The sequence below is a fragment of the Echinococcus granulosus genome (assembly GCF_000524195.1).
Source record: "Echinococcus granulosus chromosome Unknown EG_S00008, whole genome shotgun sequence".
Classification (NCBI taxonomy): domain Eukaryota; kingdom Metazoa; phylum Platyhelminthes; class Cestoda; order Cyclophyllidea; family Taeniidae; genus Echinococcus; species Echinococcus granulosus.
Genome location: NW_020170388.1, coordinates 1,617,029 through 1,688,730, shown reverse-complemented (window position 1 = coordinate 1,688,730; position 71,702 = coordinate 1,617,029). Strand labels below are relative to the sequence as shown.

The window sequence follows — 71,702 nt, the reverse complement described above, 5'->3', positions numbered from 1 at the left end:
GAGTATTGGAGTTTTATACACCCATTTTTTAATAACCAAACTCCAAAAATTCAGTTGATTAAGTTGCATACAGTAAAGAAGGAAACTCCACAGTCGATGAGTTTACGTTATGGGCCGTCAGGCTGATCCTATGCTGTACATCTCTGTATTTCTTTCTTCAGTTCCCAAGGCGAGGGAATGGATCACATAGAAGTTCATTCTTTGTGGTTTCTGTCAGTTGAGCGTTTTATCAACCTATCATGGCATAGCTAAAAAATGACTTAGAATGGAAGAAGCAGACATCTTCGGGAGGAAGGAAGACGTGTGGCTCACCACAGATCTATCAAAAGCGTCGCTTGGACACTTATACGTGTTTCCTGGTTAATCCAATTTAAGCAGAGGCGACTGTCCTAAAGACTCCACTCACTACCTTCGATGTAGGTTCCGTTGTCGTCTTCTGTTTAATCGCCGAGATTGTTGGTGAATTTTATTACCCACACGTTTGCATTTTTTTGCATGAGTAGGAATGAGTAATCTCTCCCTTACCCCCCCTCCGCGCCACCTCAATTCAAGTGAGGTTAGCATTTTTGCGTTATCGGGTCTACGTGATAAACAAAATTAAAAAGAAACTTCAAACGAATCTCACCGCGCTCGTTCACACAAACCAACCTGTCCTTTTTTGGAGGCAACAAAAAGATGAGCCATCTTTATAAGCAGAGGTAGTAGAGAGGTAGCGTCAGCTATGTGTATAAGATTTAAAATACGGGCTCTCCGCTTCTGGGTCTCAGGAAACGATTAAGTCTTCCTTCTTTCATGTCCAAAATCTAAAGGAGCTTCTAAGTCTTAATGAATTAGTGGCAGAATCAATGGAATTTCCCTGACTTTTCAGAATATTAGTTGACACAATTTCGGGAAATAAATGGAGGAAACTTTGCAGCTACCTAAGGTTTCTTAAATGTCTTCGATAAGAGCCGTGACCAGAGGCTGTACATTAGAGGTGGTTATCTGATGCCAGGCTCTCTGTATTCTCCAGGTCCACACCGCCCAGAGGTGAACACAGAAACATTGCATTGTCATGTTGGCTAAAGTGCTTGAACCCGAGTGCTCTCTCCTTTGAAGCTTCACTAAATGGGCACCAGTAGATGTCATTGCCGTAATATCTTGCCATTTGGAAAATGCCTGTTGTCGTCTGATCTCAGCTAGTTGCCATTTTAACTGTTTTTCGGAACACATGTGTATCACAGTCATTTTCACAAAAAGTTTGCTTTTCTAGAATTCCAAAAGAATGCGTCTGCAGTTCACAGAACGCAACAACGGGTAAAAGACTGGAAAATGTCCTAACTTAAGATACTGAACACGAAGTCCTACTGCAGTGATAGTGTATGGGTTGTGCTAAAGCAAAGGAATAGCTATCTCATCTTACAATGCTTGACAGGGGGGAGAAAGCCAAAGGTTTCCACAAAGACGCACTGAGCACCACACTAAGGCGACTACGCGGGAGGTATTGGTAAACGTGGTCAGCAGTCGAAGTTTATAAACATGCAGATAACTAATGTTTGGGTTGATAGTGTCTGAGTCCGCCATCCAGACGTGAGTAATCCAGCCACAGCTTAGGACCCTTCAACCATCTGCGAAGGTCTGAGACCGTATCTAATCCACACTAGTACCATTTCCATAACCGATTTGCGTTGATGAGTGAGAAACGCGGCAAACCCCCCCCCCCCTTTAGAGAGCTACACCTCGACAGAACACAAGGTGGACTGAAAACATTTTTGGATATTTCATTAAAGCTATGGATTGTTTTTCCCTTTGGAGGGTAATTAACTATGAAAGTAATCCCGAATACTAAGAAATGCCAAAATAATTACCTTAAAACTTAGACTTCCTTTGTTAGGCTTAAAGGATTTTCTATTATTCTGTAATGTTTATCTAGCATAATTTCAATGTACAACCGTAGCTTTCAACTATTCATTATTTAGTATCCCATCACTGACATGATCAAAGGCATCTGCACCTACGTAAGGAGAGTGTTTAATCAATCGCTTTTGAATTTTTGTTACACACTTTTTTGGAAATACGTATACACTTGCATCAGAGTAGACAGGGATAGCTGTGAATAGATCGAAAAATTTTGTCACAAATGAAATGCAGATGCCAAGAATTAATTTAAATGTGTGTGCTAGTCGCTCCTCTTTGGTGTTTTTTCATTCCCTAAAGCCATGGGGGATAATTCGACTGGAAAATCCCATATCAGTTAAACATGGATAAAATTTATGAAACCATTTTAAAATGCTTACCTTGAGTGACTCGTCAGATAAGTGGTCAGTTTTTTACGCCAATCATAATACCGCGACGCTTTTTAATGCAGACCCATTTTTGAGATTGAGGTAAGGGGGGCGTGCAGTAAGTTGGCAGTCAAAAATAGTTAACCAAAATATAAGTTATGGTAGAATTAACTATAGCCATATAGTAGGGGTGGATAGAAATTTTAATCTTTATATTAAAGTAGAGAAATATTCAGGAGTCTACTTAAATGGCCTGTTAGTAGTATTTGGTTTAATGGGGTTTTATTATCCTTCTGTCTTATCGAAGGATGAGTATTACCTGCTTGTTTTGACGAGGTAATATTGTTGTAAAAAATTTTCCCTAGAATTGCTAATAGATAGTTTGGGACAGGTAAAAATGTGTACGCGAAGTTGTTACTCCTGGTGGAAAATTCGGGTAACGATAATGTTGTTTTGAGCAATGAAGCAAAATTTAAAATAAATTTCGATAACTCTTACCCCTATGACAATGTTGGTATTGTGTGATGATTTGTTACTTAGCTTATCTGGGAGTGTATGGGTGTTAACTAAACGGGCATTTGAGTCCCAACGGACAGTGCTTCTGCTCCCCTCTGCGGCATCACCTTTGGGTGACGCTGGTGATTCCCCAACATTTCTGTACGTTGGTAAGTAGTATATCTTTCCACAGCGATTTTTTTTTGTCATGACTTTAGCGAAGATGCTCACACTGCATTGGTGGGAGCGGTGAGATCATCATAACGTCTGAGTCATCTTCTTAGCCATATTAACCCAAAGTAGTGAGGAAGAACATACTACTAGCTAACGTACGGAAAGGCAGTACAGCGGAGCGGAGCAGAAGAACCACCTCCTCTGCGGTTACCATGCTGCGCGCACAGCTAAAGTATCAAAGAACCACAAATCCCCTTCCCCATTGTCCGCCACAAAGAAGTAGGTGGTTAAAAAAACCACCCAACAACCAGGGCAACTTGTCATTACACCCTCCTGCATGTGAGAAGGCAGTTGTTCCCAGCTTCTCTGATGCGTCTCGCCAAATTCTCTGGCCCTGGAAATTCTTTCCGAAGGTCATGTAGCCTCAGAGTGGAGTGGAGATGCAATCTTCACCGTGAAGATCCAGGTGGCCGCACTTAAACAAAATGTCAAACTGCGAACAAGATTAAAACGTGTCAAATAGCGAGTCCCACAGTTCCATTTGACAATAAGACGGCAAATGATAAAAGCTTTCCCAAATTCTCTCCTAATTTTACCCAATTTGAAGTAAATTTAGCTATAAATTACCTATGTTTAACACTTTTTTGGAGCCAAAATGCATATATCAAGATTAACATTACCGCTGTTACACCAAAATATTTGTTGAGACGATAAACTATGATTGTACACTTTCACCCCTACAAAGTGATTATTGCCAATAGCACAACTTACAAAAGAGAAAAAATAATTTTGTAAAGAAAAGCCTTCGCTGCCAAAAACAAAAAACCCTGACCTATCATTGTTAGCTGATGAATAGTTAGCCGAACACCTTATGACGATTGAAGCAAATATGGCTTTTTAGAGTCCCAGCAGCAACAAACTTCAAGAGCCTTCCTGTAAGAGGTAAATTCTTATGCCATATTCAAAAGGTAGCCTTACAATTGAAAGCGAGGAGAAGAAAAAAGAATAGCAGTGACAAAAACTAAAAATGCAAGGAAGAATGTCATTAAACCATTGATTGGTTGCAGCCTCCTGACATTTCACCAGTTGACTAGATTAGCAGTCTTGACAGACAGCAACGATGGTCTAGGGTAATTCAAATTAGCGCCTACTTTAGGACCTCCCTGTACCAATTTTTTTGCAGTCTGCCCTTTTTTCGACTGCCCTGATTAGGGTAGAGGTACTAGTAAATAATTTATTTTGTGACATTTTTTGTCTAGCTAAAAAAACAACAACAACAGCAGCCCCCAAATTTGTTTTGAAGGTGTCAAAAAAGCCAGAACTCAGAGTAATAACTAATCCAATTTTGTGACAAAATTGCAAAAAACGAATTTTATGTCTTTAGCAGTTATCTAAAAGAAGAGCGTTTTTTATTAGTGATTTAGCGGTGAAATAGTTGAATTGTGCGACCACTTTCTAATCAAGAGAAGGCAACTTCAGCACGTCAAAAGGCTCCGATTTGACAATATATTGCCGCATTTTGAGGGTTTGATGAAGAATGCACAGTCTACTGACTGGCGAGAAAAGCTTAAGAGGCTGCTAGCGTAGCTCTCGAGCAAAGCGGAGGCACAACCTGCTCTACAGCTACCAAAGTGTCCGCATAGTAGGACGCACAAATAAACAACTCGATCAGTCCCATGCATGAAATGCAGTACAAGTCCGTCCCTTCCAAAAATTTGTCCAATTCCTTACAGATGATGAGGTGAACACCCAATAGCATCTGTCTACCAAAGGTTTGAAGCTGTCAAAATACGGTTGTTAATCAAGTCTTGAGAATCCATTTGAGAGTTCGAGCCCTCTTCTATTCTTTTTAATAGATATACTCCTTCTCACTAAAAACACGTGCCTTCCTAAGCGATATTCCATAGAGAATTTTGAGGAAGCACCGGCTTACATCAATCTCGTGGCTGAGTGACATGCGCCACTCGAAGTGGGGAAAGAGCTTTAATTTCTCTCCAATACTACGGAATATAGGACGTCTTGCTCTAACCAATCTTTGCCCAAGGGTCTGAGGCCGGAGACAGGAGAAGGAAACCACCAAAGTATTGCATATGACTCAACCTTCTGGAAGCTTTCAAGTATTTTTAAGCAGTCTAAAAAGAAGTGTTACAGATGACCCGTGAATTAACTAGTGTGCCCTTCCAACTGGAAACACATTGTCGCCTTAACCTCTGGAGCATCATGACTTTTTTCTTCAAAAAATTATTAAAATTTTAAGCCTTAAGACTAAAAATGGGCTCCAAATTTTTTCCAGAAAGTATTATTAATTAGAGGTTTTGTGTGTTGGGTAAGGACTTAAATTAGGGCACTTCTTCGAGTATGGGAAATAATAACTTTTAGGAAAAGTTCTGTGCATGATTTTGTCTAGAAGAACATTTGCCTACATCAATTATAATGACATGCCCAAGTAAAGGACGTCTTCAGTGGGGATTGCGATTAGGTCGCCTAGTTTTGTCATTTGATATTCAAAAGACAAAGTCGATCTTCCCCTCAGAAAGGGTCAGGGCCGTTTAGCCGAGCATGAGATGATGATGAATTGGTAGAATGTTGTGACCTATGTGGTACTGCGATTTTCTTTGAATCTGAAAAGTTGTACTAATTTTGAAAGTCGCATGTGCTTTATTACTCTAACGGAGTTCGTGTAGTGCTCAAAAATAAAAAATTTACTCATCATAAATTTGCTTTACTATTCTGAACTTAAGCAGTGCTGTTTACAAATCGATTTAGTCCGATCAGGTATCATTGACAGAAGACGAATGTCACATATATGTGACGCTGGCATCAGGCGTAATAAATAATCTCTTAGAACAATGATTGGATAGCGGCAGGTTCCCTAGTTTCTAAAGCTCTTTCTCAAATAATTGGAAGCCAACAATAATTGTTCACTTATAAAAACAAGCATGAATAGAGCGATTTGTGCACCCCAAAACGAACCAGTTCTTCGGATTCTGTGCTCTCGGTTTCTGTATTTGTAACATGGCTGTCCTTTGCATTACTAGGCCATCATTTCCCCCACCTAATGTATAAGACTCAATCCTGTCTCATACACCACATCTTAAGAAGGTGATCTAGCGCTATAGGTGGCAGGGCAAATAAATAAGGATTCATTACCGGTTACATTAGATCAGTATCCTATTTAGAATTTGAAATATAAATCTCCAATTCGGAAGTGTCATAATGATAAGTGTCCTGATAGATATAATTCTATTCTCAGCTTCCATTAAGGACATAAAATTTGAACTTTTTAATGGACTTGTTTATTAAAAATCAAGAAATTAAGCATTTGGGCTGTATTTAGACGGTATTTATCCTCTTCCGGGTTTTTTACACATAAGCCTCTAGGACGTATGTACGAAATTCACGCACCACCATTTATTTTAAGTTGCAAACTTAACACTGCTACTCTCACTGCATGGAATGGGTTTGTTAATCTTCTGGTCAATCGGGTCTTATAAAAGATAGCATTTCCACACAGATACTGGGATGCCTTGGTCTTAAAGAGGCTTTACAAATAAAATAGGCAACAGTCAGTTTCGAGAGAATTCCTTTAACAACGTGTCACTGCGTAAGAGCACTCCAGTTTGGATGCATCCCTTGGGAGACAAGAGGTCGGGTCACGTCAGCATTGTGGCTAAGTGGACGTCAGCTACTTTCTAGGTAGGGGCAAATTGCGATCATCCCCTTAAAACGTAGATAATCCGTCAACTATTTGTATTAATTTGGCATAAGATGCCCTCCTCTAGCCCATTTTCGCAATCTACGGGTCTGAAGTCAAAGGAAAATAATCTATTTCAGTAAATTAGATGCCACAATGGTTCCAAATGGTTGGGAGTAACCAAATTTGCTAAATGAAGGAGGCCAAAGAAATTTGTATAGGTCAACACACCTCACCACTCCTAATGTATGTGCACCTTAAAAATTGTAGGGAAATTTCAAATTTACTTAAGATGGAGAGCAGCCTGTCCAAACGAAACATTTGGACCAGAACGTAGGCAAGTGATGTGCAGCCAGATTCAAAAAAGGATATACACATTTTGCTACTCTCCCCCTTTACGGAGCCCTTTTTTAGGTGAAACAACCAGCTGCCATTACCTTAGCCCAGTTGCGGCAGAGAGGAAGGTCCGAATTATTCCTAAAGGACTGCCAAAATTCAGACAAAATAAGTGTTTTTGGGACAAAAGGGTAGTTGATGTTTTTCGAAGCTCTATATAAATAATTTACTCCGAAAGGCTTCAAAATCGCCGGATGTGTCTAAACAATGTGTACATAAATTCAAGTGTGGAACAGTTTCGGGGGCATTTACTCGGTAAATCATGGACACCCTCCCTAGCCACGCAAACCATAACCGGATGAAGAGTCGGTCTTCGTTCTTAACTGTGCCGCAAAACTGCGAATGGCAATGAACCTCTGGAATGGCTACTCACTCAGTCCCACTGGGTTGGCTCACATCAGGAAGACGTGTGCTCTAAGTGGACAACATCCGGACGAGAGCCACAGTCAATTAGCTATTATAGGTGCACCAAAGTGAAATCATAGACTTAGACTCAGCCCTTCCCTTCAGCTTCCAGCAGATTTTACCAGCCAGCCATTAGGGTCGTGTGCATGGATGCCGTACCTCGGCACTTAAACTCGCAGACGTAGGCTAATAAAGGCATCTGCACTGTAGTCTTTGTTAACTGACAATCTGGTGGGCAGCTCAACAGGATCCAGGTCACAACAAGCGGGGACACAGTTTATAACAGAAGTAACTAGAAGCCCGTCATGAAATGTTCAAAAATGTCCCCTTATTGATATATATTATGCAGTTTCTGGAAGTGTTCATAAACCTAGACGCGGGGGGAAGTGTTCTTAGCCTTTATTGGAACTTATTTTCGTTAACTTGGGACAAATCGGCCTAATTGCGCCTTTGAAATGGGGAACATTAATGATCTATTTAGATAATTCCAAGCTCGTCGAGTTGCGAAAGGAAAGACGAAAGTATTTTAAAGGTGTGAAGTGTTTACTTCAGTATTACCTCTTAGATGACAAGCAAGCAAGTTAAACCAACCTCGTGCCTAATTAGGCGTCACCAATCCCCATGGCAGAGGTAAACATCAGTTCCCACCTTTTTCACCCTCAAAACTTTGATGGCTTGTAAACCCTCTAAACTACACAATAGCAGATGTCATTCTCTATTCAATCTTCTCTATCAAAAGGTCTGAGACCTAAGGCCTGAAGAGAGAAACGGCCAAAATGTCGCAAATTTAGAAACCACATTAAGCAGCCAAAAGATACCTCAATGGAGATGTCATCTTGTGTGATTAAGGACAAACAAATTAGAAGTGAGAAGTGTTTTTTTGGAAATCCTACGCCTGAAGGTGAATAAATTGGAGGATAAAATCAATTCAGTGGTATGTGACAACCCGAGAAAAGCTTCATTTCTCCCCAGTCAAAAATGCCAAAATATATGAATGTGACACTCACCTTCAGCCAAATACAAGTCAGGTAGGATCAGGACCCATTCAATTGGCTGTTTGTGGCAAATCTACTTTGTCATGCTTTTTTTGAGTGGTGGGAAACCGATCACCTCGATATAACGGTTTCAAGGCCGCCTACTTGCACCTGTGGAGAGGTGACCTTTCCTCTTTAACCAAAGGAAACGTTTTTTTGCAACATCCTCAGGCAACCGAGTGGCAAAGATGGCTCCTTTAAACTAGAATTCCACCTCTCCTAGGTAGGCTTATTTAGTTCTTTTTGGTGAATTGGAAAGCAGACTTGAATAGGGTGCATCTTTGCTAAAAAATCCTACCACTATTCAAAAGAATCCAAGGAGAGCTGTGCTTTACGCTAAAAAAAAACCAATTCTGTGAATTACCTTTGCATCTCTTTCACAGGTGGAGTCTAATAAAAGTGTGATCTAGTGTACGAATCGTGGAGTACATGGAGTTGAACCTAAGATCAAAGAAGCATCAGAATCGTTAATAAAGTGCATAATTTGTTTCAAAATTCACAGTTGATAGCTACTACAATACTATATTTAACTTACTCCTCTTTAAAAAAGCTTAGTTTCTTTAAAATCCTCCGCGCCATTTTAAATCATCCCATGGCGAACTCTGATTGTCTGACTACTTCCTTTTTTTCAACAACCACAAGCTCACAGTCTTTTTGTGAGCTGATTGTCGAAAATAACGGACAGTGCATGAAAAGTCTTTGCTACAGCTTTTTAACGCCAAAAGCGGCTGTAGCTCCGGCACAGATGTTCCTTTTTCTCCCCAGATTACTTCCTTACACGATAATGGAAGTATGTGACAACAGATGGTAAATGCTCTACTCTATTTCCTGCTTTAACAATAAAAGTGATTTATACATAGGCCACTCCACTTCCCTCTGCAAAAGAGGTGTTTCTCTTGCGTCTGTAACAGGCCAGAATTTGTGCACGGTTATGCCAGTGATATCCGTACTGGTGCATAACGAGACAAATCCCCTTTTTGACATGCACAGACCATAAAAACTAGGGCATTAAAAATGGGATCCTTTTTTATCCACAAATTGTAAAATACTTAAGGTTGTACTTAATCTCCCCCGTAAACCATCTCATTTTCTCCGGTAATGGGATTGACTGGTGGAATCAGTAATAGCATTTGCCTATCGGCAGCTATGGTTTAGCACCAAGTCAGGGCAATTTTGGAGCGCTTTATAAGTGGGCGGGCCATGATGTGTTACATTTGCTGCATGACTTCTGTTTTGCCTTCAAATTAATGTCTACTGTTGCCCTCCTTCTGAACCAAATATATGATTATGGCCACTACATCTACCTTTTGAAATGGGTGTGTGTGCATGTGTGTGTGTGAACGCAGATCTGCTGTTGTACACGAGAAAATGTGAAAATGCCATATGTTTAGCCCAGTCCATCGTTCATGTTACAGCTGCATTGTAGTAGTTTTTATGTGTCCTACCATTTCTAAAAAGGTGTATAAAAGGTGACCGTTCAGGAGAGCTGTGACTAAGCCCGTCTCGATTTGATTTAAAATACCATCCCTTAGTATGCATAATGTGGGTTTTGCCCTTTTCAAAGCAACCCATGCTGGATTAGCTTGCTGTGGTTTAACATGCTTTTCCCATCAGTGCCACATATGCCAAGCCCCCTTTCTTTTATCTGAATCGAAAGTCACAAATATGTGACATGAGTTCGTCGCCTGTTCATGATAAGTGGTTGTGCAAAATTGATCTACAACCAGACCATTTAAGCTTATTACAACAAATTAGAGGGTCTGGAGATACCTTCATACTTTCTTTTTCAGTTTTAGAGTAGCGGTTGATTTGATCTTTCGAACACTGAAATAGCCAAGATGTGGTGGCCGGTGTTTCTCACCGACTCTAATACGGAACATTTTAATTTTAAATCTAGTAAGCTTTTTGTGCTTTTAGAAAGTTTTTTTTAATTTCCAACCCCAACTTATCAACTGTTGGTAAATAAAATTTTTTCCAAAATTTACTTTCAAAAAAGGACTATGCTACTTTTTCCCAATGAGTACTATTTGCTGATGTACTTTTTGGGGTCTTCAGATACCTTTTATTTGCCATATAAGGTAATTTTTCCTTGACAGGGCATATAAATACCCACTGTTGCTTCAAGGGTTTGTTTCAATCAAAAGGATTGGCGGGGTTTCAGTTTTTGTCACCACAGATTCTCTCTAAAGAGGATAAATTTTAAACCATTCTTCTCACAACAGTATATTTAAACTTGCTGGTTTTTGCGTAATTAAATGAGAGCTTGTTGTGATAGTCGAATTGGGGGAGTCATGAAGGTAAATGCTTCTATGCTCTTCCACTCTTCGTTTCATTTTTCCCTTCCAACCGCCTAGACGGTGGAAAAAAGTTCAAGTGTTTTAATGTAGACTGAGAAGTTGTCAAGTGTGAGGCAACAAACATTTTAACCTCTCTTTATGAAAATAAGCAGTGGATCTGTTGGGTAGAGTGATTTTTAACTTCCCAACTCCTTAAGTTTCTGTAGGTTAAGTGTCTATTTAACAAGATGATAAGTCTGTTATTAGAAAGTGGGAATATATAATGTTGAAGCAGCGTATCTGGTTGTTAAGGTAAGATAATATTTGAAACTCACAATTGCCTTTATTTTGGACGAAAGTTAACTGCTGGTTTTAGCCAATTGGATGAAAAAGATGAGGCCACCGTGTACTGTGACAATGTGGAATTTTACAAACAACTAAACTTTTATAGGGGAGATCAAAGGTTGTCTCTCTCCTCCTCCCCCTCCTCCTCCTTCTCACCTTTGTAGATCAGTGATGACCACCCAGCAACCAAAGTCAATTCATTCTGCCTGTTTATCACCTAAAAGAGATTCATTTAAGCAAATTTATGGTAGAGTTTGGAAAAATAACAGAAATGCCTCCAAACACCTTTTCAATATTTAAATTAATTGGATTGTGGTATACGCATTAGCTATGGACCGATTTGCTCTTCTTGGAAAAAAGGGAATTTTGGAGCAAACCTACCCTCCCGATTAACACCGGAGAACGTGAACAGTAGTAGCCACAGACAGTTTCAAAAAATAATTTCTTTGTAAAGTTGACTAATAGATTCTGGAGACTTGTTGGCGATAGCCTACTGAAATACTGCAATCATAGTGCTCAACTTTGATATGCCTGTCTGAAATGAATAAGCGGCAAACAAGTCACGTAGAACTTATTACTGGGCTAACTGAAGAGCTCAAAAACACCTCGAATCTGTTTTGAAGCCGTAAGAAGGTACACCAACACAGAAGAATGGGTTACCGTTAGCGTCAGAGGGACTTGAAGGCCACCCTGCAGAACCGAAAACCCTGTCCAGTAGGAGGCAAAAGGTGGCTCCCTCTGGCCATTTATCTCTTTTGACTATCGCAAAAGACGCTGGTGCTTTGAAACCCACCCATGAGGTAGGATAGATAGCCATTATTTTTTATAGAGACAGAGCATCTATTATGAATCTTGTCAATTCCACTGCCTCCGATGTTATATCCTGTCAGTGAATCTCCCTAGGAGTTGAGGATGTTCTTCACTGCGTCGCTACTCGTGAGAGCATTTGCCTAGCAGGAGGCCCATTTGCAAATGATTTTGTCTCCAGAAGCAAAAAGCTCAATCTTAAGCGTATCGTTTTTTAAGTCATCTTTGTCTCCTGACTCTCTGTTCTGCCTTGAAGGAGTGGATGTGATTGACTGGGGCTCGTGCCAAGAAAAGGCGATAAGCATCATCAGGAGAAATATGCGAGAAATTCGGAGAATAGGACAGCATCTCCCTTCAACCCTGTCCTATTCTGTCGGTCTTAAGCATTTTTATCTTGTCATTTCAAGAAGTGGAGAGCGACAAGTTAAAAATTTTGAGGCTCAATATCCAACACAAATGCATGTGGAACTCTTTTTTTTTCTCCACCTTCCCCACCCCGATTTCCACCCAGTCGACGTTGGCTCAAATAAAGTGCTTCATTACCTCTGTGAAACATTAAGGAAAACTGCCTCGAAATCTCTTTTTTAGAAGATTGGACTTCTGTTTTGGTGGCATAGACTTCCAGACATGCCTACAACCTTCGAGGACTTCCTGTGGCTTATTTACTTTAAATCTGCTGGTAGGGTTCAGGAAAGGTTGGAAGCGTCACATCGGTGACAACAGCAAGCAAACCCGATCCAGGCGGGTAGTGATCCGGATTTCGGTTGCTGGTTATCAAATCCAAGTGCAGGAGAGGGGAACGTCTGATGTTTATGGCTGGAAGTTAAAATGGAAGTTTGACTACTTCAAACGAATCCCCCACTTCGAGATTTATCCAACAAACGCTAACGGAGTGTCAAAATCCTCCTTGAAGGCGGAGCAATATCATCCGAACCTGATACCCCCCTTCCTAGAGTTACCACAGGAACGATCAAATATCCTCGCCGTTAGAAGCCGTCAAATCTTGGGTAAGATCTCCCTCAATGCAGTTTACCTTCCAAAACTGACCCAGATACTACCACGAATGGGTAGCATTCCTTATTCTCCCGTTGACACAGTGCCCAAAGCAGAAGAAAAATCACAGTTGAGAATCAAACCAAGCGGTCGAGATATTTAACTGCATTTTTTGTGCGAGGTCTCACCATCGCCACTCTTCTACTCTCCCGGGATGACCGAAAGCCATAAGGCGTTCAAGGGATTGATAGAGGCTCATTTGTCAACTTGTTCCGATCTCCTTTCCTGGGAACAGGTGACCATGCAGCCAGATGGTGCATAAATTGTTTTAAAGTACACAAATCCCCTAATCGTCAAATGTATCCAGTCCTTTGTCTTCCCCCTTCTGAGCGTGCTTTAGTGAAGCTTGTAAAGCTATTTTAAGGCATACAAAGAATCTGTTTCGATGTCAAAAGTGGCAATTTATCGACAGAGAAGATTAGCTGGCTAGCTAAACCGTCAGGACACTACATGTCAGAGAGTGTCCACATCACATGACTCTAGCAGAAGCAAGTGTTTACGACACCTCGTCGAAATTGATAGCTCTGGGGAATTCCGTTAAATGTTCGACTTCTAATCCGACCTTGAGGAAGCAGATACCGTAAGAGCCTCACCTTTGTTAGTCCTCACAAAAATGGCAGGTATAAATGTGAGGAATAAAATCACTTAGAAGGGAACAATCGGACGCAGAACCAACGCTCTACCAAATGCTAGGCAACGCAAATCCCACCCCCAACGAAAACGAAAAAAACATCTCATTTTTCTAGAAAAGATTTGGCTGGTCAAATTACAGAGGGGATAGATCTTTTGTACACAGCGATTGAAAGAAATGCAGTAGGTCACCTGATAGACAGATTGATGTTCCTCAGACCCGAGCCAAAACACGTTGCCACGAGGGGAACAGGACGCTCCAAGGATGCCTCCTCCTTCGCCTCTTCACTATCGTCCATTCGACTAGTGTTCTCCTCTTCCAATCCTATTTCTTTCTTCTCTTTCTCTTTCTCCTCCTCCTCCTCCTCCTCCTCCTCCTCATTCAATTTCATCCTATCGGCATAGGTCAGATCAAACGTTACCTGAAGAAAAAATAAACAAGTGATGTCAAACAAGAGACTTTACTCATATTCCAATTTATTTTCCACGCCATTTTACGCTTTTTTCAAGGAAAGTAGAATTAACTAACGCGAGGAAAATGTCACTGACACGACTTGCATTATTCAACGATACCCGCAATAATATTGGCCTGTTGACTCCAAGGGGAATTCAAGGTCTACAAGTAGTCTAATTCCAGTAAAATTCCTAATCATATACTCTCCGTAAAAGGATGGCAAAACTGTGACTGGATCCTAAATGTCATAAAAAAATCAGCAATATTACTCAAAACCTAGAAAAATATCATCGAGGAAATATGGAGGATGGACCACACTCACTTTTCAATCTTCAAGTACTAATTTCACGAGTAAATTTTACGATCATCTTGCGTTGTCTTTTAATAATAAAACTCCCTTCCCAGTATTCCACTAGCCTTCAAAACTTCTGAAGAAGTTCTCTTTCACGAGTCCGGGCTGCATCGTAGTGTAGTGAATAGACCGATCAAAAGCGCAATTATTTGGTCATCGCAGCAACAAATTCCCGACGAATAAGTGCGTCCACAGTCCTCCGCACACACACGCAAAAGCAAGCATGATCTTCTAGGGATGAAGTGGTAGACAGCTAAGAAATGAGGTAGCAGTTAGTGGATTATTTGGAGGTTAACCAGCGGGAGCTTCGTTATCTTGACAGATATTACAATGAAAAAATAATCCTCCATCACAAGAGGGCAATTCTTTCCCAAGGGCCTGCCCAGATTGCTTATAAAAAGTGAAGAACCACAAATAGTGGCAGCCTTTCAAGCTTAACATCGTCTGCTTTCAAGGCATGCAGGTGGGCCGATTTGCTTAGCCCCTTCCACAACTTTTTCGTCCCAGTTGATATAGGCTCGAAGGAGCTGTGGCATTACGACAATCTCCGAAAACTTAATTTTACTCTATCGCCTATTTTTCCTATTGTAGTATTTTTTATTCTAATGTGTTAATACCAAAACCCAATTCTATATTACTAAAAAGATGAAGTCTTCCTGCGCAAGGCGCATTAGGTCTTCAGTTATTCGTCGTTTGAATCCAAATTTGTAAACAATTTCTGGATGGTGAGTTCGCACCTGTCGCGCCTTCTCCAAATGGGAGAAGCTCCTACAACTTAGGAATCCGCTTTAGCCTGATACGTAAAGCAGACAAACTCGTATCACGTCCATCAGACTTTACCGGCATTTTACGATATGTGAATTCAAAATAGGAGGAAAATAGAACACAACAAAAAACACTATGACAACAGGCTGATGCGATAAAAGTACCCTCTATAAGGCTCGCACGGAAACAATCACATGCATTTCACGAGTCCCTATGAGTCACCGCAGCTAAATACACTGAAAAATGTAGGAATTTTTGATTGCCTGATTGACAAATGGATATCTGTTTACCATTTAAGTTAAGGTGGATAAAGTGTTCATTCTCGTGTACTTCAGACAATGTTAGCAATTTGACATAATAGCAGCCAAGTTGGGAAATTATAAGCAAAACATCGGAACCAACTGAACCTACGACAGTCCAACCTATTTGTCTTTTATGACGGACGGATTTCAGGCACTTAACCCTTTCACCTCAATCCTATTTTGCGAAATAGCCAGCGTGTAATAAAATAGTTCCTTAGATTGATTAGTCACAGCAATCACAGTAAACATTCTTAACTAAATGAATTAGCTAGCTCGGATTATCTTACCCAAAGGGATGGCGCATTTGAAACGATAATCACATCTAGCTACCCAACTTTATCGCCCCATAAATAGTAGTAGCAAGCATGGAATGGACCAAAATGGAAAGGCAAAAATGGTTAGATTCACTTCTAACTTATAAAAGCAGATTTATACAAATGCTTGGACAGTTTTGGGCGTCTAAACTCATCGCTGCAAGCTTTCGCGCAAACTAAGAATATCATGGGCACAATGACCACCGTCGAAGCGAAATTTCCTTGAGCTACCATAAAGTATGTTCTTCGGTAAAATTTGCCAAAGTATGGAGATTGCAAAACTACAGGGATTATCAATTTAAAAAGCAAGTGTAACGGTCATTCTGCCTCGTACTACTGGATGCAAATTTACCTTGAAGGAGTAGTTCAAGAACTATCTGGACTTCTGAAGTATTCGTCTCTAACTTCGCATGTAAAAGAATGAGACATGACAAAGACCAAAAATGATGAGAGAACAATAGGAAGGAGAGCGAGACTCACTCCTATGACTTTACGCAGGAGACGAAGGGTCTGGACGGTGTGGGGTGTAGGATCGGAGATGAGAAGTTGACTGGCGTTTCGACCCCCTTCGAAGGCCATCAGCGACAGTGCTGTCGACTGCAATGACTCGTCCACACACCCACCCAGGTAGATCTGAAACCAAACGGTATGACGTTTTGTCGTAAAAGGCAACGAGAACTCATTAATAAGAAATATCAAGAGCAAATACGTGGTTCTCATTTGGTGAATTTGATTAACAAATACCCCATGTAATACGGCACAGGAACAGTAAAAAAACTGAACTGCTAAGGTAGTCAGAGATTTAAACAAGTGACTAAATGACTCCGCACACATCTTAAATTAAAAAACGTCATCGCTAACAATATAGATATTTGGAAAGACATGCAGACTGAAGTATATAGAATAGACCATCAAGTCGCAAAAAAAACCGTTGAAATCCACCCAAAATTTATTAAGTCATTTTTAGGGGTAAACAAATAGTGCTCGTGTAATGCATCCAACTACATAGCCAGTACATGCCGACGAACGTGAAGAAGCCATGCAGAGTGAAGGCCAAGAAGTAATGTTTGAACGAACACAAAGCTAAAGTTGAAGATGCCGCTATAAAGCACTGATGCCAAAGCACGAATAAAATCGGATACCCAACTGAAAGTAGTACACTCGGGTGAAACATAAAAATAAAAAAGAAGCTAGTGATGATAGAAACGACAAATTTCTCGTGTCAACGAGATGTAAATGACCTGATCCAGCAGGCGAGACGCAGCTTCAAAACCGAGTTCCGACGGAACAATAGGGGCGGGGGCGGCAGCATCACTCTCGGCAGCACTGCATACCTCCGCGGTGTAGAAAACTCCCTCTTTTGTCTCCGCCCACAGCACCATACCGAAGCCTGAGCTTCCACCAGCCACTTCTCGCTTTAAATGAAAAAGATGATACTCAAAACTTTCTAGTAGTGGGACGGGTTTCCCTTTAAAACACCTGAAAGACCAGCCATTCTATCAAATGTGTTCATCGTTAGGAGCGACTGAGACTCAAGATCGACTACAAATTCACCCCTGTGTTCCCCCAACCAAAATGATTTAAAACGCAAAAGGATGAATAAATAGATGCTGAGGGGAACTTTGAGCTAACAAAGCAATATGATCTTAAATATCATGCCAGTAAGAAGCACTTTTCAATAAGCATCATGAATTGATACAAAACACTCAAAAAGAATTCAACCGATTACGTCTTCGGAGATTAACGAAAATCCTGGAGTTTGGAAAGAAAGTTTTCTGGGAAATTTAAACCATTTCGTTTAGCCCATCCCAAGATTAAGGAAAAAAATACTAATGTCCCAATTGCATCAATGCCGTGTACATTGTTCTGGAATTTTTGACACTCGATTTTGTCAAAAGAAGTCGTATAAAATAAGCATTAAACAACCCTCAAAAAAATTTAAAACACTGAATACGAACCCGTCTTTGGTCAAGATTTATGTACACATCGCTGAGAAACGAGTTAAGAAGCTGCTTAGCACCGTGCATTAACTGTGACGCAATACCTGGACTAACACGACAAGTCCATGAAACACCACGGATTCTAGGAAGGTGATGAGAATTGACAAGACTACAAAAGCTACCTTACCTATAGACTTTTCCAGGGGTAAAAAGTTGAATAGGGGACAGGAAATTGGCAGGCTTAGAAGTAAAAATGATTTTCCCTCCGCCCTTCGGTGGAACACCTCTCTTTTTAATTTCCATTTTCAAGCCAGATGCAGAGGCCGGTGGAAGAAACTTCTTTAGAAAAGGCAACCAGCTCTGCATAATGACGTCGACTGATGGATCAATGCGGTTGTTAGTCACGCCGTTTAGAGTTAGAATCAATGGGACTTTTGTGAAGGAACAAAGCAGAACAACGGGCTCGAGGTAATACCCTAAACCACGCTCTGCAGAACAGGTAAACTCAACTTCTCCACCGATGAGGGTTCCAGGGGAAAAGAAAACGTTACAACCTTTGGTGCATCAACTGACAATAAAGGGCTTACCAGTATCGTTCACTTTCACAATTGCACCGTTGCTTAGCTCATTAATGAGTTTTAGATAATCCACCTCAGCAGATGTGACACCTGGATTCTTACTCTTGCTTCGAATGTTTTTAATACGTATAGGTCGATTCGAAATCACGGACAAAAGTATTTTCTGTCTGAAACCTACCGGTCCGTCTTCGTATACAATGGGTGGCATGGTTAAAACAGAGCTCAACGGCTCTGCACCAAAAGGTCGAGCATCAAAGTAACAACACGTTCATAATATAAATAAAAATTGAATAAACGAATATGGTAAGACTGCAGAGGGCTCATTAGCATTATGCCAAAATTATTACAGTAGGGCTAAATATTACGGTGCATATTCAAATAAAGGTGCTTAAGCTTTCACTGTAAAATTTTGCTTAATTGAGACATCCAATATTCATTGTTTATTTAAAAAGACATTACGCAACGCATATAAAATAAAACTGATTTTATTAGCACCTAAAAATTAACAGGAAATTATTAATGCTTTCTTGCATATAGCGCATAAATTTTGGTGTCCTGGGCCTCTTGGAAGTCCTAATAAGCCAAAATAGTACAAGGACAAAATGCCAATATAAGAAAGGGCTTAAGGAGAATAGATTACGGGGTTACACAACTTAGTGGATTCGGAGCATACAGGAGTTGATTTTGTAATACGATAGTGGTTTATCCCTCGGTTCCGGTGAGGCACTACTTGTGTACTTTGAATTAGCCCCTTGTACCTCGCTGGGTGGGCTGGCCTTTCGGGCCATGCCAATAGCCCAGACACCTTCTCCGTGCTGAACATATATATTCTGCCCAAGTATTGTGTCTTCTTTCGTCTTCAGAGAGTCTCGGGACGCTACAATTTAGCTATGCAACTTAGCACTACGAAGCAACATTAGCAACATGAAACCGTGACCTAATAATTTTGCTAAAGACCCTGCAATTTACCTTGGTAGTCTGCAGGTTTGCAATGGTCCTAGTAATTTTTATCATCAGATATTACACGAATATTTTTGATTTTTTGAGGTGTATTTTTCGTGGCTAAATTATAGTGAATTGGAAACATTATCTCATAAACTAAAGGCTATGAACACAATAAAGCTGTCGTTACCTTTGACTCAACACTTGGAACAAAACTGATGCTCCCTCCCGTCGGCCCATAGTGTACAGCGCCCACACACTCTCGTAAAAAAAAAAACATATCAGGGTACGATCACCAGTTATTCTGGCCAAACGATTTCACTCTCTCCTAATTCCATAACACCTACTGTCTGCTAATAATGCTTTGTTTGTTTTTACTATACGCTAGCTACATGTAATCTCCTGAACTTTCGAAATGGAAGAAGACCCAGCAAGATCAGATGCTGAATTTGATGATTATAGTGTTGAATTCCTCCAGGGCATAGTCGACGAGAACACGTAAATTTAGAGCCTAAATAATAAACCTCAGTAAGGCTGTAGAGGATTTGGAATTCGAAAATTTCATGCTGGACCGTTACATAAAGCGATTTAACATAAAACTAGACCTTCATGAAGACCGTAGGAAATTTACTTCAAGGCTTATTGCATTTAAGAGGTCGCATCTGGAGTTGTCCGTTCGAGTCGCAATAGATCAAGGATCAGAAATGTCGTCCCAGATAGAGCTTTGCGATTGAACCCGGAACAGAAATGCACAATCGCCAAAGCTGAAATAGAGAATTTCAGTCAAGAATTAATAACATTTAAACGAAACGCCGATACCACCTTGGATGACTATCGAGTAGAGTAGTGATGATTTGGCGATCCTAACGACTAGGCCCTATGTGATGAAGCAGAGCTGGAACTCAAACAAATTGAGCAACTCAAATACAACTACCAAAAATTTACAAGAAAAAAAAGCTATCAACCTCAAAACTTGGTGATAACGGCTGAAAAAATAACTCGATTTATGGAAGAAGTTTTGAGATCCCAGGTATTTTAAAACCATCTCCTTTCGATAAAATTTCCTTTTTGTCCATAGGATACATTAGTAGACAAATATCGTCTAAATAACTCAACACTTCGCTTTCAACGCAGAAAGCTCCTCTCTCAACAGAAACAGAAGGAGGAAATGGGCGAAGTTTTACACGAGGTTGATTTTGAACAGCTGAAGATCGAAAACGCCCAATTTCTGGAGATAATCGATGGGAAGAATCAGGAGTTACTACGACTCAAACTCACGGCCGGTAGAGTTACACAGGCCTCAAATGCCTTAAAGGTATTCCTTAACCGTAGTTTACCTCTACACCTTCAGCGCAAACTAGCTCAACTGAACCAGGACTCAATAATGCTGCAAAATGAGATTAAAAATCGTGAAGAGATAGTTGCAAAGACAACATTGGAGACAACAAAGGTGATTAGGGTAGGTTTGGAGTAGTAACACCTAAAATTGAGGCGTGTTGCAGGAGAAACAGAAAATTGAAGCACAAATAACTCATCTGAACCAGTTGATGGAGGACTACCGTGTGCCACCCGTCATGGATTACGTGAATAGCGTGCGCGAAATACGACTGCTTAAACGAAAGGCGAAAGTTCAGAGCAGGAAACTGGATATTGCAAAGGCAAGTTTCATTTACAAAGTCTGGTTTAAAAATTACCTTTCAAAAGGACTGATTTTTGGTTGATAAAATCTGGTTGCCTAATCGCTAACTCTGTCATTATGAACTGCAGTATGAAAGATAAGATTTGAACAAGTCGAACTACCCAACTGACTTTGTTAACTCTGACTAGGCTTTAATGCTTTATGTTTATCAACTCAGTTAATGCATTTTTATTATTAGAAATCAAGTAAAAACAGACTTAGGAAAGTTGTCTCAAGAAACAAATTTGTACCTTTAAATAATTGTTAATGTAACCTATCATTAAACCCTGCCCTAACAATACAAGCCAGCTTTCCGCTTCTTTAGGTAAACAATCCAACCCCAGCTACCACCGCTTCTATTTCACTTTTATTTCCCGATCCTCTATTCCACCTTGCATACGTTTACATGATTGTTTGATGCTTGGCTCCAGAAAAGGTGACAATTATCTATCAAAAACTGGCGTTGTCATCAGAGAAATACAGAGGGTGAGGCAGTGCCTTTCCCCCTCCTCCCCACACTCTAAAGTACAAATTCTCCCACGAATCAGTCTTCCTTCCCGCCAGTTCTCTGGTCTTGACCATTTTTGAAAAAATACTTTTTTCTTGTACACCTTCCAGCTTTATCGTGCAAAGAGCTCTCAGTTGCAATTGTTTTGCTTTCGGAAATTGAGCAAGGCCTAGAGAACACACATACACACACAACAAGCACGGTATTGTGGAAATGAAGTGCTGTATGACTAAAAAAGTGAGACAGTGGATTGCTTACCAATAACCAATGTCACTTTTATTAATTTGGCCAACATTATGACAATGCGAAAATCACAGGTCACTTGGTGTGTAAACAATCCATCCAAACGACCCGTCTGTATTACGTAGAGGAAGTGAACCACAAGGTGTCCCAATTTTCCAATCTCATTGCTTTCGATGTCAATAGCGTTACGCAGTTCTCCATTATCAAGAATAGAAGGCATCCAACAAAGAGATGCATATGCCTTCCAGTCGTGCGTCAATAAAATCGGTCCTACGATGGACTTCCCAATACCATGGCTTCTTACTGCACCATACAACGAATTTTGCAGGAATGTTATGCAGTTTCTTCGATGCTGAGTGGAGCTCTGACACTCGTATCGCATCCATCAGATTCAACTGACACTTCGTGATGTGGGCGCAAAGCTTTTGCCTTCCTGATAATAGTTCTCCCCAATTTAGCGAATCCGTGTCAGTATCACAAAGCCACAATCCACGAGAATACAACACTTTTAAATAAGGAGATTGAATGATCAACCACCCATTTTTAATAATTTTACTAAAACCCTACTTCATTCCCCTTTTCTTCATTCTAGACGAATCTCGACCGACATCGACGTATTTGGCAACAACTTCAGAAAACAAACACTCTCCAGCCCTATTAGACGACCAAATAAAAAGTAGCACTGCTCCCTTTTTCATTGTCTTATTCAAAGTAGCAAAGTCAAAAGAAAAAAAACAGGGATAAATAAGCGGACGTTAGGTAAAGGAAAGTCCACCGAACCAAGAAAAGTCAGATGAGCCGCGAGAAGCCGATGAAACCTCTTTGGACTTCTAGAGAAAATCACCGAAAGTGAAAACAAAACAAACACTTACCTCTGGGGGTGGTTTAGATCTTTTCCTGACAGCAGGTGTCACATGAGGCGGGGGTCGAACTTGGGATAGGGAAAAAGGAAGAAGGCCGAAAATTAATGTTTTCTTAGCCTTTTCTGCCTCCCTTCCCTCTAACCCCTTCGAAACCGGAATCAGGGCAAGAAATCCGAGATTGGAAAACTCCTCGGACTTGCCTTCTCCCACCTGATCTGCGGAGGCGATTGTGGAAGTCACTGGAAGCAGGGCAGCATAAAGAACAGCAGTCGTTCGCACAGCATGACCGATCCCAATATTTAGGGGTTCCGAGGACATCTCCAGATCAAAGGGATCTACTGCGGCCTCAAGACGTTTTAAGAGATCCTGTCCAATCTCAGCCATATCCTCCACGGTGGGGGAATTGACGTTTGAAGGCCGTTTTTCTGTACTAGTGAGAGGCCAAACCAACAAACGGAGGATGAATCGGACATCAAATAAGAGCTGCAAAGCTTGAGGTTGTGTCAGCTTGCCCTCCTGGTCCTCTACCAACCGACGGTATGTGTTTAAAAGACCTTCAGCAAGCTTTTGACCGAACGATTGGCCAAGAAAACCTCTAAAACAAGGGAAACTTGTAGAAAATCTCATATTTACCGAGGAAGAGTATGAACGCTGAGAGTTGTCAAGCTCCGTGCTATGGTGAATAGAGTCTCCTGAAGTGGCCAGGAGGGATGGGAGGGGACTCTCAACCGTACAACTGCTGCCGATGAGTCAGTATCTTGTGGGGAAGACTTCAACATGATCTCACACCATTGCTAGAGAGGGAGGCTGTAAGAAAAGCACGATAATAAGATCGCTTACAGAGGTGATGGCGACTAATTTTGCGTCACTGGCACTAGAAGCATTGCAGACAGAGGAGAGTGATTGAAAAAGGTTCTCCAGAGCTGGAGATTCGACGGTTACGCGTAAAATAGCAGTAAGACTCAAACGCGCGGCGATGGAGCGAAGACTTCGACTAGTAGAGAGCCAGGCTTGACGCAGTTTTGACACATCCGTCCATGGAGTGAACCTATGTGGCAGAAATCGAGTTTGACAAGTCGCATTATGCTGTGTCGATTTGCGTTCGCATCTAGCAGTACACGTAATCTCACTACAGATTTCAACTGTCCAATTCAAAGTGTAAAACTCAACATGCAAACGCTTACTTCAATCCGAAATAACGCGATAAGTAACCGAGGCATTATTGCCAACTCAAGTTGCGACTTTTAAATCAAGGTGCACAGCTTTGCTTGGAACTCTAGCCGAAGCCGATCTAAGCTTCACAGGTGAATTTCAAGGTCCTGGAAAGGGTTGGTGAAAAGTTTAAATTCAGTTTAATGAAGCCTTGAAGGCTAATATCCTTCAAACCCCACGTTCATTGGGCATTAACCATTCACTTAAGCAATCAAAGGGAGCGGAAGTCTGTCGCAATCGCTTCCACTTACAAAGATTCTTATTGTTGCTGTTGCTGTAGTAGCTACGAGCTATTTTAAAAGATGATATCATAAAACAGAAATGCATTCCGACATCCTATCGCCTCCTAAGTTTCATAATCTCCCTGGAAGGAGGACTAAGTATTCGATTCTCTTTGGTAAAAACTAGAGATGAATATCGTCACTTGCTAAAACGAAGTAATCTCCACAGCTTAACCACAAAGTCAGGTCGTTGATCCTTAGCTTCAGCCAGATTGACTAATAACCCTTTTAAGTATCAATATGTATTATATATATATACCCCGCAAAATACGACTTACGAAGGGCTCTTTGCTTCCTCAGCTAGCAATCGTGCAGTTGCCGTGACAACAGTAGCTCCAAGCGCGGGATAGACGTCAAGGAGGCAGAAACAGGCCCGCGCTACGCAGAAGGCACCACGAGCCCCACCCTGCGGTGGCAGTTCGTTGGAGACGCGCCGAGCCAGATTACAGCATCGCTCCAAGAGCTCCTCGACAGAGGATAGAAGAACTTTCCACGTGGTGACGTCCTCAGAAGCCGAGGTGGCAACGATCTCGCAGAGACGGTTATTGAATGTGCTACAAATTCTGATTAAATGGAATTATAGGGAGGTCTTTTATCATTAGCATCGGTGACGGAGCCTACTACGTTTAGATCTTGCTAAACATGCCTTCTGCTTTTAGCTATTCCATAAAACTGTTGTTAGTAGTGCTGCAAAGACCACTAAAATTTAACTGGGCCTATTCTTGTAATTGCTTCCAGTCTTTCCTACTTCTAATGACATCTATGATGTTTCAGGCACAGTATCAGTTCTAGCTTTGTGAGATTTTTCAAAACGATTATAAGAATAACTGTTTTAAAAGAAGTCACAAGGCAAACGGAAATTTGCCAGCATACATGTCTTTTCAGCCTCCCACAAATTACCCTTCTATATCCTCATCTCCGCCGTCTTCCTGTAGGTCTAAAAAAACGTCATTTATAAACTCGTGTACCTTGAGATGTTCGCAGTGCTAACACCAGTTGTTTAACCCACTCCAAACGAACAATAAGCCAGACTTTTGTGACTAGATGTCATACCGAAATGCTATAGAGCAAAGACTTCGATTGTGCATGGCAAAATCTACAAAGATTCATAAAAGAGCCACCGAAACTCCAGTCTCAAGATCCGTATAGCGATTAGTGATGAAATGGGACTAAATTTCAACGAATTACAATGATATATTGGATTTTGAAGGTCATCCATGAGCTGGATACATCCCCATGTTGCAATAAACTGAGGAAAATACCCGCCTAGGTAGACAAAAGATGGAAATGAAGTTGGAAAAAGGTATGAATGTACAACAATTACTTGAAACTACGTTAAATTGTGAGCTTTATTCAATGGCCTTAACATTATTACCAATGCTCCTACAAAAAACCGATTAAAAAATAAAAAATCTCCGTTACGAAAAGCCGAGCAGCCTTCAGCGGAATGGTGCAAGTGAATCTCTACGACATAGCTCGCACCAAAGACTATCATTGAAATCAAATGTCGTCTCGATCTCGTGTAAAAAACCATCGTATAATCCACGCTCCTGGCTTGCAAGTGATTTTAAAATCTAATGACCGAGGCGGAAGAACAACCACATTGAGCGCCGAGGATAGTGCCCAACAAGAAGGACCTATTGAAAGGAAGGGAATTTGACCTTGAGAACATTCAAAATACTCCCTATTTCAGCTACCCTGGTGATATCACGGAACTGTTTTTGCTACCTATCGCACTCATCTCCCAACCATTCTTTACTCTGATTATATACCTGACTACAGGGATAACCCATGCGCAACGCTATGTTAGCAATAATAAAGCAACTTTCAGTAATACCTCAAAAGCTTACAATCAGGCCAATCGACTGTTCTTTAAGCAAAATAGTAGGAAAAAAAGCGTCATTTGCAAATGGATAAATTGTCAAGATTCACAACGATGTTAGTAAAACCATACCGACTTTTACAACTACCCCCAAATCTTCCCAAATTTTTGAGCTACTTGTAATGTCTTTGGGAGTAAACTTAAGTTTTTCGATGTCAAGACAGGAATTCGTAGGATAATAAACGTATATCTAGGCCTCTGTTCTCGTGCTTGTAGATTAAGGAGTAAGCGGTCTCATTTTATCTCTCGTGAATCGAATTACATTGACGCTTGCATTCGTCTGCAGTACCATAACTCAACTGCGAGATCAAGCTCATTCGAACAGCGTACCGTTTCAACTGGGGTGTGACGAGACGCCTTTTTAGGTTAATTTCATGTCGACTAGCACAGACGGTTTCGCTCATTGTCCCTCCCTCTCCTTTACGACAGTCGAATAAGGCGTAAGTGGCAGCAGCGCTTTCCAGGAGTCGACTCAACCGCCATCGTAGGGGACCTGGGAGTTGGCTGGAAGCATCCTGGGTGGCTGACGGACGTGGAAGGAGGTCCTTTCGACCCACAAGACAGGCAAAGTAGGCCATCACCAGGTCCTGTGGACAAATGTCCAAATGATCGACGGGGTCGTCCAGTGATGACAGAAGTTGATTCTTTTCCTCTTGGTAGTAATTTGACAGATCGGTGGAATTAGAGCTCTGTGACCATACAAACGACGCCAAATCCAGTTCTGATGACATTTCCTCCTTGTCTAAAGGCTGAATTTGGCATTAAAAGAGCAATCATATTTGTGTCGTCAACCATAAGCAGAAGTAGCTATTTCTTTAAATATTTCGACATCGAATAATGGTTTGTAACTCAACTTCAGTGCCACGGTTAACGATATGAGAAAGTACACTGCCGTAGTCAATATATCCGGAGAATAGTTGGTTAAAACGTAAACGTTAAAACAAAATTGACGCTTGTCCTCCTGCAGTCTTAATGGTCCATTGGCCAAACCCGCATTTCTTTGCTAAGATTTCGCTCGCTTTTCCGTAAATTAAGCTAAAAATCCCCACTTTACACCTCATTCAGATCATGAGCGATAAATTAACTACTCGATTTCATAAACAGTTTAGTGTCCCTGCATCATCAAGACAATGTTGGCTAGAACGAAGAGGCATAAAACAACCACCTTTTACGCTTCACTTGAATAAAAGCCTTACCATCTCCCGTTTCTTGATCAAGTTGAAGCGAAATATATCGTGTACACACGAAAGGATTTTTAAAGCTGTCTTAAATCTGCTTCCGTATAAAAACAGAATTCCATCTATTGTACGGTAATGTTCACGACTTTGCATCAATCATATCTACTCTCACAATACAAGGTATTCAAAGAAGATACTTAAATATAATTTGTTGTTGGGGCCCAAAATTAGGCTGCTAACCAATCAAAGTTGACAAAATATTAAACCAACGAGAAATCTAGGCTCACCACTGGTATTTCATCCGATGAAGTTTGGTGAGACTTATCCTCCATCTGGTCAAGTGATTTGGCCAGGGAAAGTAAGGCCGTCTCAAAGTCTGTGAAGATCTCGTTGAGAGTGGATTTCAGCAAAGCCTGCAACGAAGAAAGTCAAATCAGTTATAGTTGAAGAGTTAGTTCATAAAAATTGAACCAATTTCCCTGATCCCGATGAGCTACGAGCAAAAGGGTACCAAAAGCGGTAATCGTAAAAGGCTGAAAGTTGTCTTTCGTTGAAAATCACGTCATATCGCTAAAACTATCCCTCTACCACTATCGCTTTCACTCTCCAAGCTTTAAAAGCTTAGGAAAACGTGATGACGTTGTGTAAGTGATTATGGGCCTATAATTGCGATAGTTTGATGCGAGACCCACGAGTTTTCTTATTAAGAGGCTATGTCGTTTTCTTTCAACTAAACGACGCCAAGCGTTAAAATACTACGAAAACTGTAGAAAACACCTAAAATGAATATCGTCCCAACTCCGATCATTCTTTGACAATCTTATCCTATGCGCAGTACAGTGTCAACTCAAACGGTACTAAAGGGGTAAGAAAAAAGTAGAATGAGAAGCTAAAATCGTCTGATCTATCTATAAATCCGGAAATATTAATTTCGCTACCATATTTGTGCACAGCCGTAGGCATGCATTTTACTTTGATGTGTCGTCATTCTTGTGCTCAGTGATGATGGGCAAGTTGACAGAGTTCTGCCTTCTCTTCACCTCAGACTGTTTTTATTCTTTTGTGACCCTTAAAAGTGCTTTTATCCCAAATTGGAAGGGTATTAAACCCAGTCTTACAGATAATTTTAAAGCGACCATGAATACATTCGACATAAAGCTACCGCAAACAGAAGAATCTCAAGTTCATACAAATATTTCCGGCTTATAACAGCAGAAATCAGTCCAACACGCATCGAAAAAGAAGTGTGAAGGCGAAAAATCACCATAAGAATACAAAATTCCAAAAAAGGTGTTTCAAAACCGAGCATGCTTCACGAAGTCAACACATCGATGGACCAATGACCGACCAAGAATGCATAGACAAAGAAACAGGAATAGGCTTCAGAGCAATAACTTCTATTGAACCAGAACCCACTTCAAGATGCTGGAGGAAGGGAGGTTGGAAGAGGTCAGCCCAAAGGTCAACACGACGCCCCAGAGGGTGAGGAGCAGAACTGCTGTCGTCAACATGACCAGAAGAGGTGGGAAGGCTGGAGAGCAAAGTGTGCCGGGCGTCCACAAGGTCGGTGATATCAACGAGGTGTGAGGAGAGGACGGTGGAGAGTTGTTGTTGGCTGAAGCCCAGGGTTCTATGGCGACGTAGACACAAAGAAAGGCTATTTTACTAAAAGTTTTACCCATCTCCAAGACGCTATGTTTAGTCAAATTAGACGGCTGAATTCCAACCAATTCGCAAGTCGATTTGATTTCTGTTAAAATGAAAAAACCTCAAAATAAGATTTCGATATAAAGAATTCGTCCTTTTGGTGATGTAGCTTAAGCAACAAGTAGGTGTTTCAAAACCCCTCTGAGTTGGTTATCTTAAAAGTTGGACAGCTTATGCTTATGTTCACCTTCTGACTTATTTCTTCACCAAAAAAAATAGCAGATAAAAACTGACCGTCATCTAATTACACCATCCAGAGTGCAACAACTCTTGCTATTAAACAAATAAAGTACCGTGGATACTTCCGAAAAATACTAGGGATTTTGGTAAATGGGATGGAAAAGCCAGTTCTGCCCTCCCAATCAACAAGTAAGGAGACACAAAGAGCCTCGAATCTGTAGAAACAAATCACATACGATTGCCACCACTCCTTGAACGGATCCGTCAAATCTTCTACGGACAGCGGACAGGCACGAATGCCACTGGGCTGGGTGTCGAAGTTCTTCTCTTCTGATGGACCGGAGGTGGGTGATTTCAGCTGGTGTGTTTGGGCCGGCGCCTGAGTTACGTGGTAGTAGGCGATGTTTTCTGGCAGGTACTCGAACAAATTCTCGCCACTGAACCAAGCGGTTTCTAGGGTTGATAGAGTGTAGAGAGACGACCCAGTATTGCTCACTAAATAATGACGATATATTCCTCATCCCGACCCCGTTTAACAGTCTGGTTTTCTACACATTTGTGCCCCCCATTTTGACACAACTGTCGACAAAAAATACACCAAAAAGATGTAGCCAAGCAAAATAGACGAAATTAGGGATGGGATGCTTTGTTGCGTAACACTGCAGCGCTATAGAGGATAACCTAAAATGAGCATCTATCAAATTGTTCCGAGCACTCATTGCCCACAAAATACGGTCAATTAATTACGGCGGCTGCCACAAAAAAAATGAGCTAATAAACAAAGGAACAAGCCCGCAGTCAAGTTACTAGATGCTTAGATTCATGCGCAGAAATGATCGTGTTTTGAAAGATACGTAGTTTCAGCCGTTTCGACTATCCGTTTATCGTTTATTGTTTAACCACCATGACCAAAACTACTGACCACATCCTTTCGTCATAGTTCCACGTTCGATCAACCAACTACGATGAAATGGACGGGAGCCTATAGCTAAGTTGCCAAAAGTGAAGTTGATAGATCAACTTAGATAACGTCACTCAAACAAACTAAATTCCTACAAATCACGCTAGAAAGTCTCATAATGGTTTAAGGCTTAAGAGATCAAATCCTTCTCACAGGCTAATTTAACGAGAAAAATCAAATAAATTTAGATTTCCACCCAAAGGGCTGCCTACCACGAGGACACCACTTTGACATCTGTTCCAGCAACGTAGCAATTTGACCCTTGGGCAGAAAGAGCTTGGTTACAGCCTCGGAGGTCTGTGTAAAGAGACGCACCACCGTAGATAGACGCTGGTCAACCCCGATGTTCATTCGTCCTTTGGAGACCTCGTCAACACCCAGAATACAACTCAGTGCTGTCTGAAAGGTAAAAGTTTTGTACTAATTTTGAGAAAAAAACGCAAAACTTACCGTACGACCGGAGAGAAATTCGTCCAAAGCAGTACGCATCGTCTGATCTTCCAGCACGAGTAGGGCAGTGAGTGCTTGAGCCAGGATCTATTTAGGAGGGGAAAAATCACTTAATTTCCCACATAGCACACCGAAGATTTTGTAACCATTCCAATCTGACTGATTTTGACGGTAAGTCTGATAATATACAGATAGCGTCGCGGGATATGCTCGACAAATTTTCTACGTCACTAAGGATCACAACGCTTACTGGTTGGTATAGCGACATTTGTTTGATTGGCAAATCTGAATACATTAGTTGTATGTTTCTCTCGTGATTCGGTTTCCAGACTGGTGCCACGAGACCCCACTCTAGCTTAATCCTTCTGTGCTGAGACAAAGCTACCTCCCAGCTTCTTGTGCCCTGTAACGCTTTGGAGAAAGAATCTGGAGTAACATAGGCGGGATGTGCTATCGGAAGCTGCTTTTGAAGACCCATGACAAAGAGGGCTATAAAAACATCGGGTTATGAGAGGCACCTCAATAAGGAGTTTTGTAAAATGGTCACAATCAGAGCGTTGTTTACAAAGCTTATATGAGAACGCCAAATTGTGGACACAACATAAAGAACTGATGCCCTAGTCTATTGCAAGAAGCTGAGAATAACCTAGACAAGTAGTTGGACAGTCCTGAAATAATTAAAGACGGATTTGGTTCTGATTAAGCGAGTGGTTCCATAAAAGGTAGTATGTTAGTAGCATGTCTAACATCATCCCACTATCACGTATAGCAAATAAACCTCTGTTATTTATTCTAAAACTCTAATTATGTGATATGCTTGAGAGCAGCTTTGACGATGAGCCCAAGCGATCTGAAATGAGTATCACAGGTGTTTCCATATTACAGCGCACCAGTACTTTGTAGGCAGTAATTATTAAAAGGCCGGCTGCTAATAGCCGAACGGGAATTATTTAAAAAAGTGTGGAGATTTACAACAATGTGGTCACTGAAAACTCAAACGATTTATGTCCAGAGCAACAAAAAAACGGCCGAAAAAGAGACAGCTATTCACGAGCGAAGAGCAACGTTTGGCGTAGTGGCGCTGCGAAAGAATAGAGGAATGAAACTACAAAGGCTTGCAGCAGAATAACCGAAGTGAGACTGGTTCCGTTAATGTGTAAAGCAGAGGAACATAATTTCCTCAATAGAAATAATATCACTAGGAAATAAAAAGGGGGAAGTGTGATTATATATACTCGAACAAGGAAAGACGCAAACTCACCTCGTCGGAGACAGTCGGAAGTGCGAGTTGTTTGCGGCAAGCTGAGGCGATAGTATTCTCAATGTCATCCAGAGCTGCCCACTGACGTTTAACCAACACACGTGGATTCACGTGAGCAGCCATTGCCTCTCCCGTGAGATGCATCTTCACTGAGAGGTGGCGTCCAAGAAGGAAGAATTCCACCGCTCCTGTGTAGTCCATCTCGTCCAGAGCCGACCAAATCTAAAGTCGAACAAATAGAGGTTTAAAAACCCGAGAAAAGACGATTTATTTTCAAATAACGTCCCTTCTTACCATTTCGGGAATGTCAAGGAGGAGTTTCAGTTGAGATGCAATCAACTTCTTGGGATTGCCTGAATGTTGACGCTTTGACCAACTGTAGAAGCAAAAATTGAGGTGCTGGAAAGACCTACGATATATTTGCCGGCGCAAAGGATTCATATGAGCAGCACTTTTCCAATGCTTGGAGTTTTTCTGTTATCTAAAGAGGATGAATCAGAAAAAAGGAAAGACATACGCTGTTGCTGAATTCTTTCATGCAGAGAATATTGTCAGAAGCCTCGATGACATCACGATGGCGTTCACCAACGAGAAAGCGGAGTTCCATCTTCTTGCTTTCGACGTCGTTTCTAAGCTGATTCTTAGAGGAAAGTGAATAGAGAACACTAACCTGATTTCTATGCAGATACGTCGTACCTCATCAGCGGTATGTTTTTCAAATATTTCCGTCACGGAAGCTTCCATCTCAAACCTGAACCATAAACACTTTGCATTAGCTTAGACCGAGACAATCGCAAAGATTCCGAGGAAATCAAAGAGATGAAGCGAGTAACTAGCACGTTCCCCAACATTTATTACAACCGGAACTCAGAGCTATTGCCTATCACTTGGAATTTGCAGTTTATTTTCTCCACTCATTTAGATAAATGACAAAGCCACGCCAAACACCCCAAAGCGTGGCGGAGTAACTCTTATGCTGACAAGCATTTGTCGCCTTCTGCACCATTTAAGAATGATGTAGATTTTCTTTCAGACATTAACTCGTAAATAACCGAGTAACCAAACGGCAGCACCATAGCTTAGCTATATGGGTAGGAAAAAATACTCAAATTCGGCTAGGCTGATTTAGGAATGGAAATAAGCCTCCTAGGTATTTCAAAGAAAAATAGTCCCAAAACTTGTCAATTATTAAAGTTCCATTCCAAAAAGTGCCTTAAGACCTTAAGCAGCAATCTACCAGACAATCTGTAAAGGCTAAATAAACACTAGTGAGAAGGTTACTTATAAGTGCACAACAGCGATTAAGTGCTAAAATCCAATTTGTGGGAGTTGTGTATTTTAACAGTGTTTAGGCTCAATGAAACCAGAATTTATGTTATGAGGGTAGTTAGTTAATTAACGATGTTACGCATTAGCGCTAACCATTTGCATTGAATATTTTGTGAAGTATCAATCGGGAAAAAAGGATTATACAAGAGTAACCCGAGGATGCTTTTTGCTTTTGTAAAATCGATTATGTTCATGGATCAAGTATAGAAATTATGGAACTATGCTAAACGCTTTTGTTTAGCGTACCTTCCACTCTGGACATTGCTATGGTCGCTTAGTATCCTTTTTTTCTGTAAAATGCCTTTGAAATATTTTAATTAAAAAGTGGCTATCCTAAAGTATCAAATATGAGCCTCAGCGAATGCAGTAACAACCTACTGTAAGACATTCGACTACTACCCTTAACTAGGGTACCTAAAGCTATTCAAACTGCTCTTGGTTCACTACATTTTTTCTCCAATTTTGCCCTTACTGCAGAACCACAATGACTACCCCGACACCTATGTTGTTATTTAATTCATTAGAGATGCATAGTAGTGCCACAAATATGTCCAACCTATTCCCATATTTCTTGGCTGACATCAGGTACTATTTAGATAAGCATCATAACCACTGGCGGGGTTCTCGGTTCTTATGCTGAATCCGTCTCGGGCTCTTGCTTTGATGGGTGCCTAGGTTTTGGAAGTACTTTTATGATGCATTATTTGTGTTGATGGTGGACTTCTGCCGCTTCCCTTGTCGTTTGTTTCACTAGCAGTCGCGACCCCGCCGATTCAAGCAGATCATGTTTCTTGTGGGATTCCCTTAAGCAAGTTACAAAGTGCGTCGCTGTCCCGCGACTACTAACGTGCCATAACACGTTGAATTATTTTCCATTGAAGTATTTCAATGGACCGAGTTTGGCATCCTGCGCAGTTCTGCTTGATTCCAACACATAAAAGGTGAGTTTCGTGATGAAGATTGCAGGAGCCATTTGACGATTCTGTTCTTTTTTGGCGGGAATCGGTGACAATTCCATCCTTGCCCTGACTAATTTTGCCTCTATTTCTGGATTTCAGGCCTGGTTGTGGTGGATTTGACTTTTTGAGCGCGGTAGGTTTGCCTATCGTCCTTTGAATATACTGCCTTATTTGGAGTTTATCAATAAAATTTCCGCTCGACTCGGTTTTAGAGGTGTTCTGTACGAGTTGAAACTGGGGGTGTTTTGCATGGTTGCCGAAATGTTGGATGCCCCATCTCGGATGCTTGTGTGGTCCCTTTTATTGTGAGACTGTTCTATTTGGATTGGAACTAGTCTCTTGGATACTTGTCATTCGGTCGTTTAGTTAAGTACACCCGCGGTGATGTTTATCATGTGAAATCTAAGCTGTTCACGGTGTCATGTGGAATTCTGGTGAGGTAAGGTGCGGTTTTTGCCTATGCAATTGATGCGACATTCTAACCTACGTTGGGTTACACGCCTTTACTTTTTTGGCCCTGCTATTGCGGGGGCTGTTCATTGTTGCCCCGGTCTCTACCCTCGTCCGCTAGGATACCTCAGGCCGTTTACTTGGCTCACCGTGTCAATACGTTATTGTGCATTGCTGAGGTTTGTTGCTCTGCGACGTTCCTTCTAATGTCAGCATTCTAAGGTCCGTGATCCCGCCTCAGGCTCAACAGATCGCACATTTGTCCGTTGTAAGTTGGTGTGAAAGCCGAAACATTTGATCAACCGCCTCTCGTGCAAGCTCAGAGTGAGGCGATTCCCTCCACATCCATTCCCTACCTGTGGACCATCTTTTACCCACAGACATGTCGATCATCTGCATCGTCAGTAGGGTTGGGCACTTGTGGGATGCGGTGAGGTGCTGCGTCACTTTGGTCCCAGAACTGTTTCCTAGATATCTGTTTCTACGCGCGAGAGACAGTATTTGCAATGCTGTTCAAGTGCTCGGATGATCAGGTCAGGAAACAGACTGCATCAGCTAGGAGGGCCTGAAAGAGCCCAACTGGGCGACACCGGCGTTAGTACGTGAATCGGGAAAAGCTTTAAGTTTGCGTCAGCGTTTTATTCCAGAATACTGAATCGGTAGCGACTTCAGCAACCGAGGGCGTGTTGCCGCCCACGGCAGAAAGGCAACGCAGATCACCATCAACGAATGTATCTCCGCGATCCAATGACAGAGATGTAGAAGCTAAACAGCACACCCCCAAACGTGCCATCGCTGAGATGCTACGCTTTGAGTAATAAATGCATTTACAAAACACCGTTTTTTACACATAAAATTGGGGGAATGAATCTATAGTACAAATGAAAGACTTGGTCAATCAAACCAAATTGAGGAAGACGGGCCACGTCATCCATTGAACCCCGGACTCAAGTGAGCGATGATGGCGTTCGCCTTCTCAGCGGCCACATTGTAGTCGGCTGCATTGTCGCGTAGGAACGCTTCACACAGTGCCCGCAAACCGGCCAGGTCGGGATAATCAGTGGACGCACAGCTACGCACGTTTAGAAGGGCGGAGAAGATGCTGCGCCAGACCTCTATCGCTCGGTAGACTCGGCTGCAAAGGTAAGAATGACAAAAGTAATTGAAGTGCCTTCACAGGAAGATAACGCTGGAAAGATTGGGGTCGATGTCGATCACAAAGACACCTATCTAATAGCGTTTTGTCTATGAACCGGTGTAGGTAGTTAATATGTGCCGCAACCCACTTTAGACCTTACTAGGGCTCATTCGTGACACGTTCACCCACAATTGTTTGAACATTGTCGTAGTGGCAACATCAGCAACATCATCAACAGAGCACTTTCCCCAACAAGATCTACCCATCTTGGGGTGCTTCACCACCAACATGAAGTTGACAGAACGATTTTTAGTTTTGGACTGTTTTTTTTTCGTTACTGCACCTTCTCCACACGCTTCACAGTAAATTTTGCGGAAAAACTTTACAGCTTCATCGAAATTGTGCAAAATCCCATTCGTAAGCCGGACAGGCTCAAATTGCACTCATCAGTTTGTGATGCGAGAGGCCAAATGAATAGGACTGCAATAAAGGCCACGAACAGAGCGTGGCATATCGATAGTATGACTCGCATCTCTATCTTACACAATCACATCCACTTTATAAGTCATAAGAAATCATTCAATAACCCATCCCGCACAAATTGTTGGTGGGTACTCTAGTGTAGAAGAAGTGGGTTAGTTTGAAGGAATCAGGCTTCCTAAACTACTATTGGGATTAAAAAGAGGACTACTCATCTGGTTTTTGTTTAAATTGCCTAGACCATTGACGCTGAAATCTACGCTGAGCTGCAGTAAAGGCTCATTTGAACTGGAACTGGAAAACTATTTGGTTATAAAAAGCCAACACTATCCAGGATCTGTTATAACACTGCCGGATTTTGCACATTGACACAAAAAGACGTAGTTATAGCGACGGTGGGTGAGCTTACTTTGAACGTGGCAGGGCCTTGGGACGCCATTCGCCGTTGAAGCATTCCACCTCCATGTAGCGCTTGAAGACCAGAGTGTAGATTACACCGGCAATGTTAAACAAGTCCAGCTGCGTGTTAGAGGGATTAGGAAAGGGAGAAATAAACATAACAATAAAATGCATCGAAAATGGTCCGAACAACAGCAGTAGCAATCTTTTCCTGGAAATGCGGTCAGATGGCGAATTGGGAAATTAATAAAAATTGTAAGGTATCGGTACATAATCGGTATTTTGAGGTGCTGAACCCAACTGCAACCCATTATTCCGCCAATTTCCTCAAATAAATAATGGAATAATCATTGGTAGACCAGAAGTTTGCCAAAAAGCTGAGGATGAAATGCAACCGCTATTGTCTGAATTGCTTCGATACTGAATCCCCAATACCTGCACCTGGACTGCCAACACTATTTCGGATCCGCCTCAAGCAGGAACCGATTCCAGAGGCATGAAAAGGTACGAAAAACCCATTATTAATACGAATCTCTAAATTTATTTTCAAAAGCAATATGCCATTTAAAAACTCCCCTCTCTCTTTATTACTTGTAAAAATGTACGCCAAATTCATTTTCAGGTAGAGTAAAACATTTAAACGGGAAAACAAATTTTCGACGTAGCTAAGCCGGTTCTATAAAGGTCAAAGCAAAGATGATAGCGGATCCAGCGCTGACTGGTCCTACGCTCAAGAGTCACCACAACCGAAACGTCCAAATGCGTCTCATCGATTCGGTGCAGAATGCTGACTTCAAACACAGACCTGTCACCACCCCAGTTCAAAGGAGTCGTCAATTAAAGTGGTGTTACCGGTTCAAGGGTATGCCTAATAAATTAACAGGCAAGTTAATTTCTTGCTCTCGAAACGACTGCTTACGTCGAGAACGTTTCGCGATACTCGCTACCCCAAATTCGAGGAATCAAATCCAACAATTCCAAAGGAAGAAGCATTCAAATTCACCATTAACGGGTCCAAAAACCATCAGTCCATCTGTCCTTCCAGAAACTAACTCCTGATATTTTGATTGAGGAGAACTGATAGTAGAAACTAAGAGGTGCTGAGACGGTAAAGCAGTGATGGCAAGACCTGCCTGATAGGTCCACGGCCGACCGGTGAGCATCTCGATGCAAGGGAAGGAGCGCTTCTTTTCTACCTTAAACGCCGTGTCCGGTGGAAATCGGGCCATGTCAATGCAGAGTCCGAAATCCAGGAGCACCAGGACCTTCGTGCATCGGCCAGACATCAGGCAACCGGTGAAATCGTCGCCCTGTCAAGAAAGGACGTTTTGCTACAGATGAGAGAGAACACCTTTACCACTTTGTGTTGTACTTGAACTGCGAAACAAAATTAAACGTCAGGTGGTTAAAAGTGGATGGAATCTTGATATCTGCTAGTACTTTTGGTGACAAAGGGTTCAAAAAGAGCAAATCATTGGACGCTTCTAATGAAGTGACAATAGTAAAATCCAAATCAAGGAAATGATTGACAAATCTCAGAAACCAAGATAGAATACACTTTTATCAAGTGATCCCCATACTAACCTTAATTAAACCAAATTTGATCCAACTCCACGTGAATGATCATACGTGGAGGATGGTATGCATAATCTCCTCATCGGACAGAGTTTTAACTATCTGATGATTCGGCAGGTTTAGGGTGTTTCCACTCAAAGGGATAATGTAGGGATCGAAATGAAGAGACGGGAAATTGGGGAAACAGCCAAAGCTGGAATTCAGGCAGATGACTTGTGCCTTGAAACTGAATACCACTGCTCTGGTCATATTTAGATGAGATGTAATACTGCCAACTAATCAGTCCCTTTTCCAAGTAACAATTCCAAAGTTGTACATGAAAAATAGCTAGCAGCGACGCAGACGACAGCGTAGTCCGTGTGGCTTCGTTTAGCTGTTGAATCAAGTGTGTTAAGCCGTTAGACAACTAAAATCCCAAAAACGGAGTCACCCAGGTGATTTAATTTAATGCGGATAACTGATCCAAAAACCAGCCACACCGGGAGCAGATGTATATGATGGAGATAACTGCAGCCCTAGAAAAACGTTTCTGGTCGATTTTCCAGAAGATCCCGCTGACGACTGACCCTTAAGCATTGTAGAAAGTCTTGCCCTCGCTCGATCCCTCCCGATTGGCTCACATGGAACATCAACTCGACGGCCAAGGTAAATCAGTCACGATCAGCCATACGTGGGCTCACACCCGGACGTCTCCACCATCTAGCCAACGGGCGCGTCTGCTCTGGTGGTACGCGCTTTGTTTACGCGTTTACGTCGGTAATCAAACCTCTGCAGTGAGGTCTTTGTCTATTTTTTTTATAAACCTGGAAGCAAGAGAGGATTCAGGCAACCCACGTTGAACATTTAGTGGTACAGTTTAAAACAGTATCCGCCCCAAACCCACGCAACTGTAAGGCTTGATAGCTTTATCATTAAAATATTTAATAATAAATTGAACTAGCAAATGAATGGGTTCTCACATTAATCAACGCAGTAGGCGTCTTTAGAGGAATCATCCTAAAGTTCATTCCTCTGTTTTGCTGCCACAAAACAAGAGGAAGGTATAAAAACATGTAATTATTGCCAGACTTTAAATGCACTGAATTCCCCTCCATAATCACAAGTGTTTTAAATGAGGTGGAAAACGGTCCAAAACTGAATCACCAACAAAGGTGGTGGCTATTTAGCGATCCAGTTTCATTGGTTTCTTGTAATAGGATCGCTTGTTTATCACGGCTACGAAATTTTCGACCGAGCAGTCTGGACCACTCAAGAGAGAAAAGGCAGTTACCTTACAAGACAATGCATCACATTCATCCCGTCGCATTCAGTGGCTCCAATATTACCATGTCACCCCATAGGCAATTAAAGCGGGCCTTCTTGTTGCAAGATACTTAAACGAGACACCGATAGGTTGAAAAAAATTCGCCTTTGGTAGCTTACGTACACTTCAAAAAATCGCGCGTATAAACAAATCTTACTCTCATATTTAGCATTATAGCATTATTATATGGATATTCAGATGCAAATACACCGTTCCTACTTACAGACTGGAGTTCCTCAGCATTCACAGGCGTCTGGATCTTTTATCAATCGTCTGGAGTGACTCTAGCATCCAACAAACGGAAAGCCAAATCAAGTTTGTTTAAACCCACTCACAGCCATCCCCTCTTCCTCCGTTCCTGCATTCGTCACAGTCTCATCCAACACCGAGACATCCAAAAGGGGAAACCGATCATTAATTCGGAGGTTATCCGGCTTAATATCGCCATGAATAATTCTTGCATGATTATGCAGTCCTTCGGCAATCCATAGGAGCTCCAGACTGAGGTACAGCGCCACCAGCTCCTCTTCATATCGCAAAAGTGATGGTGGTGACGATGGTGACAAAGAGCGGCGGAGAGAGGGCCTCAGAGATGACTGCAGCGCTCTGCCATTCTTAATCTTTTTCGAACTTATTAGTTGCCGAGGCAAGAGACCATAGTTTAACAAATTCAACAGGCCCACCGAGTAGAAGGGCATGAGCAAGCAGGTAAAGTGCCCGACGCTGTGAGTGAGTGCCAAAGCGGGACAAATTGAGGGCCGCTAAAGGGAAAAATGGTTGAATTGCCATGAATTCAAAAAGAATGCCTTTTGAGCATATGTATTACTACATATGGCTAATTGGCTTCAGACAGGGAGGTGAGAACACCACCTATTTCAACGATCTCCCAACCCTTGCAAGCTAATTGTAGGAATACCTTGATAATTATCGCTTGAATTTCACACGGAGACTGGAGAAGCGATAATGTAGCAGAGGAATATTTGTTTTAGTTATGTACCTAAATAGGTGAGCCCTCTCCAATCGCCTACAACAATACCCACTAGTAACACAATGAATTTTTCATAACGTTTAATCTCATACATCGACAATAAAGCTACTTCCTAGGACTGTATACCCTCATATTTTCTTAAGAAATAACTTGGACGCTACAGCTGCACTCACCACGTCAATAGCGATCCTACCGCTACGGAAAGCGGAGACAACACGCCTCCTCGTCTCACGCATGTAGTAAAACTCCAGTGGAAAGTCTGGTTTCTCCACCTTAACCACTCGCAGGATGCCGGCTAAAGCACCATTGTTACTGATTCGCTGCTGCTGTTCTGGAAGACATCCCACAGTGGTGGTATCCATTAGAGCAGTAGCAGCATCTGAATTGGCGTCTAGGGGGGGAAGGAGACGAACCAAGTAGACAATACCATAGGTTCCAGAACCCAAACGACACTGTACCGCGTAGCGCTGTTGCCCTAGAATGGAAAAAAAATCGCGACAGGAAAGCTCTGCCATTCAAATGTAGATGGAAATATAACCCCAAACTCATGTAATGATGATAGAGCTGTGAAGGATGAAGCTAAGCTGAAAGCGAACAACAACCAAAACGCCAGATATCAAGGAGCATTGATCCATCGTTTAGAGACTTTTTGAATCAGAAACAGTCAAAATTTTCCAACTCGATTTTAGTCTCGTGAAAGGAATTGTACATTTTCCTACCCAAGATTTTTCCGGTTGAGGCAGTCAGAACCAAAGTTCTGAATGAGATGAGAAACCGACTAAGAGACGCTTCAAAGAGCCATTAAAAAATTTTGGCCATTCATTACAAGAATCCGCATTGCACCCCTTGAAAATTTTCTACACTATTCTTTAAGCGACCCAAAGCGGTGAAGCCGAGCAACGCTTAATCCAAAGTAGAAGGTGCGCCTCTCGGCAATCCGGATCACTTATGCGCATCATAAATACTAACGAGACTGAGAAACTAGAAGACAACCGAGCAGAGATTCGTGCAGTTTAGTTTGAAGTTCAAAGATTAGAAATAGGTAAAACAAGTAATTCTATCTACGATGGGGATAATGGCTTGCTTGAACCAAACACAGCACCAAGACAAACGAACATGGATTTACAATCTATTTTTTCCCAATCAGTGTCTTTGTCGAAGGTGTCAAATTTAGTAATGGCTGCCAGGTTATTATTTAACTTTGATATTTCAAAAGATTCAACTCAATAATCAAAAGAGCTGCAATAACAGAAATTAAAGTGTTGAAAACGGACAAAAAGGATGGAGTTATGAGGGAATTTTAAAAGGGCCTTCCCCCTTCCCTTAGCTTTGCATATTTTATTTGTTATTTCAATGTAAGTAGTCAATACTTAAGTAAGAAAAGTATAATGGCCGAACACGATTTGGGATTTAAAAAGGAGAGGGGAGAGGCTCAAGCCGACGATGCACGTGCACAATAATGCTATAAATATAAAAGCTAAAGGTAAAAAATAGTGAATTTTGGAGATTGGCTGCAGGTTAAACAAATAAAGTTAGGCGCAAGTTTGTTTTACGAAATGGTGGAAGGGACGTGAAGCTACCAAAATTAACGATTCAAGTACTCCTGGAATCAAGATCCGCACTAAAGACATCGAACTTGTTAATTTAATACTACAGACTGGAAAAGAGGTCATTCAGACGTCAAGCTTATATTAAGTACTATTGAGATGGTTCATCTTAGCCATAGCTGCAAAGACAAATGGGTTGACAGGTGTACCTAACCAGAGAACATGCTCAATACAGTCCACAATGCTGCTTCACCCACCTCAGTCACTTTTAGCCAAAAGCATAAAGTTACGGAAACTAAATACTTACAATGCTTTATTTGATAAAATCAATTTGAATAGTCTATTTTGATTAAAATGAATCACGAAATCCCCTAAGGCCGTGGATATCTCAGTCGAATAGCCGACAATCAAACCTGAACAAGATGAGGGACATTAGACCCAGCTTAAACCGTCACTCACCGAACTGAAAGATGGACTTAGAAGGCGATGCTGATCTGACAACGAAATAGCTAGACCAATCAACCACTCGGGGAGCTACTTTGGTCCAGAATACCTTGCTGAATTTGAAACACCATGGATTCACGCCTTCATCTGTTTCCCGCTCTTTTATTGTCTGACTGAAGGAAGGCTGCTTCAAAAGTAGTTCTCGTACCTATCGAAAAACAAGCTATCTTGTACTCAGGTACAAGAATAAAACGATGGTGACGACAAAGGAAATGAACCTGTCCAGGAGAGAAAAGTTGAGTGACGACAGTGGGAGAGGTGGTGGCACTGGTGCTCGGCGCTTCGTTGGGACAAAGCGACTGCTCGAGGAAGTAGTTGGAGACATCGATGAGATGGCGATCCTCTCGTTTCAACGGCATCCGCTCTAAAGTGGGCAGTTCGGATAGCTCGGACCGTCTGTTCTCAAGGAGAGCGCGTTTTGAGAGATTGTAGCCAGCTTCCTCGTTACCGCAACTGTTTTCGTCACCTTCACCATCAAAATTTAAAGGAGGATTCTCGAAACAAATCGCCTTTCTATGAGACACAGAAAAAGTCAATACATTATAGCCAACCCGATAATTTCTGTTGGTATCTAAAGGAAGGAATATAATTTAAATTTAATTCCTTTTTAAAACTTAAGGAAGACTTGATAATGAATCGAGACTATATTTGAAAAGGGTTCGACTTGGCGACAAGCTATTGCACTTGATTTAATTAACCGTTAAAGGTTTTATAATTAGAGGTTCTCGAAAAATCATTCGGTAATAAACTATCAACCAGACAAGATATATTTTTTGCAAAATAATGAAATGAACAGTGACTCGCCTTCGACGACCATGACATACGTACTCAAGGGAAGAATTCGACTCCTCGCGGATACTTAACAGTTCCCCCTGAAGCAAGCCACACAAAAATCAAATAAGTCAAATTACAAATCTTAAACTTCCCCTGATAAGTTAGTGAAAGCAAGAGTTTAAAACATTCCCCATTTTTACCATGTAAAGCCCTACATCATGGCAACACATAAACAAATGTAAAAGGGAAAACTCGTAATTCATGTTAAGCAAACCTTCGTCGTATCAGCAATTTCACCCATAAGGCATTTGATTAGGATGTAAACTTCAGCAGACACGAATGGGTCATCCCATACGGTCGACATGTGCTCCTCTCCGTCTAGGAAAACAAATAGCATGAATCAAAGAAGATTGTTACGTGAATTCTTTAAGTCACCTAATTGCCAAATGAAATCATTAGCAGTCTCAAGAACATGAAGGAGGTTGATAACAAATAAAAAAACCTTATAGAAGGTCTAAAAACTAAAGCGAAATTATTTACGGTATGGCGAAACGATTCTAGGGTAGAAATCAAGAAGGAACCTTAACGGCACTTTATTTAATCGAAAAGGCAAATAGTTTCAACTTTGCTCATTACAAAAGAATTATATTTGACTAAAAATAATGAGCAATTATCGGCCATGTAAGAGGACAAATCGATTTACTTCCGGTCATAAGTTTTTGTGCATATCGTTGCATGAGAAGTGCCTCCATGGGCAACTCTGATCGGCTAGGAACGGATCCAAGGATGGAATTAACATTATCAAACGGTGAAGTGAGACGAACTTGGAACCAGATCTTGCCCCGAGCCTCTTCAAAGCACTGTTCGCCATGAGATCCGCGCAGCAACTGTATAAAAGACAGACATGTGAAGCTGAATAATCCGTGCTCAATACCCCAAGTTAGCAAGTAAACAAACCTTTGGACTGCACGCAAAGACCTCAGGCTCCATTTAACGTTAAAAACGTTGGATGCCTAAAAGATATCAAACGACTAAAGCAAGGTATATAACAACATTGTTTCTAATCAAGTTGGTAACAGTACGGCGCTGAAGAAACGGCACCGATTCATAGTACTTAACAAGAAACCCAATGCTCCGATAATAAATAGCGATGATATAGCAAATAAATGCCGTGCCATAATGAGACGCGGGATTCCTACGGAGCTACTGATGCATCCACACTCGAAATTACTACACAAAGCTACAAAGACACACTAAGCAAATCAAACTTTTAACTTCAAGAATGGTTTCAAAACAACGAAGCACATAGAAAGGCAGATGAATGGCGCCCACCCTCACTGCCGAAAACACCCTATGTTCAGTTTCGTCGATTTGAAGGGCTGTCCAACTCCCGATATGTTAAAACAATCCAACTTGCCATGAATCGCAGTATTTAGTGAGTTTTTTAAAAACTTAAAACTAAATAAAGTTTTGTCACTTTTTATTCACTACATCGGGTTTGATGTGATTTCCCAAATGGTATGCAATTACAGTGACTTCAAATAGTACCAGATTTTTTATATCAGAACTATAAGTTATTCTGATTGTATGAACCTAAAACATCTAATGATTGCTTTGATACGAGCATTCAAGGGACGGTTTCCCAGAAATATCGGCCGACTTGCTTATTTTCAAAATCAGCTCTTGGCGCAAATAAGATAAGATTACTTATTTTTGCTCTTTTGTGAGATCTTGTTCGGCTTTAAACTAATCTGCACTTAGTAAATACCAACTGGCATACCGGTATGCATACTGCAGCTCCTCGAGACTTCCTCATGTCCAAGGAATACATAATTCTCGGGCTGAACATTTATTGCGGCCTTACAAATTGTCTCGGGGGTGCTGGCATGGTCCGGAGGGCAGACTGCCAGCGAAGGAAAAATGTCTTAGCTTTTTAAGTGGCGCGTTCCAAACCGAGAGTCAAACGACCAAGTATCGCACCGGACATGCGAATGTTTTGACCTACGCCTGAAAACGATCATCAGGAAGTTCTACAGACTGCGTGCCTCTAAGAGCTTTAACATGCACGTACCAACTGAGACGGCCTCAACTTTACTCAAGCTGTTTATACTACCCCTATACCCTCAGACTTGCACAAGGCCGTACCTCCCTCCTCCCGCAATCCCCTCGGCACGGTGCGATACCGCCTTCCAACTGCACAATCCACAGCCACACCTCGACGTCCATAAACCGGCATCTCTACTTTGGCTCCAGGGCCGCCTCGAACCAAAAGTTAGACTACCACTACCGCCAGACTGCCTAGACCGCAGCAGCTACACCACCACCCCCCCGCCACGGCTGAAATACTACAATCCCCAAGCATCGCAACAGGTAACCGCCCCACTGACCTCAAAGTGGGCAAGCCAAAACCTGAGTAACAGGTTCCAAGTTGGTCCTTGCGGGCTAAACCCGTGCCGATCACAAAAAGCGGCATGCTGCAACACCCACATCTGTCTGTGTGGAAAATCACTAGGGAACATGTAGTTTCCGAAAGAGTGCCCGCGCGCACAATACCTTAGGCACCAGTTTAGTCCACACACCGAGCCGGCACCGTAGCAAACATCACGAGGACGCAGTGGCCCACAGCACTCGGAAACCAAAATTGTTTGACCCATTCGGCGCACAAACGCACCGACAACAGTCTCGTCGCAAAATCGTTTATGAATTTGGGAAAACTGATAAAAAATGGGGCCATTATGGTCGTTGTACGCATTACAAGGGCAGCGGGGTAGTAGCGGGATGATTAATAGGAAATGCAAAACGCAAAGGAGCTCGATAATGGGACGACATCGACTTGGTACAGGGGAAACACGAGTAGAACGCGCAAGCGTATTGACTGCTTACACTTGATCAACTACCTCCCACTCCGATTTATCTTCATTCTTCTGTGCACCTCTCGAGCCCGCGTCATCATCGGTTGCAACAGAAGCACAAGCTTCATCCTTCAACGATTTTCCAGACAAGTCCGTCCCATCAAGAGATTCACGTTTCGCCTTCTCTACTTCAGCCGCCGCCTTTTCAGTCTCACGCTTGACCTTCTCCTTCTCGAACTGCTTGTCGATTTCACTCACTACGCTCGTCAAGAGTTCTCGCGAATGTCTCAACAGGTAGTTGTAGGTCGCAACAAGGCTCTTATTGTCTCGACTTGCCCGTTGCTCTTCACGCAGCTTTTCTTGGAATTCACGATTCTCTTTCTTGAGGCGATCTTCGAAGTCTTTACAGACGTTCAGACGGGATCGGGTCCTCTCGAGTTCTTCCTTAATCTGGAAGAATTGGAATTCCATGGACTTTTTGTTTTCTTCAGCCGCTTCAACGCGCTTGAGAAGCTCCTCACCACCAGCCGAAGAAGCGACAATTATTCTAAAAAGGATGCTTGTTAAGGAAGTAGCAACCGAAAGCTTACTTCGAAGCGCCTTGTGGTTTTTCGCCACCGAAGAGAAGATCATTCCCAGCAGCAAGATCACGAACGAACTCAGGATCACAAGAATTCAGCTTTAATGTCGCAACGTCGTTGGGATCTCCTTCAACAACAGCGCGATCAGTTAAGTTCCTGAATCGAACATTTTCGCGATGCGACACCTTGGAGACGAGTTTTTTCATCTGGGCCTTGGAGTAACCCAGATTAAGAAGATGCAGGATAGTAGTCAGATCGTGATCACGAATAAACCCGGCGTGACCGAGGTCGAAGAAGGTAAAAGCGAAGAGTAGATCGAAGTCAACAGTGCGGCGCATCTTTCTTTGCTTGCTTGATTCCTCGTCATCACCTGCTGGAGACAACTCCTCATAGTCGTCGTCACGTCGACGTTTGGGATCCGGCTCATCGTGACCATTTTGATCGGACCTTCACGGAAAGAAAACAGCAAATGAAGAAACAGATATGAACAACCGGCAACGGGGAGATCTACCACCCTATCCTTCCTCGCTTTTCCCTTCACCTCCCCCCCGAAAACGAAGCCCTTCTTTTGACACTGCGAGTACGCTCAACTACTAGTAGTAGTGTAGCACAATAAGTTGCCTCGTACTTTCCATCCTTTTCGGGGGCAGAGTAGATGGCCTTGAAGATAGTGAAAGCGCAGTCACGCTGCATCATAGTATGGAATTGCTCCGCAAACAGAGACACTTCAAAGTTGAGCTCCTTCTGCTCCTCACCCTGGTAGTTGAGGAGAGAATGAAGTGAGACGCGGTGACAATCGAAACGACCACCACGCGCTGCCCTGTTAGGGTGAACAAGGATAGCCGGCTTATCGCCCAACCGATAGAGGCGCTCCAAGCGACGACGTTCTTTTTCTGACATATCCTTCGACAGATGTTGCTGATGCTGATGTTCTTCCTTTGGCTGCCCAGAGGCTTCAGCCAGACTAGACGGCGCATCTTCGGCTGCAGTAACAAGCAAAAAGGGAAGGCATTAACCGGCAGTGCTCTCTCCAAGCAATCGCCTTTCCACAACGACCCCGATTCCACGTAACTGATTAATCATCAAGTAGAAAATACGCACGATTTTCGGGGCAGCCACCGTATTGGGGAAAAAACGCAAAGTACCACACTTACCCGCCACCTTTGTGGGTTCCTCCGGCGCCGGAGTTTCAGCATGTTTCAATTCGGTCATCTCAGCCTTCCTCTCATCATCAAGCGCATTCTGTAGGCGGCACACAAGGCTAGCTTTAACCCCCTTGCAGTCAAGATTGCGAGCACTCAACTCAGCCCTCAGCTCCGTCACCTATTAGCAGCTAGTTATGGTTGTACTAATCAAACACCAACCTTCATGCTATTGATATCCAGTTTTGAATAGTGAGTTGGTTCTCCTTCAGCACGCTCAGCGTGGGAGCTCTCTTGACTTTCGTCTAAGACTGACTCAGAGACCTGAGCAGTCTCCATCGGCTCAGAGACAGGTTGCTCAGATTTGGTAGGTTCTTCCGCCCTCTCCGATTCCGGAGACTCAAACAGCTTTTGAAAAGCGTCCGTGTACATCTTTTTTGTCTTTTCCCACTCTTCCTCAGACGGCACAAGATGGGAAATGTCGGGAATGAAGAAGACGACAACTTCCTGCTTGTCCTCGCTGATCTCGCGCTCCTCCTCCTCCTCGGTCATCGTAGGAGCTTTTGTGGCAGCAGCCCGATAGTAGCGAATCTCGAGGAAGCGCACCCTTCAAAGAAAAGAGCGAGATGTCCCAATAAGTGTCCTTACCACTCGGTTACAGATGATAGATCTACGCCAGTAAACCCCTTGAAAGTCCTAATAGCTGTGTTAATGAGCGTTTGCGAATTGCTATCCGGATCTGGGCCATCCAGACTGGGTGACCAGGGACCTCCGATGGCCAGTGTCTCACTTTTCGACTTTCCACCGACTAAAAAGTGTATATTCTTAATAGCCGGGATCTTTTCAGAGTCAACCTTCTCATCAGCAGCACGGAAGGTTTGTTTATACAAATCGCCTAGCTCAGGTGAAGCAACCGGCATTACACGAACCGAATACGAGTAATCCGCATCCGGAACGTTCAGAGCGTTAGTCGGATGAACAAAGTGTGTCTCCACATCCTTGTGCAAAATCTGGGCAGCAGAGGTAATAAACACTCAAGTATGAAACCTACGTATACATCCGATTTAGTGGCGATCCGCATCGGCTCGTGCAACGGGAACGCTTCCTGCCACGTGAAACAAGCCTTGGAAAAATCGGCGGGAATATTAAGATTGTAGTGCATAAGCTTGAGTTCGGGAACCGTCGCAGACATTAAAGTAAGTGGAAGTTTGGGGAATTTCACCTCGTAGCGACCGGTATATTGAGGCCTCCTACCAGATCTGCTGTCTTTGCGTTGGTAGGTGTCATGGCCGTGGGATCGCCTGTCACTAACCGGACTTCTACCTCTTGGACGCTTGCCGCCGCGATAATCGTCACGCGGACGTCTGTAGGCATCATCTCGGTAACCTGCACCACTATATGGCTTTCCCATTGGATTATTTGTGTAGATGGGCCGCCTGTCCATGGGATTAACATAATAGCCCATGTTGGCACCCATCGCAGGTGCACTCGGACCCATATACCCCCCACCAACACTATACCCGGGACCTTATAAAGTGCATAAATGTATACGCCAAAATGAAATTACCATTTCGTCCCCAACTGCGGCCAGCCATATTAGCCAAACGAAGTATTGAAACCGACGCCCGAGGAATTTAAACAAGTATCAGATCAGTTCGTTCATCGTCCTGAGTTTACCAAGGAATAAAGTATGCATTAAAGACCCCAATAATATTTTAATTTATTTTAATCTTGTTTTTAAATTTTTGAACTGACATTTAAAGGTATTGAGTTGTACTTAATGGATAAGTTGAAGCTGCTGATGCACAAATCACTCTTCCAGTCCCTTGACAATAATGGTGTTACCGAGCACATCACCTCCGGGTTAGTTCGGAAGCGGAATGTGATTACCTCCTCCGCCGTCAACTCAACATATACTAACTCAATTTGATCGAATAGTTGAAATCAAATTGCAGTTAATCGCAATCCTAAAACGCCTAATGGTTAGGAAAATAAAACAACAGACTGTGTGCCATGATCAAGTTGGCCAGAGGTGCGACCTTAAAGCGGCACACTGGCCTTTACTGCTAAAAGGCCATGCCGCAGAGCAGAAGTGCAACATGCATTGACCGAAGTGCAATCTTTCTTAGAGCACGCTTAGTTAGAATAACAAATCAAACCGTTCCAGACGCTCCTGTGGTCAATCTTCTGCGTCGACCATCACAGCGGACTGCTTGTAAAATCTACTGGGGGGCAGGAATTGTAATGGCACCCCAATCCTCAGGACCGAAAGATACTCTGCAACGAAGGCATCCCGTGTGCCCGTCGCTAGTCAGATGTGAATTAGGTTAGAATCTGAGTTAATTATTAAAGCACATGATTTAAAATAGTTTCAAGGGGCCACTATTTCGTATCTATTCCTCCTCGCCACTTTATTCACACTTCAGTGCCGCTCTGCCATCTGCCTGGATTCCATTCAAAGAGTAGGTGCGTTGAGAGGGTGTTGCTTGTCCACATAAATAGCATCAGCATGTAGTCACCGCAGACAGGTTTTAAAAAAAAAAAAACTTTAGCTAGTTCAAGTCTTGTGTCGCCTCAGTTTTGGACAGGCTACATACAGCCCACGGGATTAGGGCAATTGCCAAAGGTGGACGCCCTTCTTACCCCTTTTGGTAAGAGTTTTCAGACTCGCCATCCATGGCTGAAGTCTTTTGACTGTCGCGCTAAGATTTTGTCCGCAGCCACAGAATTCAAGACAGTTGTCGGCTTGTCGCTCCACCAACAGTGCCCCGTGGGCGATTCATGCACTTCGTACAGGTCAAGCTTGGACAGTAGCTTTCCCGGGTGCATATCCTTAGCCAATGGTAATGGTACTTCATGAATCTAACATCCCTTATTTATTTCACCCTGTCACCAGTCACTTGTCATTTGGTTTGATGGCATGCAACTACTCGAAAAGTGGAGGCGAAATTGCTCCATCTCTTAATTCTTTTCGCGCAGAGAGATGGCCCACTAATGTACAGAAGATTCGGGAGTCTACAGGAGTAGCCTTCCGAGCCGGCTGTTAATAAGAAACCCCAAACTGCGGAAACCGAGGGGCCGTCGTACTCGGGCATCAACCCCCTTGTTGCACAATTCACCAATCGTAAAACCCACGCAGGACAGCCAGCTTCGATTCAGCCTACCCATTACGTGTCTGGAGCTGTCAAAACGGCAATGCTGTGAAATCGGTACTCCAGCAGACCTGTGCCCCTCAGTGGTGAAGCCAACATGAAAATCAACCTGACTTCCATCTTGCCTTGGCATTTATTAATATTGTCTCATTATAATCCTCCTAAACCGAGCCACACATTCCAGTGCTAACATCAATGCGGAGCAGCCAGCCGAAGTTCATCAGCCCTCTTCCCCGACAGGTTGGTGCAAAACACGGTATATAACATCAAACATGGCAAAAGTTGCCGGTGTTTTATTTTGCAGAAAGTGCAGAGCAGAGAATGGGTGGGTGAAGGAGGTAGTATAAAAGGCCACTTATAGAAGGAGGTGAGAGAACAGCAATAGCTAGGACATCAACATTGTTGATTGTACTACCGATAAGTGATAGAACGAAAACATTTTAGAAACAAAGAAAGTTATCCTATTCGAGAGGCTTGCGGATAGCCTCCTCAGGCCAATCGTAAAAATCGGGCAGTGCGGAGTCGTATTTGGGCACGTACATTTGATCTTGAATGTAGGCCACGAGATTTTCGGGTTTTGGAATAAGATGCGCCACGTCTTCTTCGTAGGCGAACTCCGCGACTCGATGCGCTATCGCCAGCGAGACAGGACGGATTTGGCTAAGGGGTGGGAATACTCGTCCCAACGCAAGATCCTCTTCTTTCACCTGCTCTGCCAAGCACTACAACAACGAAAACTAAACTGTTAACTATTAATTAAACAAGGAGATTATAAGTGCACACGCGTTCTGCAAAAACCTTAACATCTCCACAGACGCTCCAGCTAAACAAACAAGTCACGATTCGACTTATGGTGAGAAGCTACAGAGATTTTGCGCCAATCATTAAACGCAAAACGGTTTTGTTATCTCGAAAGCCATAACTTAGAAATGAAGAGGCCTCAGTAACAAAATAGACAGTTGTAACTTTCACAACCGATCAGGAATGAAATCATCCAACTGGCAGAACGATATGACTGCGGCCTGTGGTGGCAAGATTCGAAAAACGCGAGTCACCCTCTAGATCCGAGACCCGAATTCTAAGTGCTTTGGTAGGAGGGAACTGATCCGCTAACTTCCGTAACAGGCAATGGGATATTGCGCCGTCTCGATCATCAAGAATCTCAGGATTCAGCTTATTCCAGGAACAAGTGTCAAATGCAGCCTAGAAAACTAAATTTTCGACACCGTGTTAGGTATCATAAATGGCATCAAGTTGCTTGGATTTCGATTACTGAGTGTAACAATGGAACAAAGTGTCGGCCGTTAATCCACGTTTAGAATAGTAGGGATGCACTTTTGGAGAAAAAGAACAGCTAGGAATGCGAAAGAATAACATACCAGGCATCAATAATAAGACCTATAATTAAAAAGCGTTGATATACTAGACAAGGACAAAGCAATTGGCCTTTTGGTTCCCTGTATACGGCAAGAATAAACACAAATTTATTAAACTGAGGATCGCCGTGGCAGCTTTCACAATTTAGGAGAATGCTTATCAGAACTGTGCCTTAGGGCGCAGCGATAAATGCGACGAAAGTAAGGGAATAAAATAGGTAAGGGAGATGCTCAGGAGCAGCTCATTTTCAAGGTCATTTATCACAAGGCACCCCATAGGACGGAACTGGCAGTGGTTAAATAGCCTTTCCGACTAAAGAAAGTTTGTAGAATTTATACTAGGCATAGACTTGGGAGATATTAAGCGTCTATTTTACCAATTTAATGCGAAAAAAACGGATGACCTTAAGTCCACCTCATTCAACAAAGTCATCAGGATTAAGCTACAACACACACGAGTTCAGGCTCGGGTAATAAACACGGAAAATGAGTGAATTTGAATGATCAACTGCCGTCAAATGTGAAAGGAAGACGCATACTGCGAAACAGTAGGTTGTCACTTCCTGATGCAAAACAGCTAGAAAAAATTGACAACTGCTACTAGAAACAGTAAAATGAAGGTCAATTGTTGATCTTCTTTCCAGTGAAAAATTCCAAAACTAACTGCAAAGACGAAATACCGGCCCTATGGTTGGAATCAACCGAACAAAAAGCCCTGACATCCATGAATACCGAAAGCAAGTCGCCCTATGGAGCGGCCAGGCAGAATGAGGGTTCGTGCAAGTGCTTTGAAAATGGAGAAGGCTTCAGAAAAATATGCACGACGATTCCCAGCCACTAGGTAAGAATCACCTAACCCGTATTTCTACATTAATTCATTTGTGTGCAGGTGAACGCAAGTGTAACCTGCGTTTTTTTTTTAATTGACATGTCAGTTCAAAAAATGCACAAATCTAAAATGTGAAAAAGGGCCGAAAGCCACCATGGCCTTGTTGTGTTAACCTAGAAAACTGTTCCGACACTTGCAAACTTCGACCTTAAAGAGATTCTTTCAACTCAGCATAGCCTTAACAAAAATTTTACCGTACATATTGTAACATTGAAAAACTTTTCATTAATTTAACAAGCCATTTGTTACATCAATGCGAATAAATAATATCAAAAGTTAGGGGATAAAAATCAACTGCGAGATTCCCTCTATTTCTTCGGAGTAATTATAGCCCAGTACGCTGCACTTTTGCAAAAAATGAAATTACACCCCAGTTAACAATCACTAAATACGGGACAGGGAACGTTATTCGGCATTCAGTTGCACCCAAATACAAGGATTTTATAAGTGTTTGTTCAAATTTTTGGCAAAATAGACGTAAGTAGAACAAGTGGACAACCTGTTTTACTTTACTGCGAATCCTATCACCTATCTTACATTGAATCAAATTACGTCGGATGGAGCCAAAAGGACGTGTGTTGTAGGCGATTTTACCAGTAATCTATCATCCAATTGCCATAATACAGATAACTAAAATACTAATTATTTAAAAAAAGTCCACCTCATTTCCATCGGTCTTGACAAGAACTTGGATTAAACACTGAGCTCCCGTATTCCTTCATAAATGCAGGCTAACAAAATTGGGGGCATTAAAAGGTCGAGTAATCCCCCATGAATCATGCATGATATTAAATTTTCATTTAGCAATAGAGCTAATGTTACAGTTAAACGAAATTCAATCCCATATAGTCGCACAACTCCAGTACACGAAAGTAAGCAGTTCATCAAAAATTGAGTTGTTAAAGATATTTGGAACAATTAAGGTTAACTTCAGGTAAGATAAGGCTAGCCGCATTCAAACAGAGCAATAAAATATCCGACTGAATACCAATGTAAACTAGAAAATCACTGTCTAAATAAAAGAACGATTAGGGGACGGAAACCCGCTTCCGCTACCATTGGTCAACCGAACTGTGACCTAAGGCACATCACGATTATTAGTGAGGAGTGGAATACCGCATTCCACATAAGTACACCACATTTAGACCAAACAACTTACATCAGCGGCTACGGCAAAACATTCATCTGGGATGGGACGTAACTTGCAAGCGGTAATAGCGAGACCGACACCGGGGAAGATGTATGAGTTGTTGCACTGGCCCGGCTTGAAGGTCTTGACCTGTCCACCCACATTCATCGTCACCTCACCGAAGGGCGAACCGCTCGCAAAAACACAGGCGCCCTGCGGGTAGAAGCGTTTATTATTCACAGGGAAACTCGAGTCTTCCCCACATCCAAAGATTCTTAACTATTCCCTCGTAGTTTTTTGAGCCATTAGTTTAATCATTTGATCGGCAAGGCTATGTTTATCCACAGACCAGACAAGACCGAAGGCAACGAAATTACGATAGAGTTTTATCATTTCTCAACGTCCATTAGCTGTTAGGTCTGCTGCGTTACGCACTCCAAGCCGTGTGGTTAAATCAACATTACCGGCTCTTTCACGCGATTGTGAAAGGTATCTACTATGTTTCGGGATTACACTGACTCATCCCTACCACGAAAGGAGAGGGTATGATACTCAAACCTCCCCATTTCACATGCATCCATGCTCCGATGGAATGTAACGGCTGGTCGTTGTTTAAAAGAGCTGACACCTTGAAGAGTCGATTGAAAGGAAGGCGACTTTTGTTGACACACTTAGGCAGAATCACTAACTGACATTATTTCAAGGCAAAAAAAAACTTTTGCAACCTAGCCACCCGTGCGACAACAAAATCCCCACGGTACACGAAAATGGCAATAACCTAAGCAAAATGAAGTCAATTCTCGTAAAATTAGAGCTCTTTTGGTACCCAAGAATTTTTAAGTCGTTCAGTTGTTCTAATAACGCCAACTGCTATCCGCAAACAACCGTAGAAACCCTGTATAACGACCACAGGCAGCAGCTATATCCCCAGATGTCAGTATTCCCCGCCTCCAGACATTCCATACTATTTTAGCAATTGCCTGTAGACACCTGGGGATTGCACACACATCCAGGGATAACACTAGAACTCTTCAACCATCTGACACTAAGGTCCCGATGAAATCTTGGCAACTATCGACAGAAGGCTTGTGTTATCATTGACAAATCAAGTCCTTGGTTACATAAGTCTGGTACCTAACGAAAAATATTATTCCAAAAAAAGATTAACCGCACCAAAATTAGTCAAAAGTACCCATTACATTGCTAAAGTTAGTTGGAAGGGATGTAAATCGACTAGAGAAGCCTCCATTTCTGATACTTTCTTGCACTCAGATGACCCCCACAAAGAATGCAGGGATTGGTCACGTCAGAAAATTAAAACGCCGAAACGTACCGATCAGTGACTACACCAAAAACGTTCACCAGCACATAAATACAGGAAAATTTACGAAATGGCTTAACATTCAAACGTCCAAACTTCACTTAATCGGAAGAGCTTATTGGCATACTAGAGGTAACTCGATGAAAACACTCGATATCCTGCAAATAATGTGACAACAAATTTATCAATACCAAGGTACCACCAAAAGGCATCAAGTCCAGTAAACCTAAGACCCTGGCACCCTCTAGTTTGGACAACGAAATTCACAGCCCGATGAGTGAAATAAAACACCGACTGCATTCCACAATTAGTCACCTACCCCTGTGGTGTTGTAGGCAGCCTCGGCCGTACACTCTGCCTTATCGGTGGGATTGCTCAACGCAAATATTATCGGACGGTCGACGTTCTTTTTCATCTGCTGTAAAATGCGATGGGTAAAAAGACCGCCCACACCGGATGCACCTGCGGGGGAGAAGGAAAGATGTAAAATACGCATGATACGTGAAGTCAGAAATAAAGCAAAAAGAATGGGCACGAAATGCGCAACACACCAATCAGTGCGGTGGGTTTGAGCTTGCGAACAATCTCCTCGAGGTTTCGCATTGGTTCAACGTCGGTGCGAACGAAGGTGGAGTTGTGTTCGTCAATATTACCCTCAGGACGACCCTATGAGATAAAAACCATAATTAAACTTTCGGTGAGAAGCCCTCGTTTAAGGGACGTTATTGTTGAAACCAAAAAAAAGTAACAATTCTGAAACGAGATATTGGTATAGGTCCCACATTAACTACAACGTCTAGAGGTAATAATAAATATTACTACAGATCTGCTTAAGGTAAAACTCAACTAAAGAGACTGGTCCTGTATCGTCAGTTGCTATATGCACAATCGACAAGTTTGGAAATTTAGTGATGGTGGTTATTTTAATTCATCAACAGCCATCAATCATAATGGTAAATTGCTTACGCATTTACCAGCCGTCTACCTGTCACAAGCTGATCATTAACAAGGCTGTCCCAATCAGGGTCTTTCATTGGCCTGAATCACATTCTACCCGTAAGGAAAATTTGGTTCTAGTGACTCCCAGCAGCGAGATAAAGACACTGCTAAGTCTATAGCCAACAGTACAGTGACCGATTTTGTGCCTTTGAGGTTCACCATCAATGCAAATGCAGGTAAGCAGAAGATTAACGCCAGAAAACGCAAATGTAAACGAACGCTTTATAGATACCAAAGAGTATTTAGACACTATGTTAATCACGCGACCCGAATGAAACTGGGAGCTGTTGTAGACCGATATGACGTGATAGTCGAGGGCTGCTACTGCAGCTAAATATTCATCCAACCAATGGGCAGGTTTTCTTCAAGTAATTTTTTAACACAGCTTTAAAAATGAGGCATGAAATGAGTCCACTAATCGAGCATAGTCCACCAAAAGCAATTTGCTAGACAAATCGGAGGAACAATTATCAACCACATAAAATGATCTAAAAAATCCCACGAATCCGAGCATAGAATTGGACGATGACAGGATGAGGAAACCTTACCCCTATGCTGACAACTTGCCCCCAAATAATGGACAACATCTCAAATAAGACGGGTGATGTTAAGTTCTTGACTCACCTCAACCAGTAGGCCATCTTTGTCAAACATGTAGATTTTATTGATAGCATCCGCCTCTGGAAGGCCATGCATAACCATAGCTGTCTTCAGAAGGTGGGCAATGCCACTGGCAGCCTAGAGAACAGAGAAAAGATGAGGAACGACTTTGCCACGGTGAGAAGACAGTGTGTACGTATGTGTGCCGGTATGAGCGGTCGATCGCTTACTTCGCCAGCGCCAACAAAGAGGTACGTATCGTCGGACAGTCGGCGACCCGTCAAGCGTCCAGCGGCAATTAGACCGGCAACCGTCACAGAGGCGGTACCTGCAAATGGCAGAAGGGATGTAAGGACACTTATTTTCTCAGAGGAGTTAGCGCTGATAAATTGAGGCTTTAAGAAGTGACAACGGTAACTAAAAACGAGTACCAAGCTTTAATTTGTAAAGAAAAAAAGCCCCTAATAGCAAATTCTTACCCAAAAAGATTAATGTACACCAACTCAGAGTGCTTAAGTAATATCTGCAATAATACTGCCCAGACTTCAAGTAAAATTAAAAAAGCGTCCAGTGGGGTATTGAGACAATTATTATACTTGACACAATTCTTTATTCTAAAAGAATGAATAGCAGCAAACGAAGGACAGAAAACGCTGTTACCGGATTCAAACGAAGGCACGTAAAAAGGTGACTCCGCTAGCAGGAGTGTCGCAATCTTAGTGTTTTGTAATAAACCCCTAATCAAGGTTTAATGAAGGTCGCCCTATTAACTTATCTTGTGTTAGGAGCCCCTACATCATATCATTAGCTAGGAACTCATAAACAAAAAGTATTTGTCGCAATATTATTTTTAAAATAGCTCAGCATTGCCCAGCTCATCTGCATATAATTCAGTGAAGTAGTTTCGGAACAGCGATGAAAAAAACGTCAAGCAGACGAATTAGGAATATGCCTTCTGCAAAACAAACCCAACTTTTGCCAAAGTGAATAACTGTAGATGAATTTGTCACCATCGTCAGCAGTGTAAATTTGAACACAACGCACAACGTTTAACCACAGAGCCTAAGAGATTTCAAAAAGAGGAATATGGGTACCATTATGAACACCGGTTCTATTAGAACAAGTGCAAATTTTGTATGTGCGCAGGCAGTGGATGTTTACGAAAACTCAAATAGCCGCTAAGCAAGCAGCAATGAGCCGTGGATTTAGGAGAGCGGTCGATATCAGCTAGCCTACCGAAAAACACAAATTCATTTCGAATATTGTTAAATCAAAATAATCAGTGCAAAAACTCACCCTGAATGTCGTCGTTGAAGGTACAGTAGTCATGACGATAGCGTTCGAGAATGCGAAAAGCATTACGGTTGCCAAAGTCCTCGAATTGAACCAGGCAATTGTTGCCATATCTTTAAAAAACACCCGCATTAAGTCGTTTACAAGGAATGATAGGAGATCAGCTTACCGTCGAACAATGGCACGCATGAAGTTATCCAAAAGTTCATCGTAGCGTGCGTCACGAATGCGTTTGTGCTTAATACCCAAGTAATGCATGTCCTACGAGCAACATAAGAGAAAAATTAGTTCGCCACGATTAATATGCTACCTACTTCCATATTTTAAAAAATATATGCTACAATTCTGTGCTTCTACATCATTTCAAAAGGAAAATATGGAGATAAAAGAGCGGTAATAACTGTGATTATCAAAATTGAAACACCAAAAGAAACTGTTTATCAATTAACCTTCCACGCGGAAAATCAAAATAACCTACATTAAGAAGGTCCTGGTTGTCAGACCCTACGTCGAGGACAATTGGAAGGCAGTGTCTTGGGTTAACACCGGCCAGGGCAGAGTAAAGAGATAATTTACCCACGGGGATACCCATACCGTAGGCGCCCAAGTCTCCCAAACCCAAAATTCGCTCCCCATCAGTAACAACGATGGTCTACAAAAAGAGCTCACTCTGATAACCGTATGAGAAAAGTTGCCAGGAATCGTTTAAACTGCGAGTAAACAAGGGCATAGCCTAACTTCGGAAGTAGAAAAATCCGGACCAACAAATAGACTTAATTGCACAAATTAATATGTGAAATTGCTTTTACCCGGGTCTTACTGCTCGAGCTCAAAAGGCTACGACGAGGTAATAGTGAAAGGAGTTACCCCAAAATGGGCAAAGCTAACCTTGATACAGTTGCCAAATGAATCTAGGTGACACACCACTAAGGCACAGCTGGGTCAGCCTTCGAACGTGTGCACACGTGCGACGGTGAACGTGACAGACAAACACCCCTGCTGTATTCTCCCCCCCCCCCCCCCCATACTGCCATTTTTCAAATCGGAGCGTGCTTAATCGTGAGAATACGAGCCTTTGCAGTCCGAAAATTGAAACTGATATGCTACGATTAGAGGCAGAAGGGCAGACGAACGCTGCTACAGGCATATACAGAGACCAGTAAAATCGGCTATTAAAAAAGGTCGTAATGAAAAACCATATACATTTCCTTCAGGCTTACACGAACAATAGGCTCCGGCCAGTTCTTCAAGATGTCATCGATGTTGTAGCGATCGTGAATGGTAATATAAAGACCTCTGAAATAAACAGATGGATGTGAAATGGATTGATTTAGCCAGATGTCCTATCGTTAACAAGCACTGTGATGAAAAAAAAAGCCTGGTAATCTAAACAAAAAGGGACGAAAAGAATAAACAATACGCACCGGGGTCTGCGGAAAACGAGACCATATTTTTGACAGGCTAAACCTACAGTAGGTGTGTAAATGAGAGGCATACAGTATTCGGTATGCTCTGTAACAACCTATTAAAAGACAGCAAAAATATCATTATTAAACAACCAATAAGTAGGTTCAAACAATTGTCAATCGAAAAACCCATTACTCACGATACGAAATACAAACAGTTCTGCAAAACAACCGTTCGACTACCTACCTTGTAGAAAAGGGTTTCGTTTCGGTCTTGAAGCCCAATCAGGAAAATATAACGTTGAAGATTATCCTCTAAATGTTTTAGATTGTTTATCATTTTCCTGGACTGCACATCAAGATTAGATACAGCAGGGGGAAGAAGACCATGAATTCCAAGTAGCTGTCGTTCTCTAATGGTAAACGCAGTACCCTATGGAAAGTGACACATGGGAGTTTAAACCGATGCATTCAGTTAGCAAAGGACCAGCACATGATTGTGGCAGGTCCCATATGTTTAGGCAAGATAAGAAAAAAGGGGAAAAATAACGCATATTTACATGAGAATAAGGCAAATCAAGCGAAAAATTGAAAATAACCTTATTGGTGACTGGATTTCTTAGTACTCCAACCCCGTACGAATGGATCTCGGAAGCGAAACACCTTCGTGCAATAAACTGTACCAATGAACGTCTCATCATCTATACAAAAACTGATCACGAAAGACAACACCTCCGCGTAGCTAGCTTACTAGATTGAATGTTAACCTACACAGTAAAACACAACCTAATTTAATGCACTTTAAAAAAAAACATTAAAATCATTCAAGCTTATGACATTTTTATTTTTCCACAATTATTTGCATGCATCAATTCACACTACGAGTTGGCTGTGAGCAAGGGTACAAAACTCTAAGCGTTGCGCGTGTCAAATAAAATAAAATTATCCACCTTATTTGTTTGCCAAGAATAAAAGAAAGTGTACTGCCCAAAGTAATTTGTAGCAGAGGCATGATAAAACTTAGTTTACCCACACTTTCGGATTAATAACCATTTAAGCATTGCTATTTCAGTCAGAAGCAGAATAATTTTCGCAGCAACCAGATTTTAAAGCTCTTACATAAGACCTCTGCACTGAGATAGCATCAGGAGGCTTCTTCAAAGACAAAAAACACAATACTCAGGCAGATGATACATACATTCGATACACAATAGGCTTTGATGCTACTTGCCCAGCCCGTAGGCCAGCTCACTCGGCCAGGGTACAATGGCGGAGCATTTAAGTGATCCCTTTACCAAAACTGAAAAGTAAGCAACTATCCAACGTACTGCAGTAATGTTTTCTAACGATTAGTAGATTATGGTGGTCTCTCCATTACCTTGCACATCCATTGGGACCTTTTAATTTTGCCCAAAGTTGATAGAAGCTCAAATACTAGGACAGAATGTGTATTGCTGACATGGGAAGAACTGGGGTTACCAATGCTATTCAAATGTTGTAGTGCACAACGGGAGCACAATAGCTTAACCTTCGGTGCCCTCAAACCAAAATGTGGCGCTAAATAAATTACCAAAACATTGCACTAGTTTAGTCAGACAAAAACGGGGGGCTCGGTGTATCTTACTTTGAGATGCTTTGTTTATACACTTAGCCATTTAATTATAGAAATGTAGTAAAGATAGAGCATAAAATAGGCATCAAGACAATCATCACATCCGTGTAATTTAAAGCAACTTCAGGCTCCAATCTTGGTCACTGATGTGGTTCGCCTGAGTTTCTGATCACCACAGCAACAGTCTCAAGAATAACAGTATCAGTCCTGAAATCAAAAGAATTAGAAATGGACAGGATAGACATGGTTTTGTCAATATGTCCTCATTGGATGGAACCATCGTCAATGTCTGCTGGGTGGTACACACGAATCCTCACATCCTTGATGCCCACATATCCTCCATAGTTTAAGATTATTTTACCATACACTTAAGAATTCTTTTGAGCCTTCATCAAGTAGCGTTGCACTACTTCTAGTTGTCCAGTGCACAGCATTGTGGTACTGCGTCAAGAATATCATCACCCAGGAAGTCCATTGGGCCGTTACTGGATGGGTCATATGCAAGCACTGAGCACGGTCTCTCGAACTGTCGTAGGCATCGTTATGCACCTTTTCAATACCCAAATGACCAGAATGAAACTCCTTTTAGATTGATGGTCTCAGTGTTGGAGGAATAACGGCTTGACCTCCATACTTGTCAGAATACAATTATGAAACTTCCAAGCGCATTATGTTAGATTATCTCGTAGAGCCAGTCAGACTTGTAAAAGGGGGTAAAGACAGTTGTCTCATCAAAAGTAGGTCGCCAAGACAGATAGCCAGCTTTTGGAATGAACTCAGCACCGTGGTGTCTAATATCGAATCCACAAGCAGCTAGGGAAACAGTCCAATGCTAGACCAAGGCAGTAGAAGGTCCTGTCAACGTCTTGTATGGTCTGAGGTTACATCTCGAGGCTTTATGGTAGGTGACAATCGTGAGGTGTAGATTAAACAAATATGTGTGAAGTCTCCCAACAGTCCAGCATATCTCCCGTGCCGCCTTATGTGGTTGAGCGTAGCCACATCTACTGGAATCAAGAAAGTGGAATGCAGCTGAGTGAACAAATCAATTGCCAGATAAGTGGGAGACAATAAAATTAAGTACTCGGAGTTTCTTCTCCAGTAGCGCCTTTAGTCTGTGGGAAATGGACTGGATGTGCCCCATGTTACTACACTTGCGTCACCTTCCATTCCAACATTTCATACTACACGACTTGCAGTTTTTCTATAATGTAGTAAAAATCAAACCTCCTGGAGAGTTGGCAACAGATACTGTATTAGCCATTGTTAATCATCCGGACTCACGGATTTGTTGGCACCCCTGACCTTTGACTGTCACCCCGGCATTCAAACGCAGGGGACTTCCATATTGTGTCCGAATGGATCAAAACTGAGACCTGGAATTGACATGACCTTTAGCTGTGATTCTGACAAATTTAATGCATCAGTTGAATGACCGCTGAGTTGAGCCTGCAGATAATCATCCAAATCCCCAACTAGCTGCTGAATTTCAAATTTGAAATAGCGAGCAGCTAATATCCCAATTCTCTTGTCTCATAAGCAAATGCAGGTTTGCTTCGCCATCTGCCTTGAGGTTGGAAGTCTGCGCAGGCGTCAGCACAATCCTGCTGGAGTTTTATTACGAATTTAAAACTAGCAAATTTGTATTAGCACCTTTTCCACTTACTTGTAAGAAGGGAGTGATCTTTATGAGATCGGCACCAAATTCCAAGGCGTCAATGACACTCTTCTCTACCTTACAGACGCAAGAATGCTCGCAACTTCAAGTTGAAACTTAAAATTTTAAACTTTGTGAAGTCATTTGCAACAAACTCAGCGTATTAACACCACGAGACAAGCAAGACTCGATACTAGAACTAGTCTGATGAAGCAGAAGTAAAGAACTCGACCTGGCAGAAACCGGTTTGCATTATTCTTGTAATTAGCTACACATTTATCCCAATGCGTAAAAAGGTTATTCATTTTAGCTTTCCAAAATGTCGTAAAATGCTTAAATGAAGTGCAAAGAATTATTTCAATTCGCTCTTGCTTTATGTTGAGATTTATTAATCACCGGTCCACATTATTCAGAGGCATTATAAATTGCAATACCAATGTCGGCAGCAACAACAACAACATTGACAACATAAAGATGAAACAACAAAAAACAAGATTATAAATTATTTTTTAGACCTGAAGCCTTTGAACTCCCTTCCCTGTAAAAGTCGTCTTTTTAGGATCCACAGCTTTGACTTGTTGCGACTTCATGTGGACGTTCTTGGGCACTTGTTGTTGATGCGTGCTGTTACCGGGCCCTGCAGCCATGATAGGCAACTTAAGCACCGCCTGAGGTAATCGATAATCCAGTTGAGGCGATGTAGGCGGGGCCGGTGAGGACGACGATGTCCATAACCTCAAACACTCGTCGACAAAGATGGGCGAATTCGATGTACCCCCTCGCCCTGCGCCCTGGCGATATCGATTTTTCTAAGGTAGAGTTATTTAACACTTCTCATAGGGTTTTATCACAGCATGAGTAAACATCGGATCGATTAGAATGGAAATTGATACCAATATTTCTTAGAAAATTGGTTAGTACTCTTGGCTAGAACAAAAACGGTGTTCTTTTAAGGAGCTGGAATTCAGGACTACTTGTATATATGCATATGAATGAGGCTTTGACCTGATGATTAAGTCCTATAGAGACATAAAAGTAGATTCTCTATATCAACCGTCTTCCGGAGCCACCAGTTCCCGACCGGAAGTGGAAAACAACTACGTCTGGGATCTAGGGCAGCTATCCTAGGAAGTCGACTGGGTAAACTATAAAGCTTTTAATCAATACTAAAGGTATATTAAGCATAGTTTATTGGTGGTAGCTTTATTTAATTCATTTCAAGGTAGCAACAGTCCTAAATTCGAAGCCAAAATGTCAAGAAGGAAGGCATTGAATGATCCATTGCCACCATCCTAACTTCTGAGCTTAGTTGCGTTTGGAGGTAAGGGTACGTTTAAGCGAGTCGAAATAAATTATAGTAGAACCTTTTGAAGACGCATTACCAAAAACTTTTAGTCACAATTTGAAGATGTGGGTTGCATTGATTTGAGACTAGTCTAGGTTAGAGGAAGTAAACACCATTTAGTGCAGTTTTAATTAAGCCTAATTCTACGAAGCTTTCACATGGTATTTCTTTCATGGTAGGTGATTTTGCATCTAAGCTAATGTTTCCTAGAATGGCAATTGGCATATGAAGTGTGCTATCTTTTAAAGATCACCCAAAAGAGGGTCTGCTGGGAGCATCGGTGCTGTTAAAATTAAATGCCTTTTTGATGCGATTTCACTATCTTGGGGCCCAACCACTCACCTCAACTTTAGTCCTCCATGTTTTACTGACTCTTTGAGCACAGGCCATTTGTCTAGCCCGTATCCCTTTATGTCGACTGCAGGCGATTTCAACAAGGAGCAGTACGAGACCCGCGACGATGCCTACTGCAACCATGATGAAGACACCAGCCATGTTTGTCAATTCTAGAGTAGCAGGACTGGACTCTGTCTTGGCACATTTTTCGCTCTCACCTGAGTTGAATATCCATTGCGTGTCCAGCTGTTCCATGAAACCACCTTGAGGCGATTAAAGAAGTAATTTTACCAAGTAGAACATATTAAGGGGTTAATGTTGGATTATTACATAGCAACACCTAAGGAGCAGCCGGAGAATCTGTACCAAGCTTTACCCTGGTCGTGCCATCTGTTTTCCATTCCATCCTTCAAACTGTTTTCTCAGCTATCAAAGTAGTATCTGGTATTGGTAGCCTTTCACTCTGAATGGTGTCGAGCTGTTCCAATGAACCCTCTTGAAGGATGTGTGTAGTACCACCTTCAGTACGTCCACAATACACTTGCTGACTTTTGACTCCATATGAATTGACAGTAAAAAGAAAACTCAGTTCTAATAGTCAACTACTCTGGTTTCTATTGCTGAATATAATGCCTTAATGTAACGGGAGAAGTGTATAGGCTGCGAATGGTTGAATTTGTGACAACATATCTGTAACCCATTTGGGGTGGTCTACTACGAAGCTGTCTACCGTACTTGAATGAAGATATCAATCAAGTGTACATGTGATACCTCCGCCACATCTTTACCAACTGAGCAGAATCCAGACAGATACGGCCAGGCAGCATGGCAGCGAGAACAAAGTGGCAAGGAGGAATGGACGTGAATTCATAACCCCCGAAACGTACGAGATAGCCGGCACATCCACCCTTCCCTTAATACAGTTCTTAAACAGAACGAAACCCTAGAATCCAGTCGAAGTGCTAAGCGAGATCAGTGATATTGGGGAAAGATATCTTCTCAGTTGCACGCAAATTCTATGACTGACGTGGTTAGTTTGTGGGTGTTTTTCTTACACGCACTGACTACGCTGTGGTGGCCTAAGCAAGAAGTGTAACAAGGGCAGCATCAGGGACGACACTCAAAGGAAGAGGAGGGGGCTATAATGTAATAATTTGAGTAGTAATTCAACTCCTCGTTTCAATTCCTCGGGCACGGAAGGCTTGGCTATTGTACTTTCACCGGGCAGCATGACCTTTCCGCCATGCAAATTGTACTGTCCAAAGGAGATGCTTTAGAGGTCATGTTACCAGGTCTGTTTATTGATAAGAATGCCCCCTTTGCGTTCTACATGATGAATGATGAATGTGTTAGTGCATACAATGCATTTTTAAAGAAATAGGTTATAAGATACCATCAATTTCCAAGGTGAAGACTAACATCGATGACCTCCGTAAATCTTTGCATTCTTCCTACCTTCCACCATATTGCACGCTATATGATGTCCCCCTCTGATTAACCTCCCCTATCCAAAGGACTATGAAATGAAAGTAGGGAAGAGAAAGAAGGAGAATGTTGCACTAAAATACTTCAAAAAATTCACTAGATGCAGATTAGAAATCTCCTTCTAGAAGCCAAACAATTAGAATTAGGTAAAGTTGCACTTTATTTTACAACCTTTTATCCACAAAGTCGTTTTTCTGCCTCGACTCACGCTCATGAAAGCTGAGAACAGCTTGAGATAGCTCATAGATCCATGGATTGCCCTTCTTCATAGCCAGTCCATATCCTACGCGCCCAAAAACGTCCCCCGTGGTTACGAGATCGCAATCCCTTGAAGCTTCATAATTAAGACGCGCGGAATCCCAAATGAAGGCTTTTAGAGCACCTGACTTTACTGACTAAAATGAGAAAATGGAAATTATAATATCACTTGCAATTCAGTGGCAAATAAACCGTTAAAATCCAAGTTTTTATGATCAAAACATAGAAGAAATTACTCCCACTGGAATGATATTTTTAGGAAAACTAAGAAAGCCAAGCTGTTTTTGATGTACCAGTCCCACTGACAAGTCTTCCTGTGCTAAGAGAATTTCCCAGGTTTTAGCTTAGCGAGGGTAGGTATTCATTAAATTTCCGAATCAAACCTGTCCATCGTGCTGCCCTGCTATATTTTTGTACATTACCATACAAGGGTTTCGTCTTGTGATTTTCATGTAGAAGTAAATACTTTTATAGAAAAAGACGACGCAAGCCTAAATGCAATTCCTTGAGAATGGCCAATACATGAGATTTGTTTAAAAAGAGACAAGATAAGTTTTAACGCTCATTTTTGTGCTTTGAGACCGTTTTAAATTCGTTCCTTTACCCGCTGCTGATTAAGCGAATGTATCAAATTGCGCGCGGCTACCCTATCGATTGTTTGAAGTTAACCAATCGATTAAACTGCTAGCGCATTCGCCTTCCCACTCATCCGCCTTTTTAACAAACGCTAACCAGTCAGTAAGTTACTCTATGAGTGAGCTAAAGTTTATCAATATTGATTATAACATTTTATATAGACATTTTAACCTAAATGTGTTTGAATGAATCACATGCTTTCTTCGACACGCTGGAATCGTACCGAAAGCAGTCTGATGAAATTTACCAAACATATTACAAATTTTAAATGCAATTAGCCACTTTTAGCTCAACACTTAAAAGGTGTTTGCGCTTAATTATACTTGCCATAACATTGGAAAAGGCAAAATAAGTGACCACGTCGAAGTTGTGAATGCTCGACTTCTCCCTCCCTTTTCATGACTCAAGTGATGCTTAAAAAAGATTATCCTGTCATCAGAATCTCACTCCTCGAGGTGGTACTTTTCATACCCCAGGCTCAAAAATGTTTATAATGTGACTGCATTATCCGCTAATGGACAGTTTGCATTTTAAAAATTCGGACTTTGTGAATTATTTGGGTCTTTAGACACTCATAATTTCCCTGATGCATTAATTTGAAATTTATAAAATAATTATCTCGGGAAAAGCAGCCATATTTTGTGCTTTCCTCAAAATTTAGCATAATTAATCCGAATGTTTCACATGGTATTTACATTAGTCGCTTTTGATCAGGTTGAGTCACTTCTAAAGAGTCAGCTTTGAACTGTCCTCAAATGTGTTAGCGGTCAATAATCGTTTGCTGATCAAAGAACTGATAGACCCAATCGACATCTTCCAATAGTATTAAAGGGTATTCCAATCAGTAGCTACCTACACTTGGGCCGGAATTAACAGATGTGCAAGTGAATAAACTCTCAGAGACGCAGCTACGGTTTTTTAACTCGGCATTTTGATTAAACGGGCGCTTAAAACTCAGTTATTGTACTTCCACTGGGTGGCAAAGCCAGTATCCCCTCAGCCCCTCTGTATGTCTCCGATACATTTTCTGCTATAGCATTATGTCTTTTAACGTCATCAGGAAAGCCTCGGGGTGCAATTTTAATGATGTAAATATCACTTTGAAAATACACGCATTCTTCAATATCCAGTCTAATTTCAAAAAATACACTTCTATCTTAACTTCTGATAAAATTTATTTGTGCTTACCTGTATACCCTCTTCAACTGTATCCACATTGCGACCTTCCATTGTTCGGTAGATGGTGTCAAGCTCCACCTGACTTTTGAAGTACATGTCCACGGAGCTTCCACGAACAGTTGCAAATGTAAAGTCCTTTTGTGGATTTCGAAGCTGAAATACAGTCAAGAAAGTGACACTTAAGCTGCCAAAGATCTTTCACCCAAGCTCAGTTTTCTCACACTTTTTAACTGATGCTCTTTCATTTTGGTTGGAGACATCCGGGGCGCTGCAAGCGCGAAACATTTGTGCAATAATTTGCATTTTTATAATACTCTACGCGAAGAAATTTTAGCCCCATGCTTTGTGCAAGTAATCATATAATGACTGCCTTCCTTCAGTGTGATTTATGTTTACGTTTCGCATCCCTCTTCATTTCGATGTGACAGTTTTTGAAAAAAACTGCGAAAGCAGACGATTTGCCATATAAAACTGCGAAGTTTCCAAAATACCTAAACATTATGAAAATTTTTTCAAAAGACACTCCTGCACTTTTCACATCTGTTTTAATAATCAAATCAAAAGTTCCTTAAAGCTGTCTTGAGAACTGAACTGGATAATGATTACCCACACAGATAGGCAATTAACTGAGCACGATTACTTTTTTTATTAAGCCTGTTATGTGACCCCAATGGGGTCATCTTGCAGGGGTCAGTGTAAAGCGTTTGCAGTAGCCTTGAATTGGTGCAAGTAGACTTTGGCCCCAACAGGTTCCCAAAGGTCAAATGGGTAATCGGCTGACCCTTAATGGACCTGAATCTCGTCTGTTTGAAATGGACCATTCGTGTTTTGTGGCTTATTCCCTAACGTAAACTGTGTTTTATGTGATCTTTTAATCAGGTTGTAGAATCTACCTACGTCAAAAAAACAGAAATTTTGTTCTTATCAGGTTGGTAAAGTTATCAATGGACATGACAAATTGTTCAAAATCTTTAATGTGGAGAATTGAAACCCCACTTTAAGAGATGCCCCTACACCTTAGACATTATTCATTTGATAAAGTGGATTTGCTTTATTCGTATTTAACTTTTACAGAATAAATTCTTAAATAGTTTGGCATCATACGAAAGTCACGACGGCGGGATAGGCCCTTAAATCAATTCCAAACAGATCAGCTTAGACTGCAACTCTGGCTTTCTACGTCTCAAAAAAACTCATTAGCGGTCAAGAGCTCCTCGTTACATTTTAATCGTATACCAATTACTAGCCATTTTCTGCCGGCGTTACTCCAAGCTCATGAATATCGGCTGCTTTTTGGAGATTCGCTACACATCGGTGCGTCACATTTATGTGACACGGGTTTTCCCAACCTCATGGTGACTAAATGAAACAGTTGGAGGCGAAAACGCATTGGCTGAGCTTAAAACAATGGGATATATGTCGAATGGTTGTGGTCTGGGGGTGACTACATTTTCCAGCCTTGCTTTATGCGCATAGGTCTTTCTTCAGCTGTGATGACCTAGATGTACTGTGCTTCGTGAGCTTACCTACGAACGAGCCAGTAGACATCAGTGTTAAACAGACCCTACTATTCTTTGCAAAAAGTTTGTTACTTAAATCAAGCAATACAAGAAGAGTTCAATTACTCCTTTTCTGTAAGCTATTGGATAAAACAAATTAAATGAAACTGTTTCAAGATGTCAAGAGTCTACAACCTAAGACGAGCCCTTCAAGAAAGCAAATAAAGTAGTTGATTATACTGAAACCCACTTGTCGTGAGTTAATCAAATAAAACGATCAAACAGTGAAAAGGCCACTGCCTTTGAGCGTCTTACAATCCTATAATGTTTTGTGTACGTCTACATCTCCCCCAACTACGGCTTTCATAATGCTAGACAACCTTTTATCGAAACTGTAACAAACGATGTGTTAAACCTGGAATTCAGGGCATGTTGCAAGAACCTGAGCTACTTTCTGTAAAGTACACAAGATCAAGCTCAGATCGTGGGCCATGGTGACAGAGGTTTCATTAGATGACAATAAAACCAACCAACAGTTCCTCGGTTTTCTATCAGTCATGCTTGTTTGCATTCCAAATGGAGATTACTTTGACAGAATGGCCTTTTATTTTTCATTGCAAAGCGTCTCCGCACCTAAATCGAGGAGCTAATCATAACAAAGTCAACCTTCAAATTAAAGCACGCCTGAATTTGTGACCTCAGGCATAGAAATGAGCAGCTGGCACTAGCACTCATATTTTCATTGCCACTGATAATGTGATTAAGTGGAGACTTAAGGTCACCCCTCGACTTAGGCCCAACCAAATCCATAAGTCGACGTGGGCAGAAGCAAAGCTGTGGGTAATTTTTTTTTTTTTTTTGGGGGGGGGGTGACGAACTAGGTAATGATTTTATCACACAAAGGACAAAAGGTCTACCCTTAGTTTTAGTTTATTCGATCCAGATTAAGATAAACTTTTCTAAGTTTGAGTTGTTAAATGGCTGTAGTAAAATTAATTAAAAGTACTTTAAATATCCACCCAGAATTCACTGACTTTTTGTATTTATCGAAAGGTACTCATTTCTATTCTCTATCCAGAGGAACGAATGATAATGGGGAATTTATCAATTAAGGTTTGCTTGCACATTCACCCCGACGCATGTTCCTCTTCAACCCCTTACTTCTGATACAGTCACCCACTTTCCCTGTCACCTGGATGGATCAATGATGCATGGGAATAATCTCAGTAGTTGGTGAAAACGGGTCCAATTGAGAAAGTGCCATCGCGAATAAAACAACTTAGCCATGATAACTAGGGTAGTAAATCACTTAAATGGATGAATCAAGTTGAGGTGGACCCTTCATTCTTTATAATGAAGAATTAATTGTCTCTATCTCCACGTCGTTTTGAGGCCTTTAAGTCATGCCTAAATGAATGATGAAACAAATGGTTTACAGCTACATCAACTGAGAAGGGGAATTCTTGAATGAGAACTTGCTACGTAGGCTGATAAAAAAACTACCTTGGGCCCAATAGGTAAACGTACTGCCTGGATATATTTGTTTGTTGACTGATGGATTGGTTTGTAATGAGAAATATCCTTTGCATCTATTCCAACATTATTGGGTACCTCCAAACGATCAATTCACTGCACACTCTACAAGTCTAACACAATGTGTGTGTGGTTGACTGCAGATGGAATCAACTACACTGAATTTTTCATCTCTTGAAGGTTGAACAATTACTCTTGTTACCTATTTACTTGATATAGCTCAATACACGTGAGGGAATCCTTTTCGTCTTTGTCCCCTTCAGAGGCAATCAAAACTAGTCCATCAGCCAATTAAAGGAATGTCCTATTCTCGCCCTATCATTAAAATTTTGAGTTGATTTGAACTGTAAGG

General features: G+C 41.8%; 7 protein-coding genes across 7 annotated transcripts in view; 1 reads left to right on the top strand and 6 right to left on the bottom strand. All coding sequences in view use genetic code 11, as the record gives it.

Moving 5' to 3' along the window:
- EGR_02022 (hypothetical protein) overlaps nt 1-2,969 on the bottom strand; it is a gene marked incomplete at both ends in the record, with an annotated part of 4,996 nt that extends 2,027 nt beyond the window's left edge. The window contains 2 exons of the mRNA XM_024491271.1: nt 1,848-1,895; nt 2,763-2,969. Coding sequence (XP_024354414.1) covers nt 1,848-1,895; nt 2,763-2,969 — 255 coding nt within the window. The remainder of the gene's footprint in view (nt 1-1,847; nt 1,896-2,762) is intronic.
- A 10,470-nt stretch (nt 2,970-13,439) lies between these two features.
- On the bottom strand, nt 13,440-18,486 carry EGR_02021 (RNA phosphate cyclase-like protein; the record flags this gene model as incomplete). The annotated part of the gene is made up of 7 exons (XM_024491270.1): nt 13,440-13,467; nt 13,766-13,995; nt 16,241-16,393; nt 17,002-17,175; nt 17,719-17,842; nt 17,888-18,254; nt 18,288-18,486. 7 exons carry the CDS (start codon nt 18,484-18,486, stop codon nt 13,440-13,442), a joined length of 1,275 nt encoding a protein of 424 aa, XP_024354413.1.
- Nucleotides 18,487-19,635: 1,149 nt separating this feature from the next.
- Nucleotides 19,636-20,941, top strand: EGR_02020 (Coiled-coil domain-containing protein; the record flags this gene model as incomplete). The annotated part of the gene is made up of 7 exons (XM_024491269.1): nt 19,636-19,718; nt 19,750-19,838; nt 19,874-20,058; nt 20,095-20,250; nt 20,299-20,535; nt 20,572-20,679; nt 20,723-20,941. 7 exons carry the CDS (start codon nt 19,636-19,638, stop codon nt 20,939-20,941), a joined length of 1,077 nt encoding a protein of 358 aa, XP_024354412.1.
- A 1,463-nt stretch (nt 20,942-22,404) lies between these two features.
- Nucleotides 22,405-32,368, bottom strand: EGR_02019 (Conserved oligomeric Golgi complex subunit; the record flags this gene model as incomplete). Its single annotated transcript, XM_024491268.1, has 17 exons — nt 22,405-22,479; nt 22,522-23,107; nt 23,146-23,306; nt 23,353-23,560; nt 24,284-24,568; nt 24,906-24,942; nt 26,150-26,636; nt 27,353-27,478; nt 28,482-28,695; nt 29,189-29,447; nt 30,126-30,312; nt 30,364-30,450; nt 31,625-31,846; nt 31,919-32,000; nt 32,038-32,105; nt 32,142-32,264; nt 32,321-32,368. 17 exons carry the CDS (start codon nt 32,366-32,368, stop codon nt 22,405-22,407), a joined length of 3,255 nt encoding a protein of 1,084 aa, XP_024354411.1.
- Nucleotides 32,369-35,289: 2,921 nt separating this feature from the next.
- On the bottom strand, nt 35,290-49,143 carry EGR_02018 (Cell division cycle and apoptosis regulator protein; the record flags this gene model as incomplete). The annotated part of the gene is made up of 17 exons (XM_024491267.1): nt 35,290-35,497; nt 36,390-36,499; nt 37,471-37,689; nt 39,593-40,018; nt 40,419-40,720; nt 42,252-42,444; nt 42,515-42,809; nt 43,125-43,168; nt 43,345-43,448; nt 43,774-43,957; nt 45,968-46,469; nt 46,513-46,950; nt 47,132-47,486; nt 47,658-47,826; nt 47,868-48,252; nt 48,294-48,655; nt 48,697-49,143. The coding sequence occupies 17 exons, from the start codon at nt 49,141-49,143 to the stop codon at nt 35,290-35,292; spliced, it is 4,743 nt and encodes a 1,580-aa protein (XP_024354410.1).
- A 2,115-nt stretch (nt 49,144-51,258) lies between these two features.
- On the bottom strand, nt 51,259-60,511 carry EGR_02017 (NADP-dependent malic enzyme; the record flags this gene model as incomplete). The annotated part of the gene is made up of 13 exons (XM_024491266.1): nt 51,259-51,519; nt 54,222-54,404; nt 55,832-55,974; nt 56,064-56,178; nt 57,136-57,249; nt 57,342-57,439; nt 58,408-58,517; nt 58,574-58,665; nt 58,883-59,056; nt 59,625-59,700; nt 59,829-59,926; nt 60,058-60,243; nt 60,410-60,511. 13 exons carry the CDS (start codon nt 60,509-60,511, stop codon nt 51,259-51,261), a joined length of 1,752 nt encoding a protein of 583 aa, XP_024354409.1.
- Nucleotides 60,512-64,520: 4,009 nt separating this feature from the next.
- EGR_02016 (Glutamate [NMDA] receptor subunit) lies at nt 64,521-69,420 on the bottom strand (the record flags this gene model as incomplete). The annotated part of the gene is made up of 4 exons (XM_024491265.1): nt 64,521-64,630; nt 66,454-66,640; nt 68,328-68,471; nt 69,385-69,420. 4 exons carry the CDS (start codon nt 69,418-69,420, stop codon nt 64,521-64,523), a joined length of 477 nt encoding a protein of 158 aa, XP_024354408.1.
- Nucleotides 69,421-71,702: the final 2,282 nt, after the last annotated feature.